Here is a 72,089-nt window from a genome sequence, read left to right as displayed (position 1 = left end):
ACTAAACCAACCTTAGCCACTGGGGACAGACACCAAAAACAATGGGGACTACGAACCTGCAGCCCGCAAAAGGGAGACCCCAAACACAGTAACATAAGCAAAATGAGAAGACAGAAAAACACACAGCAGGAGAAGGAGCAAGATAAAAACCCACCAGACCTATCAAATGAAGAGGTAACAGGCAGTCTACCTGAAAAAGAATTCAGAATAATGATAGTAAAGATGATCCAAGATTCTATTTCCAATATCCAAAATCTTGGAAATAGAATAGACAAAATGCAAGAAACAGTTAACAAGGACCTAGAAGAACTAAAGATGAATCAAGCATCGATTAAAAACACAATAAATAAAATGAAAAATACTCTAGATGGGATCAATAGCAGAATAACTGAGGCAGAAGAACGGATAAGTGAGGTGGAAGATAAAATAGTGGAAATAACTGCTGCAGAGCAAAATAAAGAAAAAAGAATGAAAAGAACAGAGGACAGTCTCAGAGACCTCTGGGACAACATTAAACACACCAACATTCGAATTATAGGGGTTCCAGAAGAAGAAGAGAAAAAGAAAGGGAATGAGAAAATATTTGAAGAGATTATAGTTGAAAACTTCCCTAATATGGGAAAGGAAATAGTTAATCAAGTCCAGGAGGCACAGAGAGTCCCATACAGAATAAATCCAAGGAGAAATACTCCAAAACACATACTAATCAAACTGTCAAAAATTAAACACAAAGAAATAATATTAAAAGCAGCAAGGCAAAAACAACAAATAACACACAAGGGAATCCCCATGAGGATAACAGCTGATCTCTCAGCAGAACCTCTACAAGCAAGAAGGGAGTGGCAGGACATAATTAAAGTGATGAAGGAGAGAAACCTGCAACCAAGATTACTCTACCCAGAAAGGATCTCATTCAGATTTGATGGAGAAATTAAAAGCTTTACAGACAAGCAAAAGCTGAGAGAGTTCAGCACCACCAAACCAGCTTTACAACAAATGCTAAAGGAACTTCTCTAGGCAAGAAACACAACGAAGGAAAAGACCTACAATAACAAACCCAAAACAATTAAGGAAATGGGAATAGGAACATACATATCGATAATTACCTTAAATGTAAATGGACTAAATGCTCCACCAAGACACAGATTGGCTGAATGGATACAAAAACAAGACCCATATATATGCTGTCTACAAGAGACCCACTTCAGACCTAGAGACACATACAGACTGAAAGTAAGGGGATGGAAAAAGATATTCCATGCAAATGGAAACCAAAAGAAAGCTGGAGTAGCAAGTCTCATATCAGACAAAAAAGACTTTAAAATAAAGACTATTAGAAGAGACAAAGAAGGACACTACATAATGATCAAGGGATCGATCCAAGAAGAAGATATAACAATTGTAAATATTTATGCACCCAACATAGGAGCACCTCAATACATAAGGCAAATACTAACAGCCATAAAAGGAGAAATCGACAGTAACACAATCATAGTAGGGGACTTTAACACCCCACTTTCACCAATGGACAGATCATCCAAAATGAAAATAAATAAGGAAACACAAGCTTTAAATGATACATTAAACAAGATGGACTTAATTGATATTTATAGGACATTCCATCCAAAAACAACAGAATACACATTTTTCTCAAGTGCTCATGGAACATTCTCCAGGATAGATCATATCTTGGGTCACAAATCAAGCCTTGGTAAATTTAAGAAAATTGAAATCATATCAAGTATCTTTTCCAACCACAATGCTATGAGACTAGATATCAATTACAGGAAAAGAGCTGTAAAAAATACAAACACATGGAGGCTAAACAAAACAGTACTTAATAACGAAGTGATCACTGAAGAAATCAAAAAGGAAATTAAAAAATACCTAGAAACAAATGACAATGGAGACACGATGACCCAAACCTATGGGATGCAGCAAAAGCAGTTCTAAGAGGGAAGTTTATAGCAATACAATCCTACCTTAAGAAACAGGAAACATCTCGAATAAACAACCTAACCTGGCACCTAAAGAAATTAGAGAAAGAACAAAAACATCCCAAAGTTAGCAGAAGGAAAGAAATCATAAAAATCAGATCAGAAATACATGAAAAAGAAATGAAGGAAACGATAGCAAAGATCAATAAAACTAAAAGCTGATTCTTGGAGAAGATAAACAAAATTGATAAACCATTAGCCAGACTCATCAAGAAAAAAAGGGAGAAGAATCAAATCAATAGAATTAGAAATGAAAAAGGAGAAGTAACAACTGACACTGCAGAAATACAAACGATCATGAGAAATTATTACAAGCAACTCTATGCCAATAAAATGGACAACGTGGAAGAAATGGACAAATTCTTAGAAATGCACAACCTGCCAAGACTGAATCAGGAAGAAATAGAAAATATGAACAGACCAATCACAAGCACTGAAATTGAAACTGTGATAAAAAATCTTCCAACAAACAAAAGCCCAGGACCAGATGGCTTCACAGGCGAATTCTATCAAACATTTAGAGAAGAGATAACACCTATCCTTCTCAAACTCTTCCAAAATATAGCAGAGGGAGGAGCACTCCCAAACTCATTCTATGAGGCCACCATCACCTTGATACCAAAACCAGGCAAGGATGTCACAAAGAAAGAAAACTACAGGCCAATATCACTGATGAACATAGATGCAAAAATCCTCAGCAAAATACTAGCAAACAGAATCCAACAGCACATTAAAAGGATCATACACCATGATCAAGTGGGGTTTATTCCAGGAATGCAAGGATTCTTCAATATACGCAAATCAATCAACGTGATACACCATATTAACAAATTGAAGGAGAAAAACCATATGATCATCTCAATAGATGCAGAGAAAGCTTTCGACAAAATTCAACACCCATTTATGATAAAAACCCTGCAGAAAGTAGGCATAGAGGGAACTTTCCGCAACATAATAAAGGCCATATATGACAAACCCACAGCCAACATTGTCCTCAATGGTGAAAAACTGAAACCATTTCCACTAATATCAGGAACAAGACAAGGTTGCCCCCTCTCACCACTCTTATTCAACATAGTTTTGGAAGTTTTAGCCACAGCAATCAGAGAAGAAAAGGAAATAAAAGGAATCCAAATCGGAAAAGAAGAAGTAAAGCTGTCACTGTTTGCAGATGACATGATACTATACCTAGAGAATCCCAAAGATGCTACCAGAAAACTACTAGAGCTAATCAATGAATTTGGTTAAGTAGCAGGATACAAAATTAATGCACAGAAATCTCTGGCATTCCTATATACTAATGATGAAAAATCTGAAAGTGAAATCAAGGAAACACTCCCATTTACCATTGCAACAAAAAGAATAAAATATCTAGAAATAAACCTACCTAAGGAGACAAAAGACCTGTATGGAGAAAATTATAAGACACTGATGAAAGAAATCAAAGATGATACAAATAGATGGAGAGATGTACCATGTTCTTGGATTGGAAGAATCAACATTGTGAAAATGACTCTACTACCCAAAGCAATCTACAGATTCAATGCAATCCCTATCAAACTACCACTGGCATTTTTCACTGAACTAGAACAAAAAATTTCACAATTTGTATGGAAACACAAAAGACCCCGAATAGCCAAAGCAATCTTAAGAACGAAAAATGGAGCTGGAGGAATCAGGCTCCCTGACTTCAGACTATACTACAAAGCTACAGTAATTAAGACAGTCTGGTACTGGCATAAAAACAGAAAGATAGATCAGTGGATCAGGATAGAAAGCCCAGAGATAAACCCACGCACATATGGCCAACTTATCTTTGATAAAGGAGGCAGGAATGTACAGTGGAGAAAGGACAGCCTCTTCAATAAGTGGTGCTGGGAAAACTGGACAGGGACATGTAAAAGTTTGAGATTAGGTCATTCCCTAGCACCATACACAAAAATAAGCTCAAAATGGATTAAAGACTTAAATGTAAGGCCAGAAACTATCAAACTCTTAGAGGAAAACATAGGTAGAACACTCTATGACATAAATCACAGCAAGATCCTTTTGGACCCACCTCCTAGAGAAATGGAAATAAAAACAAAGATAAACAAATGGGACCTAATGAAACTTCAAAGCTTTTGCACAGCAAAGGAAACCATAAACAAGACCAAAAGACAACCCTCAGAATGGGAGAAAATATTTGCAAATGAAGCAACTGACAAAGGATTAATCTCCAAAATTTATAAACAGCTCATGCAGCTCAATAGCAAAAAAACAAACAACCCAATCCAAAAATGGGCAGAAGACTTAAATAGGCATTTCTCCAAAGAAGATATACAGACTGCCAACAAACACATGAAAGAATGCTCAACATCATTAATCATTAGAGAAATGCAAATCAAAACTACAATGAGATATCATCTCACACCAGTCAGAATGGCCATCATCAAGAAATCTAGAAACAATAAATGCTGGAGAGGGTGTGGAGAAAAGGGAACACTCTTGCACTGCTGGTGGGAATGTGAATTGGTACAGCCACTATGGAGAACAGTATGGAGGTTCCTTAAAAAACTAAAAATAGAACTACCATATGATATGGCCCAGCAATCCCACTACTAGGCATATACCCTGAGAAAACCATAATTCAAAAAGAGACATGTACCAAAATGTTCATTGCAGCTCTATTCACAATAGCCCGGAGCTGGAAACAACCTAAGTGTCCATCATCGGATGAATGGGTAAAGAAGATGTGGCACATATATACAATGGAATATTATTCAGCCATAAAAAGAAACGAAACTGAGCTATTTGTAATGAGGTGGATAGACCTAGAGTCTGTCATACAGAGTGAAGTTAGTCAGAAAGAGAAAGACAAATACCGTATGCTAACACATATATACGGAATTAAAAAAAAAAATGTCATGAAGAACCTATGGGCAAAACGGGAATAAAGACACAGACCTACTTGAGAATGGACTTGAGGATATGGGGAGGGGGAAGGGTAATCTGTGACAAAGCGAAAGAGAGGCATGGACATATATACACTACCAAACTTAAGGTAGATAGATAGTGGGAAACAGCCGCAGAGCACAGGGAGATGAGCTTGGTGCTTTGTGTCTGCCTGGAGGGGTGGGATGGGGAGGGTGGGAGGGAGGGAGATGCATGAGGGAAGGGATGTGGGAACAGATGTATATGTATGACTGATTCACTTTGTTATAAAGCAGAAACTAATAAAAAAATAAAAAATTAAAAAAAAAAACAAAAAACCTACCTAAGGAGACAAAAGACCTGTATGGAGAAAATTATAAGACACTGATGAAAGAAATCAAAGATGATACAAATAGATGGAGAGATGTACCATGTTCTTGGATTGGAAGAATCAACATTGTGAAAATGACTCTACTACCCAAAGCAATCTACAGATTCAATGCAATCCCTATCAAACTACCACTGGCATTTTTCACTGAACTAGAACAAAAAATTTCACAATTTGTATGGAAACACAAAAGACCCCGAATAGCCAAAGCAATCTTGAGAACGAAAAATGGAGCTGGAGGAATCAGGCTCCCTGACTTCAGACTATACTACAAAGCTACAGTAATCAAGACAGTGTGGTACTGGCACAAAAACAGAAAGATAGATCAATGGAACAGGATAGAGAGCCCAGAGATAAACCCACACACATATGGTCACCTTATCTTTGATAAAGGAGGCAGGAATGTACAGTGGAGAATGGACAGTCTCTTCAATAAGTGGTGCTGGGAAAACTGGACAGGGACATGTAAAAGTATGAGATTAGATCATTCCCTAACACCATACACAAAAATAAGCTCAAAATGGATTAGAGACCTAAATGTAAGGCCAGACACTATCAAACTCTTAGAGGAAAACATAGGCAGAACACTCTATGACATAAATCACAGCAAGATCCTTTTTGACTCACCTCCTAGAGTAATTGAAATAAAGACAAAAATAAACACATGGGACCTAATGAAATTTAAAAGCTTTTGAACAGCAAAGGAAACCATAAACAAGACCAAAAGACAACCCTCAGAATGGGAGAAAATATTTGTAAATGAAGCAACTGACAAAGGATTAATCTCCAAAATTTATAAGCAGCTCATGCAGCTCAATAACAAAAAAACAAACAACCCAATCCAATAATGGGCAGAAGACCTAAATAGACATTTCTCCACAGAAGATATACAGACTGCCAACAAACACATGAAAGGATGCTCAACATCTTTACTCATTAGAGAAATGCAAATCAAAACTACAATGAGATATCATCTCACACCAGTCAGAATGGCCATCATCAAAAAATCTAGAAACAATAAATGCTGGAGAGGGTGTGGAAAAAGGGGAACACTCTAGCACTGCTGGTGGGAATGTGAATTGGTACAGCCACTATGGAGAACGGTATGGAGGTTCCTTAAAAACTACAAATAGAACTGCCATATGACCCAGCAATCCCACTACTGGGCATATACCCTGAGAAAACCATAATTCAAAAAGAGTCATGTACCAAAATGTTCATAGCAGCCCTATTTACAATAGCCCAGAGATGGAAACAACCTAAGTGTCCATCATTGGATGAATGGGTAAAGAAGATGTGGCACATATATACAATGGAATATTACTCAGCCATAAAAAGAAACAAAATTGAGCTATTTGTAATGAGGTGGATGGACCTAGAGTCTGTCATACAGAGTGAAGTAAGTCAGAAAGAGAAATACAAATACTGTATGCTGACACATATATATGGAATTTAAGAAAAAAATGTCATGAAAACATAGGGGTATGATAGGAATAAAGACACAGATCTACTAGTGAATGGACTTGAGGATATGGGGAGGGGGAAGGGTAAGCTGTGAAAAAAAATGGCAATAAGTACATACCTATTAATAATTACTTTAAATGTAACTAAATAAATGCTCCAATCAAAGACGTAGAGTGACTGAATGGATTAAATAAAACAAAAAACTTAGCTATTCTCAAGTTTTTAAAATCCTTTTTTTTACTTTTTGCTGTTTTTTTCTTTTAGTGTTTTTGTAAAAAAATCTTTATTGGAGTATAATTGCTTTACAATTGTATTAGTTTCTGCTGTATAACAAAGTGAATCAGCTATATGTATACATATATCCCCATATCTCCTTACTCTTGCCTCTCCCTCCCACCTTCCCTATCCCACTCCTAAAAAAAAAAAATAATAAATAAGAATCATCTCAAATAAACAACCTAAACTTACACCTAAAGCAATTAGAGAAAGAAGAACAAAAAACCCCACAAAGTTAGCAGAAGGAAAGACATCATAAATATCAGATCAGAAATATATGAAAAAGAAGTGAAGGAAATGATAGCAAAGATCAATAAAATTAAAAGCTGGCTCTTTGAGAAGGTAAAAAAACTTGATAAACCATTAGCGAGACTCATCAAGAAACGGAAGGAGAAGATTCAAATCAATAGAATTAGAAATGAAAAAGGAGAAGTAACAAATGACACTGCAGAAATACAAAGGATCATGAGAGTTACAAGCAACTCCATGCCAATAAAATGCACAACCTGGAAGAAATGGACAAATTCTTAGAAAAGCACGCCCTTCTGAGACTGAACCAGGAAGAGACAGAAAATATAAACAAACCAATCACAAGCACTGAATTTGAGACTGTGATTAAAAATCTTCCAACAAAAAAAAAAGCCCAGGACTAGATGACTTCACAGGCGAACTCTGTCAAATATTTAGAGAAGAACTAACACCTATCTTTCTCAAACTCTTCCAAAATATAGCAGAGGGAGGAACATTCCCAAACTCATTCTACGAGGCCACCATCACCTTGATACCAAAACCAGACAAGGATGTCACAAAGAAAGAGAACTTCAGGCCAATATCACTGATGCACATAGATGTAAAAATCCTCAACAAAATACTAGCAAAGAGAATCCAACAGCACATTAAAAGGATCATACACCATGATCAACTGTGGTTTATCCCAGGAATGCAAGGATTCTTCAGTATACCAAATCAATCAATGTGATACACCATATTAACAAATTGAAGGATAAAAATCATATGATCATCTCAATAGATGCAGAAAAACTTTCCACAAAATTCAACACCGATTTATGATAAAAACCCTCCAGAAAGTAGGCATGGAGGGAACTTACCTCAACATAATAAAGGCCATATATGACAAACCCAAGCCAACATTGTTCTCAATGGTGAAAAACTGAAACCATTTCCAGTAAGATCGGGAACAAGACAAGGTTGCCCACTCTCACCACTCTTATTCAACATAGTTTTGGAAGTTTTAGCTAGAGCAATCAAAGAAGAAAAAGAAACAAAAGGAATTTAAATCAGAAAAGAAGATGTAAAGCTGTCACTGTTTGCAGATGGCATGATACTATACATAGAGAATCCTAAAGACTCTACCAGAAAACTTCTAAAGCTAATCAATGAATTTGGTAAAGTAGCAGGATACAAAATTAATGCACAGAAATCTCTTGCAATCCTATACACTAATGATGAAAAATCTGAAAGAGAAATTAAGGAAACACTCCCATTTGCCACTGCAACAAAAGGAAAAGAATACCTAGGAATAAACCTACCTAAGGAGACAAAAGACCTGTACACAGTAAACTATAAGACACTGATGAAATAAATTAAAGACGATACAAATAGATGTAGAGATATACAATGTTCTTGGATTGGAAGAATCAACATTGTGAAAATGACTATACTACCCAAAGCAATCTACAGATTCAATGCAATCCCTATCAAACTATCACTGGCATTTTTCTCAGTACTAGGACAAAATATTTCACAAATTGTATGGAAACACAAAAGACCCTGAATAGCCAAAGCAATCTTGAGAATGAAAAACGGAGCTGGAGGAATCACGCTCTGGACTTCAGACTCTACTACAAAGCTACATTAACCAAGACAGTATGGTACTGACACAAAAATAGAAATATAGATCAATGGAACAGGATAGAAAGCCCAGAGATAAATCCATGCACATATGGTCACCTTATTTTTAATAAAGGAGGCAAGAATATACAATGGAGAAAAGACAGCCTCTTCAGTAAGTGGTGCTGTGAAATCTAGACAACTACATGTAAAAGGTTGAAATTAGAACACTCCCTAACACCACACACAAAAATAAACTCAAAATGGATTAAAGACCTAAATATAAGGCCAGACACTCTAAAACTCTTAGAGGAAAACATAGGCAGAACACTCTATGACATAAATCACAGCAAGATCCTTTTTGACCCACCTCCTAGAGAAATGGAAATAAAATAAAAAACAAATGGGTCCTAAGGAACCTTAAAAGCTTTTGCACAGCAAAGGGAACCACAAACAAGATGAAAAGACAACTTTCAGAATGGGAGAAAATATTTGCAAATGAAGCAATTGACAAAGAAGTAATCTCAAAAATTTACAAGCAGCCCATGCAGCTCAATATCAAAAAAACAAACAACCCAGTCCAAAAATGGGCAGAAGACCTAAACAGACATTTCTCCAAAGAAGATATACAGATTGCCAACAAGCACATGAAAGGATGCTCAACAGCACTAATCATTAGAGAAAGTCAAATCAAAACTACAGTGAGGTATCATCTCACAATAGTCTGAATGGCCATCATCAAAAAATCTAGAAACAATAAATGCTGGAGAGGGTGTGGAGAAAAGGGAACCCTCTTGCACTGTTGGTGGGAATGTAAATTGGTAGAGCCACTACAGAGAACAGTATGGAGGTTTCTTAAAAAACTAAAAATAGAACTACCATATGACCTAGTAATCCCACTACTGGGCATATACCCAGAGAAAACCATAATTCAAAAAGAATCATGTACCACAATGTTCATTACAGCTCTATTTAAAATAACCAGGACATGGAAGCAGCCTAAGTGTCCATCAAGAGATGAATGGATAAAGAAGATATGGCACATATATATGATGAATATTACTCAGCTATAAAAAGCAACGAAATTGAGTTATTTGTAGTGAGGTGGTTGGACCTAGAGTCTGTCATACAGAGTGAAGTAAGTCAGAAAGAGAAAAACAAATACTGTATGCTGACACATATATATGGAATCTAAAGACAAAAAAAAAATGGTTATGAGGACCTAGGGGCAGAACAGGAATAAAGATGCAGATGTAAAGAATGGACTTGAGGACACAAGGAGGGGGAAGGGTAATCTGGGATGAAGTGAGAGAGTGGCATGTACTTATATACACTACCAAATATCAAATAGATAGCTAGTGGTAAGCAGCCACATAGCACAGGGAGATCAGCTCAGTGCTTTGTGATCACCTAGACGGGTTGGGTAGGGAGGATGGGAGGGAGTCGCAAGAGGGAGGAGATATGGGGATACATGTATATGTAGCTGATTCACAATGTTGTAAAGAAGAAACTAATACACCATTGTAAAGCAATTATACTCCAATAACATGTTAAAAAAAATACCAAACCATTGGGAATAACATCAATAAGATGGTGAGATAGGAAGCCTTGGACTCTCCTTTTCCCCCATTTTTGTTGACACACAAATTCAACAACAAAACATGTATTAATTTTCCTTCTAAGAAAGCCAAAAACTAGTTAAGAGGTTCATGCATCCCAGACAAGTGTGAAACCAGCTGCATCAAAACTGGTAAGATCATGGGAGACACCCTCTTGTCATAATCCCCACGTCCACTACAGTACCATATGATCAGCATGAAAACCCCATATCCCAACTTTTCCAAAGATTTGGGCTGCACATCTAACTTCTCAACTTTTGCAGATGATGTCCAAGGGATTGGCTTCTAACTTGCCCATTTCAGAGAACTAATGGGACCCTCTATATGCTAAACCCTTGGGGGCTGCAGAGAACAAAGATGGCAGTTTGAACTAGTGAGCAGACACTTGTCACAGGAGGAGTCCTGTCTCAGTACAGAGCAAGCAGGTAGGGGAGAAAAACCCAGCTCCCAGCTTCTCCCTGGGAAAGGAATGAACTGTACGTCATATCAAACAACAAGGCTTCTGTCTTGGAGTGCTGATCGGATCTAACATATTCTAGATACCTGGGAGCCACTGAGAAAAAAGAAGTTGCTTTGAACCAGAACACAAGGACCCTCCAAAGCCCCTTGACCCCCTGACCCACTATGGGGTGTTTATCACATTCATGAGAGGATTAATCTGGGGGCCATTAAAAATAAAGATGGCAGTTTAGATGAGCATGAAGATTTGAGACATACACAGAAGCTGTGGCCAGGTTGGTTTGTGAAGGTCTTCTATACATAGCCAATGTGTAAAAACTGGGAGAGGTGGCAATTTTTCTAATGCATAAATAACAACACAGAATCAGGGAAACTGAAGTAAGTGGGAAACACAATGCCAGCAAAGGAACAAGATAAGTCTCCAGGAACTGACCCTAGTGAAACAGAAATATATGAATTACTTAAAAAGATTTTCAAAACAACCATCATAAACCTACTGAATGAACTCAGAAGAACAATGCATGAACAAAGTGAAATTTCAAGAGAAAGAAACATTAAAAAGTACCAAACAGAAATCATGGAGCTGAAGAATAAAATAAGTGAACTGAAAAATTCAATAGAGGAGTTCAACAGCAGACTAGAGCACAGAAAGAAAGATTCAATGAACTTAAAGACAAGTTATTTGAAGTTATCTTCCCAGACAGCCAAAATAATGAAAAAATCTTAAGGGGTTTATGGTTCACCATCAAGCAGACTAGTATACATATTAGCAAAGCCTCAGGAAAAGAAGAGAGAGCAAAAAGATAAGAAACCTTACTCAAAGAAATAATCGCTAAAATCTCACCAAATCTGGGGAAGGAAATGGACTTCCAGATCCAGGAAACCCAAAATATCCCAAATAAAATGAACTCAAAGAAATCACAGAGATACATTATAATCAAATTGCCAAGAGTTAAAGACAAAAGGTGAATTTTGAAAGGCAAGAGAAAAACAATTTGTCATGAAAAGGGAAGTCCCATAACACTATTAGTAGATATTTCAGCAGAAACCCTGCATGACAGAAAGGAATGAGATAATATATTCAAATTGATGAAAGAAAAAATCCCTGCCAACCTGGAATATTATACCTGGCAAAACTGTCCTTAAAAATGAAGGAGATATGAATACTTTCTCAAACAGAAGGAGTTTGAGAATGGAGGAGTTCATCACTATTAGAACTGCCTCACAAGAAATGCTAAAGGGAGTTCTTTAATTTGACAAGAAAGGACACTAAACGGAAACACAATAGCATTAGAAAGTACAGTTGACCCTTGAACAATGTGGGGGTTAGAGGCACTAACCCCCTGTGCAGTCAAAATCCACACATAACTTTATAGTCAATCCTCCATATCTATGGTTCAGCACCTGCAGATTCAACCAACTGTGGAGTGCAGTACTGTAGTATCTATTGAACAAAATCCACATATAAGTGGACCCACGCCCTTCAGACTGGTGTTGTACAAGGGTCTACTGTATAAAACTTGTTGGTAAAGGTAAATACATAGACAAATATGGAATATTGTATTAGTGTAATTGTGGTAGGCAAATCACTTTTAATTCTAGTGTAAAAGTTAAAAGAAAGTACAAATATAACTATAACAAAAATATGTTAATGGATACACAGAATAATACATACATATGAAATACAAAATAGATATAAATTGTAAAGTCAATAACAAAGTTTGGGAGACATTAGTAAAGTATATAATTTTTTTTGTTTTTTGCGGTACGCAGGCCTCTCACTGTTGTGGCCTCTCCCATTGCAGAGCACAGGCTCTGGACGTGCAGGCTCAGCAGCCATGGTTCATGGGCCTAGCCACTCTGCGGCATGTGGGATCTTCCCGGACTGGGGCACGAACCCGTGTCCCCTGCATAGGCAGGCACACTCTCAACCACTGCGGCACAAGGGAAGCCCAGTATATAATTTTTGTATGTGATTGACATTCAGTTGATATCAGCTTCAAATAGACTGTTATAACTATAAGATATCTTATGTAAGCTCTGTGGAAACCACAAAGAAAATACCTCTAAACACACACAAAAAAAGAAAGGAATCAAAGCATACAAATCCAAAAAAATCCAAAAAAATGTAAATAAAGACAGCAAGATAGGAAAAGAAGGACAAGAGGAATACAAGATGAATAGAAAACAATTAATAAAATGACAATTTTATACTCTTCCCTATCAATAATTACTTTAAATGGAAATAGATTAAACTCCTCACTCAAAAGACGTAAGGTGGCTGAATTGGTTTAATAAAACAAGATCCACCTACAGGATATTCATTTTAGTTATATCTGAAAGACATAGATAAGGACACACATAGGCTGAAAGTGAAAGGATGGGAAAAGATATTCCATGCAAATGGTAACCAAAAGAGAGTAGAGGTGGCTATATTTATATCAGACAAAATAGACAAAGTCAAAAATTGTCACTAGAGACCAAAAAGGACATTATATAATAATAATAGAAGGTTCAACTCCTTAAGATATAAAAATTGTAAGTATATATGTACCCAACATCAGGGCACCTAAGATATATAAAGCAAACATTGACAGGACTGAAGGGAGAAATAATCAACAATACAATAATGGTAGGAGACTTCAATACTCCACTTTCAATAATGGATAGAACACCTAGACAGAAAATCAACAAAGAAACAGCAGACTTAAACCACACTATAGACTAAATGAACCTAATAGACATATGCAGAACATTTCACCAAAAAGTAGCAGAAATCACATTTTTCTCAAGTGTACATAGAAGATTCTCCAGGATAGATGATAAGTACAAAATAAGTTTTAACAAATATAGGAAGATTGAAATTATACCAAGTATCTTCTGACAACATGGAATGAAACTAGAAATCAACAAGTGTTGATGAATATTTGGAGAAACGGAAACCCTTGTACACTGTTGGTGGGAATATATAATGGTGTGATCACTAATGAAAACAGTATGGATGTTTCTCAAAAAATTAAAAATAGAGCTACCATAAGATCTAGTAATCCCACTCTTGGTTTATATCCAAAGAATTTAAATAAGATTGCAAAATGATACCTGTACTTCCAGTTCACTGCAACACTATTCACAGTGGTCAAGATGTGGAGACAACCCAAATGTCTATTGATGGATGAAGGGATACATGAAAATGGATGAATGGATATGATGAAAGAAAACGTGATACATACATATGATGTAATATTATTCAGCCTTTAAAAAGAAGGAAATCCTGCAGTATGTGTCAAAATGGACAATGGTCAATCACAAAAGGACAAATACTGCAAGATTCCATACATACAGTGTATCTAAAAGTAATCAAACAGAAGCTGAGAGTAGAATGATGGTTTTCAGGGGCTGAGGAAAGGGAAAAATGGGAAGCTGCTAATTAATGAGTATGAAGTTTTAGATATTCAAAATGAATAAGTTCGAGAAATCTGTGCAACATCATGCCTATACAGTGAAGCATTGTACACCTAAAAATTTATTGAGAGTAAATCTCATGTTACATGTTGTTATCACAATAAAATAAAAATTAAAAATTTTAAAAATCCATTGACTTCTTCCTACTTCCTACTTTGACTTAAGTTCAAATGTTTTGACCTAGTGTTCAAGATTCTCTGAAGTCCACTGATATCCTTCTTCACCTTATCTGGCTCCCACTATTCCCCTGGATGACTGCTCTCCTGATGTCATTGCCTACTCATTGACTCTGTCTCACTTTGAGCTTTCCTGTGTCTTTGCCTTTATTCACACTATTCTATGGTCTACTGCAATGACCTTCCTATTCATCTCCATCTATACACATTCAGCATTCCTCAAGGCCAAATATAGCCCTTTTTATCCACAAAATCTATTCTGAGCATCACAAATGGAACAACATTTTCTTATCTGAATGCTGGAAGTGCAGTAACTATGCTCATTTCAAAACTTTTGTCACTTTCTACCTTGATCTATGTGTATTTCCCCTATTAGACACTAACCTCCTTGAAAATAAGATCCAAATCTGCTTCATATTTGTATCATCTTAAGTGATAAAAAATAGTGCTTGAACATAATGGGTACTGAAAAAGACATTTGTTTAGTGAATAAAGCCATCCTGGAGAACCAAACATAAGGAATACATTGAACAGAACAATTACTAACAGAAAATAATTTGTGCTTGCCTTTGGCAAACATAGATATGTAAGCCATGTTTGTGAGCAATAAATTTTTTCCCCAGAAAATTCTTAACTTCTTCAACCATCTTCAGTCCAAAAAAATCAGGTTATCTGTGCAGCCTATTTAGCAGTTGTGATAGCCCCACACAGTAAATAAACTATTTTAGATTCCATGTTTGCTTTCCTATAGACAAGAGTCTACATGTTATAAACAAAGCAGCTCAAATTCACACTGCTGCACCCTCCTTTCAGCACCCACAACCACCACTTCATTACTACTGAGGGCTGCCTCAAACATAGCTTTGGATCACAAAAATTATTAGCCAAGTAAACAGTCAATTTTGATGTAAGGAATTATTGACCATTGTGCATTTCAACAATGTATGCAACCATCACACAAAGCCTTGGTGTAAAATATTAATAGCTACTGGTTCCACTCTTTTTCCTTCTCTCCTCCTCCACCTTTTTCCTGCTCTGCCCTAGCACGTTTTCCTGCCAAGGGGGCTTGCAGAAGGATTTCCTCTCTTCTGTTGTATTTGTTATTTTCCATCTTCTCATTCAGAACAAAGGCTTGCTATGGTCTTGTTTTAAATTTCATGTTGGACCATGGTGGTCACTGGTTGAAGAGGAACAAAGTGAAATCCAGTCTGGAAAATGATAATGTTGCTTTCCAACTTATCATCACTACATATTCTGCCTGTCTTGGCTCCAGAAAATTCTCCAGTTATTTCCTTTTGGCAGCACCACTTTTGTGCACTTAATAAATCTAGACTTATGAGGGCGTAGAGTAGCCTTCCCAACATTTTTTTAATGTTATGGACATTGCTGTTTCCCTTAGAGAGAGCTAAGTAAAACACCTCCTGCTCTTTGTCATGCAAACTGGCTCTGCTGTCAGTTTCAGGTTTTGCTGCTCTTGGTGCTGCTTCAGGACAGGCAGAGTAAGGGTTCATCTACCCAAAACGATTCAACAGGGTTCAAGGGAGTCCTGAGGCCCAAAATTCTTTCCCCTCCTAGAAGCCAATCAGCTTCACCCTTTGGATGTATTGGGTGATTGAAATTCCCCCACTATTATTTATCACCATAGAACATTTAACTCAAATGTCACTTTCTCCATGAAGCCTCTCATAATTTCCTTCACTCATTTCAGCCTCCTGCTTCAGATGTAATAAATCAACCCCTCATCTTGATTCTATGATTAAAACTGACCATATTCTATTGTACAATTAGTTATGTTTCCGTCTCTCCTGTTGAACAGTGATAGTCTCAAAGGTTAGAGCCATATCTTATTTATCTTTGTTTCCCCAGCATCTGTCACATAGCAGAGTATCAATTAACGTTCCATGAATGAATATAGTGCCTGAGATTCTATCATACATCATTCCTTTGGATTCCTTTTCTACAAAGCTTCTTCTTAAATGCATATCCTCTTGGGTAGAATGTCATGGTGTAATACTAATTCACTAATTATTATTGGTAAACTATTAAAGCATTCCTCTTGACAGGGACCAGATCAAGTTGAAAATATTGGGGGCTGGGGAGTGTGCCAGAGGATGATTTAAAAGACAGAGAGAAAAGGCCCACAAAGGGAGGCATCAAAGATTATCTACTTGATGATTTCAGTTTTTAGACCAAACCTATCCCTCAGCTCAAGGCTAATTTACTACAGAGAATTATGCATTCAAAATGTTTGCCCATAGAGGATGTAGGAGTTGACTGTCACAATTAATCTAGAGATGCATTTGTATCTGCAATATAATAGGGTACATGAAACCTTGCCTAGAGCCAATACGCCTTTAGGCTGGAACTCAATAATGATGCGCCCATAAAAAATGTTCCAGCTATTACCAAACACTCTGACAAGCTGAGGGGCTCTTTTCATAGTCATCCCTCTGGGGTTCTCCAGTGACACAATGTGTCCCAGATACACCCCAGCTCATTAAGCTGCTGGGTTATACGGACAGACATTAATTACTCAGAATTAAGTGCCTGCGTGAAAATGCTTATTTTGGATAATTCAGAGGGTTATTCTAAAGAAGTACCATTAACTCCCTAGCAATTTTGACTTGTGTTCAAAAAGCTTTACTCAGGAAGGCCAGTCACTCCAGTTGGATGACAATTTAGTAAAAAGACATCACACTTGACTAAATTGGTTTGCTTTCCAGTCTTCTTCCTGGCTCTCCTCTCTGTAGTATCCTTGGCATCTAAGAAGATTGTGTCTCCAAAGATTCATTTACTTACATATATCAGCACCCCTGAAAAAATGTCTCAATAAATATCTGAATCACTCTCCCATTGGCTGCTGCGCTGCTGGCACAAATTTTCTGAGCAACCATGTTATGGTGCTTACAATAGAGGGATCGCTTAAAAAGCAAGATAAGGGTGAAACTCTGTCCATACACCCCCTCATCACCACAGCTACTGCTTTTGATACCAGCAGGCTTTTCAGGACCAAGGAGGTTCAGGTGTTTGAGCATAATGTTTCTAAATCACCAAATTCATTATTTTAATTTTTTGCCCAAAAGGTACAGTTTTTAAATTAATATCTGCATCAAATTTAAATTATCTGGTTAGGGGACTTCCCCCCTGGTGGTCCAGTGGGCAAGACACCAAGCTCCCAATGCAAGGGGTCCAGGTTAGAACCCTGGTCATACTCCACTTGTCACAACTAAAGATTCTGCATGCTGCAACCAAAGGAAAAAAAAAAAAAAAAAAAAGGTCCCACACACTGCAATGAAGATCCTGCATTCTGCAGCTAAGACACAAGGCAGGTAAATTAAATAAATAAATAGATAAATAAATAAATAATAATTAAATTAAAAAATAAGTTCTCCTGTTACATGGTTCCCCCCCCCAACCCCTTGCCAAGATACTGACATTAAGATTAGTATCTGAGAATTAAACTATGGAATCCACATATAATAAAGATCTAAAAAATCACCTTGATGTGATGATAGCTTCCAAGACTAGGAGACTCTACTGTAAACCTAATAGTGGCTATATGCACCACATCATTACAATATTAGAGTCCTTGTCTTGGGAGTTCCCTGGTGATCTAGTGGTTAGGATTCGGCACTTTCACTGCTGTGGCCCGGGTTCAATCGCTGATGGGGGAACTGACATCCTGCAAGCCGTACGGTGTGGCCAAAAAAAAAATAGTTCTTGTCTTCCTCCCTTACTTTACCTTTGACATTTTACTTTTTGTACCTCAGTTTCTGCCTTTTTATGATGATAATAATACTATCTATCTCATAGGATTGTTTGGAGCATCAGAGAAAAGATGCACTTAACATAATGTCTGGTTCATAATAAACACTCAATAAATGTTAGGAATTATTGCTATTAACATCCACAGATAAAATATGTATTCAGATTTAAACACCAACATGTGCCTTGTACTATGAATGAAAAAGGCATATAATCATGAACTTTCAGAATACCAGAGATAAAGAAAGGAGTCTAGTAGAGAGGGGAAATTCAGACAATGTACAAAGAATTGGAAACCAGAATGATGTCAGACTTTCTCAACAACAACCATCAAAGCTATAAAAGGATGGAATAATGCCTTAAAAATTCCGAAAGAAAAAAGTGATTTTCAACTTGGAATTCTGTGTAGAAACAATCTAATTATCTAAGGTGATGGGGGAATGATACATTACCATCAATATCCTCAGAGAGAAAAGATAATGCATTTGTAAAATAAAAACAGGATGCCATGAAAAGGGATGAACATGAAAAAGGAGAAAGAAAGAGAGAGAGAAAGAACTCTTGAAAAAAATTTAAGAATGTTAATATAATAATTCAAAAATAAGGTTTAGAAGATACAGTCAAGAAACTGTCTCAAAAAAATAGGGGAAATAACAAGTTAAAATAGAAGACAAGAAGATAAAAGAAAAATAACCAATTCAGAAAAAACTTTCAACTAATAGTAACTCCAAAGAAACAGAAGATAAAAAAGGAGGGGGATAAAATTATCAAGCAAAAATTATGCCTCCCAGAACTGAAAGACATGAGCTTCCAGATTAGAACATTCTATGCTGTGCTTTATTATGGGTGAAAAAAATTACTATGAATGAAGAAAGCATATAATCAGAAAAATTCAGAAGCATTGCAAGAGAAGAAACCCAAATGACATACAATTGGAAATCAGAATGACTTCAGATAACCTGATAGCAAATGCTGGAGACAGAGGAAAACAGAATAATGGAATAATACCTTAAACATTCAGATGCACAACAGATCTATCTAGTATAAGAATAGAATAAACACATTTTCAGAACTATGGGTCAAAATCTTTACTTCTTTCACACCTTTTTAGATACACCTACTAAGGATTCGATCCAGCAAATGAATGTATGCTCCAGTAAAACCAAAATGGAATGAGATTTGGGATCCAGGAGATAAGAATTCTATTATAATTTAACAACAAAGAAAAGTCCTATTTTGATAGTGGAGGAAATTCCAGGAAGATAGCAGTGAAGCAGGCCCGGTATTAAAGGTAAGTGGGATCAAAATGACAGATGACTTTGGGAGACTGGTATCTAAGGGGAAATGAAATTGACAGCTTATATGATTGTTTGAGCTTTTGTAACTAAAATTAAAAGGAAGCTGGCAGATCTATTGAAATATTTAGGAAAAATTAGTGATAGACACATAGAAAACCAAACAAATGAAAACTAAAACAACCTACATTTAGATCATGATTTCTAAATACCATTCCCCAATACAAGGAACAAAAACCTTTAGAGAAATGACTGATTCTAGGGCCAAGAAGATAAATACAAGATAAGACAAGAACATCTTGTAGTGCCAGAAAGTGGGGAAGTACTCAAAAAACATGAGGATGGAAACATGTCAAAGGGATGCAGGAGTCAACCTGGAAGAGCTCCCAACAGCCAAATCTAGAAAAATTTGAGCAACAAAATAAATAACCTAATATAGGATGATAATCCAAGGTATAAAATAGAAATTCATGAACTCATACTGATATAAATAAATGATTGAATAAATAAATGAGAGAGAAGAGACAAATCTCCTTTACAGAAGAAACCCAAATAACTTAAATAGATATATCCCTCCCTTCCAGGAGATGAAGCTTAGGAGATGAACCTCTCCATGAGTGGGAGCCAGACTTTGTGATTCACTTCCAAAAAGTAGAATATGGGGGTGGGGAGTGGTGGTGGTGGTGGTGGCGACAATAAGTTCACACTGGAAAATACTGGTGAACACTATCTTGGCCAGGTGGTTGAGGTTAGCATCACCAGTGATAATTCATGTAGATAGCACGTATCCACTGATATGATGATGAAAAGGGCACTTCATCACTGTGTCTGTTCTTCCCAAAACCTTGTAACCCCCATCTAATTATTAAAAACATCAAATAAACCCATGTTGAGGGGCATTTTACAAAACACTTGACCAGTATTCCTCAAAACTTTAACATGAAAAGCAAGGAAAAACTAAGAAACTGTAACAGACCAGATGAAACTAAGGAGATGTGGCACTAAATGCAATATGGCATCCTGGATGCAATTCTGGAACTGAAAAAAAGACACAAGTGAAAAAAATCAGTGAAATCCTAATAAAGTTTAAAGTTTACTTAATAGCAGTGTACCAACGTTGGTTTCTTTGTTCTGACAGTGTACCATGATAATGTAAGACAATATTACATTATGAAAGGTATATAGAAATGCTCTTTACCATATTTGCAATTTTTCCGGAAATCAAAAATTATTCCAAAATTAAAAGTTTATTTTTTAAAAAGTACCCATTAACTCTAGGAAAGCAAACAGTTATACAAAAAGAAAATATTTTCCAGTATACTACCTGGCTCTGCAATAAATAATACTTGTGTTGTCATGATAAAACCATTCCAAACACTGAATTAACCAAAAATTGTAAGACATCACTATTATGGAAGAATTGAAGGAAAGAAAGTAGAGGAGGTGTGTGAAAGAGACGTCAATCCCATTTACCATTTACCATAGGGAGTGGTAATGTATAATAATAAACTATGAAATAGTAGTGTAAGTATATTATTTTCAATTATGGAGGTAAATACCAGTAAAAACAGTTGAAAGAACTGAAAGTATTTAAAGACTGAAGAGTGGGAAAAGGATGGCCTTTTTTTTTCTTTTTTCTTTTTTTTAATTGAAGTATAGTTAATTTACAATGTTGTGTTAGTTTCAAGTGTACAGCAAAGGGATTCTCGTATATATTCTTTTCCATTATAGGTTATTACAAGATACTGAATATAGTTCCCTCTGTCTTATTTTGGACTTTGAAAAAATAGTAAAACTCTGCTCAAAAAGTTATATACATATAACTGAATCACTGTGCTGTATACCTGAATCTAAGACAATACTGTAAATCAACTGTACTTCAATTAAAAAGTTAGTAAAATAAAAAGTGATGTTTACACTATAAATAAAAAAACTACCTAGTTTTTCCCCCTCATGGAATCAGAGAGAAAGTAGATTCAAGAAAGAAAATTATTTTCAAGTTTATCCAAGCAGTACCTAGGGAGAAGGAGTCCCACCCTGTGAAAGATAGAGTGCTCCTGTGTCCAATAATATCCCTATTTTATGCCTAGTGTTATCCTCCCACAGAGGTCCACAGATTGTTTTTTAACCGATGTAGTGTGTGTATGAGTTATGAGGGGAGCTCCCACTGTGTGCTGGTCACTAAACATACGTCACATCATTTAAATTTACAAGAAAACTGCAAGGCAAATATTATTTCCACTTTACCAATTATGAAACTTATGTTTAGTGGTTAAATGTTTTGCTTACTGTCACACACATAGTAAATGGCAAACATGACCTGGACTCAGCTCTGTCTGGCACTAAAGCCAAGTTACTTTATTACCTGCCACACCCTAATTCCTGTAAGCTCCAAGGAAAGAGCAAGTAAAGGATCAGAATGGTGAGGAGCTAGTCTCAAGAGGCTTCTTGGAGAACTCAAACATGAAATAACCAGAAGGAAACAGCAGGGTACTCATAATCCATCAAAACAAAATGCTTGAAAGCCCAAAGGTGGAAAAGAGCAAGACACACAAGAAATCATATGGTGACTGGCTAAGCTGCAGAATAAGAGTTAAAAGGCCATGGTTAATGATTCAAAAGCTTCCTAGTAACAAGCTATGATAGCTTCATTCATGTTTAAACCATCACTCTTTTAGCATTGTGGTAAAGAATAAGACTGAAGTTCAACTACCTAGTTCAAATCCCAGCTCTGTGACCTTAGGAAAAATACTGAACCTATATGTGCCTTGGTTTCTTCATTTGTTAAAAGAGGAAAGTAACTGTACATTCCTCATAGCACTGTAATGAGAATAAAATGAGATAATTCATTAAAATGCATAAAACCATGCCTGCCACATAAAGGGCTCAATACATGCCAGCTCTAATTGGTTCTTAGTTGAATAGTCGTAAAATAAATTTGGTGCACTCCTCCAGCTTGGGCCAGTGTTCCAACCTTTGTAGCGTTGCTAACCGGTTGGAAACAAGAGATGTTGACACTGTATTTTCATGGAGTCAGGGTGTTATTACTTAGCTGTCCCACAGCAAACCCTAGTTGGTCCCACAGAGCCAATCTTCCTCTTTAGCAAACTGAATGAGAAAAATAGGCCATCATTGTACTACTCCACATCAAAACACCAACTCTGCTACATTGCTTTGATTAATTTTTCATTCTTTTGTTTGGTCAAAACATTTTATTGCCATTTACCATGAGTGAGGAACTCCGCTAAGTCCTGTGACAGATATAAAGATGTAAAGTTTTGTCTCCATTACCTCTTGCTAGGGCCCTTGCAACAGCGCCATGACTTATCTCCGTGCCTCCTGTGTCTTACCTGTCTAATTAAATTCATACAGAGCTCCAGATAACTCTTTTTAAAGTGTAAATTTTGGATCACATCGTTTTCAGCTCAAATATTTTTTGTAAAAGTCTTCTTTCCCAAATGAAATTCAAGCTTACAAACTTGTCATTTACAGTCTTCCAGCACCTAACCTGAATCCAAAGTTCTTATCTCTCCTTATAGTTTTACTACATAATTCATATCATCCCTGAATTGCACTGCCTCCAAGGTCCCCACACTCCATCTGAAATCCCTCCAGCCATTCCCACCTCATGAAATACTATGTATCCTTAAAAATCAGCTCAAAAAACACTTTTCCCTCTAACCTGCATTCATCTCATCTATCTATACTACCAACAGATATATATTGAGCATTTGCTGTGTTCCATGTACCACACAAAGCTGCAACCTCATGACCTCATGACCACATGTACCATGTACAAAGGTTCCTTTGTACCTTTCCTAAATGCAAAGGATACACAAATGTATGAGGTAAAGCTCCTGCCCTTAAGACGCTCACGGTCTAGTGAGGAGAGACAAAAGATAATCAAGTAAGAGTGATTTGAATAGAAATATTTACATAGTGAAATGAACCATAGAGAAATTGTCAATGTGACCTGGTGGGTTCAGGAGTAATTTCAGAGAAGAGTTGGCACTTGGACTAAGTGTTGAATAAGCAAGTATTTACTAGGCAAGCAAGGTGGTAAATGGTATGCAAGGTGGTGAGGACAGCAAGAGTCAGAGAAGAGGGCATGTACCCGTATGGCAGCCTCAGAGACTGAGTGGATAGGTTTGGCATGGAGAGTGAGGAATAAGCAGGAGAGAAGGCAGGCTGGTCTTATGTGCAAGGCTAAGGACACAAGACATTTTTCTGGGGGCCATGAGAGCCATTAAAAAGCTTTAAACAGGGAGGTGTTATAATGAGATTCTGATTTTAAAACATATGCCATTCTCTGGCAGCAGGATAAAGGATAGATTAGAGATGGGATGATGATGGAGGAAGGGAGACCTCATAGAATTCCATTCCAATTTTCCAGTGAGAGATAAGAAAGGTTGGACTAAGGCAGTGGCAGTAGGTACACAGTGCAGTGACTAAATTGAGAACTGGTGAAAGAAGGAGAATTGAGAGGGTTTGGTCAGAGCCTGGATATAAAAGAATAATGCAAGTGAGAAGTGGAGGATGACTCCCAAAACCACCCTCTCTCAGAGCTCTGTCTTCTAAGTGGAGAGGGTGGCATTTGCTACACAAGAAAAAATATAGAAAAAAAAAAGAGTAACAGGTGCGTATTAGTGATGAAGAAATTTTCACATATTGAGGTATGGGGAAGTCCTTCTAGCTTATACATAATTTAACTTGAACTTTATGCTAACTAAAACAGCCTGTTTTGTGGCCTATTAAACATGCTTTGTACATCCGCTTTAACCATTAAATAAAAGAATGCATTTAAAAATCAAAATGGAGTAACTGTGGTTCAGGCATCCAAAATGGAGCTGATTGGCCACTGAGGATGTGGTTTCAGACACATTCCTATATTACTGAGAACTTGAACTTTCTGAACTGTATCAGACTCAAGGACACTACCAGCCATTCTCAATACAATATCTGCTGGCAGCTGCCAGCTGCAACCTCATGACTTCAAGATCTCCCCTTGCAACTGTGGAACCATTTTAAAACCCCAACTAATTCCTGCTTAAGAACAACCCGTAATTCTTGACAAACAACTTATGTAATTTTGAGAGTTTTGCTTTTATAAGCCTACATCGTTTTGTAGTCTGGTGGAACAAAATTCAAGGGCTTTTTTTTTTTTTTTAACATCTTTACTGGAGTATAATTGCTTTACAATGTTGTGTTAGTTTCTGCTGTGTAACAAAGTGAATCAGCTATATGTATACATGTATCGCCATATACCCTCCTACTTGCATCTCCCTCCCAAACTCCCTATCCCACCCTCTAGGTGGTCACAAAGCACCAAGCTGATCTCCCTGTGCTATACACCTGCTTCCCACTAGGTATCTATTTTACATTTGGTAGTGTATATATGTCCATGCCACTCTCTCACTTCATCCCAGTTTACACTTCTCCCTCCCCATGTCCTCAAGTCCATTCACTACGTCTGCGTCTTTATTCCTGTCCTGTCGCTAGGTTCATCAGAACCTTTTTTTTTTTTTTAGATTCCATATATATATGTTAGCATACAGTATTTCTTTTCTGACTTACTTCACTCTGTATGACAGTCTCTAGGTTCATCCACCTCACTACAAATAACTCAATTTCGTTTCTTTTTATGGCTGAGTAATATTCCATTGCATATATGTGCCACATCTTCTTTATCCATTCATCTGTCGATGGACACTTAGGTTGCTTCCATGTCCTGGCTATTGTAAATAGTGCTGCAATGAACATTGTGGTACATGACTCTTTTTGAATTATGGTTTTCTCTGGGTATATGCCCAGTAGTGGGAGTGCTGGATCGTATGGTAGTTCTATTTTTAGGTTTTTAAGGAACCTCCATACTGTTCTCCATAGTGGCTCTATCAATTTACATTCCCACCAACAGTACAAGAGGGTTCCCTTTTCTTCACACCCTCTCCAGCATTTATTGTTTGTAGATTTTTTGATGATGGCCATTCTGATTGGTGTGAGGTGATACCTCATTGTAGTTTTGATTTGCATTTCTCTAATGATTAGTGATGCTGAGCATCCTTTCATGTGTTTGTTGGCAATCTGTATCTCTTCTTTAGGGAAACGTCTATTTAGATCTTCTGCTCATTTTTGGATTGAGTTGTTTGTTTTTTTGATATTGAGCTGCATAAGCTCTTTGTATATTTTGGAGATTAATCCTTTGTTAGTTGCTTCGTTTGCAAATATTTTCTCCTACTCTGATGTTGTCTCTTCATCTTGTTTATGGTTTCCATGCTGTGCAAAAGCTTTTAAGTTTCATTAGGTCCCATTGGTTTATTTTTGTTTTTATTTCCATGTCTCTAGGAGGTGGATCAAAAAGGATCTTGCTGTAATTTATGTCATGGACTGTTCTGCCTAGGTTTTCTCTGAGAGTTTTAGAGTGTCTGGCTTTATATTTAGGTCTGTAATCCATTTTGAGTTTATTTTTCTGTATAGCGTTAGGCAGTGTTCTAATTTCATTGTTTTACCTGTAGCTGTCCAGTTTTCCCAGCACCTCTTATTGAAGAGGCTGTCTTTTCTCCATTGTACATTCTTGCCTCCTTTATCAAAGATAAGGTGACCATATGTGTGTGAGTTTATCTCTGGGCTTTCTATCCTGTTCCATGGACCTGTATTTTTGTTTTTGTGCCAGTACCATACTGTCTTGATTACTACAGTTTTATAGTATAGTCTGAAGTCAGGGAGCCTGATACCTCCAGCTCTGTTTTTCTTTCTCAAGATTGCTTTGGCTATTTGGGGTCTTTTGTGTTTCTACACAAATTGTGAAATTTTTTGTGATAGTTTTTTGAAAAATGCCATTGGTAGTTTGATAGGGATTGCACTGAATCTGTAGAATGATTTGGGTAGTATAGTCATTTTCATAATGTTGATTCTTCCAATCCAAGAATATGGTATATCTTTCCATCTGTTTGTATCATCTTTAATTTCCTTTATCATTGTCTTATAGTTTTCTGCACACAGGTCTTTTGTCTCCTTAGGCAAGTTGATTCCTAGGTATTTTACTCTTTTTGTTGCAGTGGCAAATGGGAGTGTTTCCTTAATTTCTCTTTCAGATTTTTCATCATTAGTGTATAGGATTGCAAGAGATTTCTGTGTATCCTGCTACTTTACCAAATTCATTGATTAGCTCTAGTAGTTTTCTGGTAGCATCTTTAGGATTCTCTATGTATAGTATCATTTTATCTACAAACAGTGACAATTTTACTTCTTCTTTTCCGAATTGGATTCCATTTATTTCTTTTTCTGCTCTGATTGCTGTGGCTAAAACTTCTAAAACTATGTTGAATAATAGTGGTGAGAGTGGACAACCTTGCCTGGTTCCTCATCTTAGTGGAAATGGTTTCAGTTTTTCACCATTGAGAACAATGTTGGCTGTGGGTTTGATATATGGCCTTTATTTTGTTGAGGTAGGTTCCCTCTATGCCTACTTTCTGGAGGGTTTTTATCATAAATGGGTGTTGAATTTTGTCAAAAGCTTTTTCTGCATCTATTGAGATGATCATATGGTTTTTTTACCCTTCAGTTTGTTAATATGGTGTATCACATTGAATGATTTGCATATATTGAAGAACCCTTGCATTCCAGGGATAAGCCCCACTTGATCATGGTGTATGATCCTTTTCATGTGCTGCTGGATTCTGTTTGCTAGTATTTTGTTGAGGATTTTCGTATCTATGTTCATCAGTGATATTGGCCCGTAGTTTTCTTTTTTTCTGACATCTTTGTCTGGTTTTGGTATCAGGGTGATGGTGGTCTTGTAGAATGAGTTTGTGAGTGTTCCTCCTTCTGCTATACTTTGGAAGAGTTTGAGAAGGATAGGTGTTAGCTCTTCTCTAAATGTCTGATAGAATTTGCCTGTGAAGCCATCTGGTCCTGGGCTTTTGTTTGTTGGAAGATTTTTAACCACAGTCTCAAATTCAGTGCTTGTGATTGGTCTGTTTATATTTTCTCTTTCTTCCTGATTCAGTCTTAGAAGGTTGTGCTTTTCTAAGAATTTGCCCATTTCTTCCAGGTTGTCCATTTTATTGGCATAGAGCTGCTTGTAGTAATCTCTCATGATCCTCTGTATTCCTGCAGTGTCAGTTGTTACTTCTCGTTTTTCATTTCTAATTCTGTTGATTTGAGTCTTCTCCCTTTTTTTCTTGATGAGTCTGGCTAATGATTTGTCAATTTTGTTTACCTTCTCAAAGAACAAGCTTTTACTTTTATTGTTCTTTGCTATTGTTTCCTTCATTTCTTTTTCATTTTTTTCTGATCTGATCTTTATGATTGCTTTCTTTCTGCTAACTTGGGGTTATTTTTGTTCTTCTTCCTCTAATTGCTTTAGGTGTGAGGTTAGGTTGTTTATTTGAGATATTTCTTGTCTCTTGAGGCAGGATTGTATTGCTATAAACTTCCCTCTTAGAACTGCTTTTGCTTCATCTCATAGGTTTTGGGTCATCATGTTTTCATTGTCATTTGTTTCTAGGTATTTTTTAATTTCCTCTTTGATTTCCTCAGTGATCTCTTGGTTATTAACTAGTGTATTGTTTAGTCTCCATGTGTTTGTATTTTTTACAGATCTTTTCCTGTAATTGATATCTAGTCTCATAGCATTGTGGTCAGAAAAGATACTTGATACAATTTCAATTTTCTTAAATTTACCAAGGCTTGATTTGTGGCCCAAGATATGATCTATCCTGGAGAATGTTCTGTGAGCGCTTGAGAAGAAAGTGTATTCTGTTGTTTTTGGATGGAATGTCCTATAAATATCAATTAAGTCCATCTTGTTTAATGCATCATTTAAAGCTTGTGTTTCCTTATTTATTTTCATTTTGGATGATCTGTCCATGAGTGAAATTGGGGTGTTAAAGTCCCCTTCTATGATTGTGTTACTGTCGATTTCCCCTTTATGGCTATTAGCATTTGCCTTATGTATTGAGGTGCTCCTATATTGGGTGCATAAATATTTACAGTTGTTATATCTTCTTCTTGGATTGACCTTTGATCATTATAAGTGTCTTTGTCTCTTGTAATAGTCTTTATTTTAAGGTCTATTTTGTCTGATATGAGATTTGCTACTCCAGCTTTCTTTTGATTTCCATTTGCATGGGATATCTTTTTCCATCCTCTCATTTTCAGTCTGTATGTATCCCTAGGTCTGAACTGGGTCTCTGGTAGACAGCATGTATATATAGGTCTTGTTTTCATATCCATTCAGCCAGTCTATGTCTTTTGGTTGGAGCATTTAAGCCATTTACATTTAAGGTAATTATCAATATGCATATTCCTGTTACCATTTTCTTAATTGTTTTCAGTTTGTTTTTATAGGTCTTTTCCTTCTCTTGTTTTTCCTGCCTAGAGAAGTTCCTTTAGCACTTGCTGTTAAGCTGGTTTGGTGGTGCTGAATGCTCTTTAGCTTTTGCTTCTCTGTAAAGGTTTAGATTTCTCTGTTGAATCTGAATGAGATCCTTGCTGTATAGAGTAATCTTGGTTATAGGTTTTTCCCTTTCATCACTTTAAATATGTCCTGCCACTCCCTTCTGGCTTGCAGAGTTTCTGCTGAAAGATTAGAAGTTAACCTTATGGGGATTCCCTTGTATGTTATTTGTTGTTTTCCCTTGCTGCTTTTAATATTTTTTCTTTGTATTTAATTTTTGATAGTTTGATTAATATGTGTCTTGGCGTGTTTCTCCTTGATTTTATCGTGTATGGGACTGTCTGTGCTTCCTGGACTTGATTATTTCCTTTCCCATGTTAGGGAAGTTTTCAACTATAATTTCTTCAAATATTTTCTCAGATCCTTTCTTTTCCTCTTCTTATCCTGGGACCCCTATAATTCGAATGTTGGTGTGTTTAATGTTGTCCCAGAGGTCTCTGAGACTGTCCCCAATTCTTTTCATTCTTTTTTCTTTATTCTGCTCCACAGTAGTTATTTCCACTATTTTATCTTCCAGGTCACTTATCCATTATTCTGCCTTAGTTATTCTGCTATTGATTCCTTCTAGAGAATTTTTAATTTCATTTATTGTTTTTTTTCTCACTGTTTTTCTGCTCTTTAGTTCTTCTAGGTCCTTGTTTAACATTTCTTGTATTTTCTCCATTCTATTTCCAAGATTTTGGATCATGTTTACTATCATTACTCTGAATTCTTTTTCAGGAAGACTGCCTATTTCCTCTTCATTTGTTTGTTCTGGTGGGTTTTTACCTTGATCCTTCATCTGATGGATATTTCTCTGTCTTATTTTGTTTAACTTACTGTGTTTGGGGTCTCCTTTTCACAGGCTGCAGGTTCGTAGTTCCCATTGTTTTTAGTGTCTGCTCCCAGTTGGTGAGTTTGGTTCAGTGTCTTGTGTAGGCTTCCTGGTAGATGGGAATGGTGCTTGTGTTCTAGTGGGTGGTGGGTGCGGCTGGATGTTTTCTTTCTGCTGGGCAGGGCCATGTCTGGTGTTGCGTTTCGGGGTGTCTGTGAACTTAGTAGGATTTTAGGCAGCCTGTCTTTTAATGGGTGGGGTTGTATTCCTGTCTTGCTAGTTGTTTGGTATGGGGCATTCAGCATTGGATCTTGCTGACCATTGTGCGGAGCTCTGTCTTAGCATTGAGATGGAGATCTCTGGGAGACCTCTCACCAATTGATATTACATGGGGCCAGGAGGTCTCTTGTGGTCCAATGTCCTGAACTTGGCTCTCCCACCTTGGAGGCACAGACATGACACCAGACTGGAGCACCAAGACGCTGTCAGCCACATGGCTCAGAAGAAAAGGGAGAAAAAAAGAAAGAAAAAAAAGTAATAATAATAAAAAAGTGAAAAATAAATTATTAAAATAAAAAAATCAATAAAGTAAAGAAGAGAACAACCAAACCAATAAACAAATCCACCAATGCTAACAAGCGCCAAAAACTAAACTAAGATAAACATAGAAACCAGAAACAAATTAGTCACAGACAGCAAACCCCAAGTGTTCAGTTGCTCCCAAAGCCACTGCCTCAAATTTGGGAACATTCATTTTCTATTCAGATAGTCCACAGCTGCAAGGTACATTAGGTTGATTGTGGGGATTTAATCTGCTTCTCCTGAGGCTGCATCATGAAATTTCCCTTTCTCTTCTTTGTTCACACAGCTCCTGGGGTTCAGCTTTGGTATTGGCCACACCTCTGCATGTAGGTCACACTCAGGCAACAGTTCCCCATCCAGACAGGAGGGAGTTAAAGCAGAGGCTGATTAAGGTGCTCTTGCTCACTCATGCCAGGGAGAGGGAGGAGTACGGTAGTTATAATTGAAATGTGGGGCCAGCCTGTGGTTGCCAGAGGCAACAACCTGGGGCACACTCTGTGTTCTCCTGGGAAAGTTGTCCCTGGGTCACAGGACCCTGGCAGTGGTGGGCATCACAGGCTCCCAGGGAGGGTGTGTGGGTAGGGACCTGTGCTTGCACACAGGATTCTTGGTGGCTACAGCTGCAGTGTTAGCATTTCATGCCTGTCTCTGGGGTCTGAGATGATAGCCATGGCTCACGCCCTTCTCTGAAGCTTGCTTAGGCAGTGCTCTGCCTTCTGTGGGCACATGAAGCAGGCATCCCCTCTCCTCACATAGCCCGAAACAATGCTCTCTTGCCTCTTTGGGAACTCCAGACATTTTCCTGGACTCCCTCCTGGCTAGCTGTGGCACACTAGCTTCCTCAGGCTGTCTTCACGCAGCCAACCCCAGTCCTTTCCCTGGGGTCTGACCTCTGAAGCTCAAGACTCAGCTCCCAACCCCCACCCACCCTGGTGGGTGAGCAGACAAGCCTCTCGGGCTGGTGAGTGCTGGTCAGCACCGATCCTCTGTGCGGGAATCTCCCTGATTTGCCCTCTGCACCCCTGTTGCTGTGCCCTACTACGTGGCTCTGAAGCTTCCACACCACCCACCCCCTGTCTCCACCAGTGAAGTGTCTTCCTAGTGTGTGGAAACCTTTCCTCCTTCACAGCTCCCTCTCAAAAGTGCAGGTCCTGTCCCTATTCTTTTGTCTCTGTTTTTTCTGTTTTCTTTTGCCCTACCCAGGTACATGGGGATTTTCTTGCCTTTTGGGAAGTCTGGGGTCTTCTGCCAGTGTTCAGTAGGTGTTCTGTAGGAGTCGTTCCACATGTAGATGTATTTTTGATGTATTTGTAGGGAGGAAGGTGACCTCCACCTCTTACTCTTCTGTCATATTGAAGGTGCCCCCCAAGTGCCTCTTGAATCTGTGTTTCCTGGGCTAAGTCCTCAGTTTTTGGCTCAAATAAAACTCTTTTTTATTCCTATTATAGATTGTTTATTATTTCCATTGACATTAGTGATAAATTTTTGTAATTAAGAGGAACAATTTCAGTGACTTCTTTAATCCAGAGCATCTGTTTCAAGACAATTTCTGCACTCAGTTACACAGGAGAGGGTAAGGGGTTTAAACCTCTAAAAAGTTACTCTCCAAATATCCTGTTATTTTGATAACACATCCAAGAGAGAAATTTGGAACACATTCAAGAGAGAAATTCTTGTATATGTGTATACTAAGATACATGTGCAAAGCAACATTATTCATAATAACAAAAAGGGAAAAAATAGCTGTAAATAACAAAATGGATAAATAAATTGTGGCACCTTCATAAAAATGGAGCACTATATACTAGTGGAAATAAATTACCCACAACATTAACATGGATGAATGTCAAAAGCAAAATATGCCTACCTTAATGGAGGAGACTGTGCCTTATTCATTTTGGATTTCTTATGTTATCTCACTAATGATTTCAACTCCAAACAAAATGGGCCTGAAAATTCTGAATTAGAAAAACATCATAAAGTTTGCTATTTTCATTGTTCATTGTTCAAATGCACTGAGTAGTTAAGGACTCTTTTATTTGGTTGTAGATACCACAACTGCCTATGCAAATGAATTTGAGACAAAGCTAAACACCAACTATTGTTTGAGCATGTATTATGTGTCAAAAAATTTCACTAACTTCAAACATAGCATCGGAGCACAACATCCCTCTAAGATAGATGTAATGGCACATAATGTTTAAAATAAGAACTTGCCCAAGATCCAACAACAAGTAATTAATGATAGAATCTGAATCCAAACCTATTCAGGCACAAAGGCCTATGCTCTTTTGGTAGCCCACCCCATTTCTGAAGCATCAAAAGCAGTGCAACAAAGAAGAGAATTCAAAGGTCCCTGCTGAACAGCATGGCAATGTAAATCAGGTGTAGGTCAAAAAACACGAGTGTTTTGATCACAGTACATTTAGGCAGAAGCAGGGTAATCATTGGTTTAGGTGTTAGATAAATACAGCTGAAAAGTAGTATCTTTTGCTGGAAAACATTATTTGCAGCACATTAAGTAGAGGAAATATATTACCCACAGCATTAACATGGATGAATCTCAAAGGCAAAAGTTTTGGAGTAAGAGGAGTCACAAAGAATACATACAGTATGACACAGTTCATATACAGTTTGAAAACAGGTAAAACTATAGAATCTGTCTCTTAGAGATCCATATATAGGTGATAATATTATGTAAAAAGCAAGAAAATATTAACACAAAGTTCATAATAGTGGCTCTTTCTGGAGTGTGATCAGGGATGGCTAAAGGGGATTTTTGAATCACTGATAATGTTCTAGTGTTTAAATTGAGTGGTGAGTGAAAGATGTTTGCTTTGTCATTATTCTTTAAATGGTACATATATATCATAGACTTTTATATTATAACTTATTCACAGTGAAAACTTTTAGGTAATAATAAGTTTAAACAAAAGATGTGACAACTGCACATTTTCGCAAAGAAAATGTACTCTTTACTAGCATGTGGTCCAGCATAAGCAGGCTTTAGGAAGCAGGCTCTCCCACAGGTGCCAGCAGGAAAGGGAGAAAGCTTTCATGGCAATTGTCCATAGTGATTAGGATACAGTGAAGAGAGGGCTGCTTCCCAGGGCTGAAATCTCTCCACACCTGTCTGCTGGAGCCCCAAATCTAGACAGCAAGCAAGGAGCCAAAGTTTAGTACTTCAGTGACCAGTGATCAGAATCCGTGATGTGATCATGGGAGAAAATAAGCCAAAGTACTGTCCTAGAGCATCTAAGTGGAATGGCCAAAATCTGTGTACTCCTGTTTTTGCCCATAGTCTTTTCCCAACTTGTTTTTAAACCACTTAAGGGCCAAGTCTGTCATCTCCTTTCTTCTATTCTTTTTGACTTTCCTTTCACACCCCAGGTAGTTTTCGAGTAAAGATATACTGTGTCTGTCTATCAGTGGGCGAGATTACTTGAGAAATACATAAGGTCACTCCTCAAAAAGTATGGTCAACCTTGGTATATATTCACTCCCCAGCCAGCAGCCTTGATCAACCCCCAAATGCTGTTTTACAAGGCATTTTGTAAAGTTCTTTTTACAAGTCTTATACACATGCAAATGTACAAAACCAGCCTCTTGACTTAAGAGTCACACCTCCAATTTTACTGAAACAGGATTGTTCATTTTGATCAGCACTGGGTTCACTGGCATTACACAGTAACAGTGCTTCCCAGAGAAGAATGTTTTGTTCCATTAATGTTAATTGAAGATTGTGCTTCAGTCTTCAAAATCAATTCCAAGATAGGTGCATTTTCTAAAGCCCATGAACAACTGTAGGATAGTAAAAAGAGGCCCAGCATTGGAGTCAGAAGTTCTCAGGTTGAATTCAGGTCTGCCTCTTCCCAGCTGTGCTACTATCTTGAACAGGTCTCAGTTTCTCTAGATCTTACTTTCCCAAATGATTGATCTTAAAAAGTTGGCTAACTCTCTGAAATGGCTGCTGGGAGGACCAAGTAGGAATTATATGGAATTACTCTGTAAACTGTTAAATACTGTATAAATGTAAGAGTCTTAATTCTAAGCCTAGAAAGCATAAAGAAAGCATTAAAAAGTTTTTTAATAAGAGATCAGGCTTCGAGGTTAGAGATCTTTATATCCTCTTTCCAGACCTACTAGCTGACTTCAGACAAGTAACATAAACTCTCTAAACTTTGGTTTCCTTAGCTGTAAGGTTGGGTTAGTAATAGTACGCACCTCTTGGTGCCACAGTAAAGAATTAAACAAGATAATGTAGGTAAATACTTAGACCTTAGACCTATTCCTGGAAACAGTGAGTGCAAAATAAATGTTTGTTGCTGTTATGTGCAATGAAGGTCCTTTTTTTGGTTTCATCCACACAAATTAGGCATTCTCTTTTCCTAAGATCATGAGTTTACTCATGAAATCACTAAAAAATGCATTCTTCTTAAAATTGAAAAACCAATGGCCATGAACACATATACATAGCCATATCCAAACATCAGTTGTTCAACAAACAGCTACCATTTCTGAGCCTCTATATCAGCTGCCGGGCTCTGTGCTAGACATTTGACAAACATTAGCTAATTTAGTCTTCACAACAAACCTACCAGGGGGTTATTGTTGCCAAGTTTTAGAAAAGAAAGCTAGCCTCAGGGAGGTTACAGAATTTGCCTGCAATCACATAGCAAGTCAGAGATAAAGCTGAAATTTCAACTGAAGTATCTTGTTTGACTGCTAGTCCCATAATAGTCTTTTCTTTTTCTTTCTTGTCTTTTATCTTCCATCCTTTCTTTCTTTTCTTTCATTATTCAAAGTTTTAGTATAACAATTATCTAACTCAAATGCAAATCATTTATAGTTTCTACTGATTAATGCAAGCAAAATCAGCTTGTCCTGAATCTTTTGTGCTGTTAACTATATGTGAACCACTGAACAAAATACAGATTAAGGGTGGGGCAGTGGGAGGTACAAAATACTGGGTGTAAGATAGGCTACAAGGATGTATTGTACAACACAAGGAACATAGCCAATATTTTGTGATAACTGTAAATGGAGTGTAACCTTTAAAAAATATATAAAACTTTATGATTGTCAGAAGATTTTTAAAAAAAAAAGATTGAGTAGGTACAAACAAATGTTATGCTGCTCTGACTGCTCATCCCTTGGGGACTTTTTTCCTGTTGTGATAGATATTTATTAACGAGGTGTCTGTGTGGGGACAAAGAGTTGCCTTTACCGTGCTGTAAATTTTCATCAGATTAGTGTTAGCTAAGTCACTCCCGACTCCATGCATTGGGAAACAGAACTCTGAGAATGTACAATCATTCACCATTCAAGTATTAATCAAATATTGACTGAACACCACTCTTGAGCAAGGGGTTGTACTAAGTACTAAAGATAAAAGTATATCATACTAAGTGAAGTAAGCCAGACAGAGAATATGATATTGATAAATATCATATGATATATATCAATATATGATATTGATATGATATATGATATGATATATGATATATCATATGATATTGTTTATATGTGGAACCTAAAAATAATGATAAAAATGAACTTATATATAAAACAGAAATAGGCTCACAGACATAGAAAACAAACTTACAGTTACCAAAGGGGAAAAGGGAGGAGCAGGGATAAATTAGGAGTTTGGAATTAACATATACACACTACCATATTTAAAGTAGATAACAAACAATGACTTACTGTATAATACAGGGAACTATACTCCATATTTTGTAATAACCTATAAGGGAAAAGAATCTGAAAAAAAAATATATATATGTATGTATAACTGAATCACTTTGCTGTACACCTGAAATTAACACGACATTGTAAATCAACTGTAGTTCAACAAAATTAAATAAATAAACTGATGATTAAAAGTTGAAATAAAGGGCTTCCCTGGTGGCACAGTGGTTGGGAGTCCGCCTGCCGATGCAGGGGACACGGGTTCGTGCCCCGGTCTGGGGGGGATCACACGTGCCGCGGAGCGGCTGGGCCTGTGAGCCATGGCCACTGGGCCTGCATGTCCGGAGCCTGTGCTCTGCAGCAGGAGAGGCCACGGCAGTGGGGGACCCACGTACCACAAAAAAAAAAAAATTGAGGAAAAGATAAAAGTAAAGCAGTCCCTTTTTCTGGCAAGATGGCAGAGTAGGACCTGACTTCTCACATTGCACATTATCTTGATTAGGATTTATACTTTCCGCTGAGTTGCTTTTAATGAGGAAGATATACAATAAAACATAAGTATTATGAGGGAAGTTGGATCCTTTTAGTGAAGCTTGCATGGTAAGCTCTTCTATGGACATTTACAAAAACTTTTATTCTGATGAAATCTTCACAATAGAAAAAAATACCACAGTTATTGCACAACTGAAATAGTGTCAAGAAGAAATGGAACCAATTATGAGATGTTTGATGGTCAAAAAAATACAAGATAAATGCAGTCAACTAGAGATGGCTGGATGCTGTTTGACCACATTGGTGATGAACAGCGTTTTAAGAAGAAACATTTAGACAGGATCTCAAGTATGTAAAATTACAACATGAATATGGCAATCAGTAGCAGCAGGATATCTTACTTTTTTAAGAGTTTGTTTCAGTAATGAATAGAAATACTTTGCATTCACTCTGAGGAAAATGGCCTCTGAAATCCTAATGCAGCCATGGAAGGACTTACATGATGAAAAGAGACCACTGGTAAAAATCTTCTCATCCATCCACTCTTCTCTCATTAGCAGTGAACATGTCTCATTCACTGGTCTCTTTGTTCTCTTCAGTCAGCCCAAAGGCAGTTAGCAACATTACTAATCTCTTCTTTTACCAGCAACAGTATCTTAAAACAATTCAGACCATGTGTGCACATATTCTTCACAGTCAAGATGTTGGAAAATGCAGGCAGGTGATAAAAGACCTAGTCAAAGTTATTGAATGAGATTGTCTCACATGTAAAGACTCTATTTCAGTTTGTTGAATGAGTTTAATGGGGCCAGAGAGATGTGAGTAGTTGCTTATGAAGGACTTCTTCTTGATGGCTGCTCTTGAGGATTTCTTTGAAAATGCTTCTCCCTTCACATTTGAGATCTTTAGTTGCATCCACCAGCATATCAGCATTAAATATGCTGGCAGAGAAACTGAACATGACCCCAGAAGAAGCTGAAAGGTGTATTCTGAATTTATTAGAAATGCAAGACTGATTCTAAAATAGACCCTGTAGTAATAGGCAGTCTCACTTCAGCCGCAAGTAATAGGCAGTCTCACTTCAGCTGCAACAAAGTCTCTCATTTACAAACCGCATACTGGACATAAATACAGAGAAAAGGCTTAATCAGAATGATAGGTAAGATGTTCTCATTTGGGCACCTCAGGACTCTGGCTCTGCAATGTACTGAATGTGTCCTGCAAAATTTACTTAGTGAAACACTAATTGCACTGTGATGGTATTTGGGGGTGGGGCCTTTGGGAGTATTTGGGTGGAGCCCTCATGAGCCGGATTAGTGTCCTTATAAAAAGAAGCCAGAGAGTTCACTCTTTCCATCATGTAAGGATACAAAATAAGTTGAATATCTGTAACCTCATCAGAACCCGACCATACAGGCACCATGATCTTGGACTTCCAGCCTCCAGAATGGTGACAAATAAATTTCTGTTGTTTATAAGCCCCTCAGTGTATGATGCTTTGTTATAACAGCCCAAGCTAACCAAAACAGGACCCTACTGAAGAATTATGAAAGAAATATTTAGAAATTCAACATCATAAGCCCATTATAAAAAGTGTGATATACATTTTAGAAGTAATTAAAATAGTGTGTAGAAATTTAGGGACAGGGGAAAATCAGATATGGATCCTATCCTCAAATAATCTATGACCTAATAGGTAAGATAAAACACATAAATAAATAACTATAATGCAAAACAGAAATTTTAAAATGACACAAAAGATGAGATAGTTAGGTTCTATAGGATTTCAGAAAATGAGAAACTTCTTAAAACTAGAGAAATCAATGTGAGATTTATGAAAGAACATTTGGATGGTAGGATTTGATATATGGAGAAGGAAAGAAAGAGAAAAAAGAAAGCAAAGGTACAGAGAAGATGGCTTTTCTAGAGAAAACTAGCTCTTTGACTAGATTGGAAGGCACATAAAGAACATTAGCAGAGCATCAGTGCAAGAAGTTAAGCAGAACTAAATCACACAGGACCTGGATGCTGGCCACGACGTGGCCTGAAGCATACCTCCTCCAGCTCCCGTTTTAGCCTTCCTCTGTTTCCCTACAGGACTCTTTCCAGGAAGTTCCCATTTATGGCTCCCCACTCAATGCCATGGCCTTATTTAAATCAGACCTGACACCCAACACCTCTCTCCCTTCTTCCCCAAGACATTTCCCTTCCAGCCTTGACAGGATGCACGGCCACAGAGCAGACTGAGCATCAAGCTCCCACTTTTGCAGACCTTCCTGAGAGACCTGTGGTATGGCAGCTTGCCAGGCCCTGATCACTTAGCCCAGGGAGCCCGCCGTAGGGGAGTTAATCTGACGTGCAGAATGAGCCTCGAGGCCCCCTCTCCAAAGGCACTGCTAGGGCATCAGTTCTAAATTGTACCTGACATTTAATTCCAGCTTTGGGCACTTTCGTGTGAAACTTGACTTTAGCAAGACATTGATCAGCCCGCAGTTCTTCATGAGCCTTGACACAATCAATTTTCTCCAGTGGATTGGACGATCATTAGCTGCCTCACAGAAAGGCCTGGGTCACGCACAGCTTTCTGCAGGCCTCGGAACTGCACGCCAGGAGGAAATGATGAAAAATTGCTGTTGGCAAGTGACTGCCCCCTTCCCTGCAGAGCATAAGCAACAAGAGTCTATGAAGAGAGACCTACCTTCAGTCTCCACACGTCAGAAATCTGGGTCTTTGAGAGGCTTAAGGAAATCAGTTGATTTAGGAACTGGAGACAAAGTTGGATGAGAGTCTGCTTGCTTGAGGTGTCCTTTACAGCCATGCCTTATTGTCCCAAACGTCTTTGACTCACTGTCCCCGTCTTTACTTAACTAGAATTGTCTGGACAAGAAACAGAAAATAAGGCTCGTAATTAGTGTGGGTCCGTATAACTTATTGTGAGGTTTCAGTCAGTGGATCAACAAGCACTTATTGGGTTCTTGGAAACACTGTGAAAGCAAAAGAGATTTTCAAGCCACCAACTCCCATCCTTATATGTAGAATTGCCCTGTAGCAAGACAGTATGGGATGACTCCCTGTATTAGATGATTCATAGGATACAGAAAGCTTTAATTCTCAAAAATCATGAACCACGTTATCAGAAACCATGTCAACATTTGCTCCCACCTCTGTGCCCAGTGGTCAGCTAGTACCTTCCCTCATGGTCAGTGTTCCTTTAAAAAAAAGTTGAATAAATGAATGCATAATTCAGGTGCCATATTCCTGATATTGGAGTATTTCCTTCTGTGAAAGTGTTACTAGAAGGGTTTCTAGAAAGTGCCCATAAAAAAGCACAAATACTAGCTTATTTGCACACTTGTATAAATTAGCACAGCATAGCATGTATTCAGTAAGTATTTCCTGAGTGACTGAAACTTGTTTATTCAGTCATTTTGGAAAGTGACGTAAGACAGGCAAATTTTAAGGTGAAGGAGCAGTCTTAGAGCACTACTGCATCTGTGTCTCTGGAGACACAGGTACAAGCTGCAGGAAGCTGAGATTCCTGGCCGAAGCATCTCAGGGAGTATATGTACCATCCTCTTTGGCTGGTCAACTGGGAGCTTTATAATCACACAGGTAGCCCCTGCCCACTGCCCACAACTTGAAAGACTGTTAATTAGAATATTCCCTGAGCACATCTCCTGTTCTTTCAGTCCTTTGAAGAAAGAAGATCTGTGGGGCCTGAAGCAAATGGGCTTTGAATTACCTCCTCAAGGAAAGCCGGCACCATCTAAGGCAGAATGAAGACAGGCCAGGCTCAGCTCTGCCAGGCACTCCGGATTCAAGAAGGTCTGGAACATACCGGGCATTTAGTAGATATTCAATAAAGTTTGCTGAGGGAATTAACTTCATTTCATTAGGTATTTTAAAATATATTTTATTACTTGTAGAACAGATGTTCTCATATTATAGATCATAAAGCAGCATGTCAGAGGGGGAAAGAGCCTTAATTTTAGATTTAAAAGACACAGATTTCAATCCTGTCTCTGCCCACCTTATCCTTAATGTCTCTGGCCTCAGTTTCCTCAGCTATAAAGTGGGTATGCCTTTCTTGCAGAGTTTTTTTTTTTTTTTTTTTTTTTTTTTGTGGCACGTGGGCCTCTCACTGCTGTGGCCTCTCCCGCCGCGGAGCACAGGCTCCAGACGCGCAGGCTCAGCAGCCATGGCTCACCGGCCCAGCCGCTCCGCGGCACGTGGGATCCTCCCGGACCAGGGCATGAACCCGTGTCCCCCGCATTGGCAGGCAGACTCTCAACCACTGCGCCACCAGGGAAGCCCCTTGCAGAGTTTTTATAGGGATTAAATAAGGAAACAAATATGAAATCTCTGTGGAAAACTAATTTAGTGGATAAATGAAATGTAAGCTTTCATTACTATGTAAATAATATAGTTTAACAGTACAAATAATTTGTATTTGAAGTTTAAATGGTATTGTTGTCACAGTATTTTACATGTACTGATGAAAAACTCTAATTAGCCTAATAAGCATGTCGCTTAAAGACAAGAGACACAGTAATAATTTGGACAGGATTGTGATCCCAGCTGATCTATTCTCAGTATGAGTGTTCCAACCAGCCATGCATTCAGAGAAAGTGAAAAAACCATCTTCTTAAGGTGATTACTTCTGTACACACTGTTCTTGGAACTGAAGTCCCATCACAGATGCTTGATTAATGATTAACCTTTTTACTTTTATTAATTTTCATCTCACTGATGTTTGCTATAATCCTTTAATAGGAGATTCTCTGTGCTAAGGTCATGGATTAGAGGTTTAGTTGCCACCAAGAACTAGCAATGTCATTAGTAAGCCCTGCCCTTCTGAGTTCCTGCATTGTAGGTGTCTTTTGAATGTCCCTATCAACTACTTTGAGCGCCCCTATTAATTTTGCAATAACATCAAATGGAAGTATTTTTCTTAAGACATATGCTCTGAAGCTTGCAAAGGAAGTCAGGGTGTGTTGTTTAAGTAGGCATTTTTCCCTCCTTCAAGATTTGTTCAGTAGAAACACAAATGTTGTTCACTTAGCAACCACCCCTTCCCTTGACCCAAGAAATGAGGAACAGAGGTGATTCTGGAAAAAGAAAGAGAATGAGTTCCAACTCAGCTTTTACTACTACTCAGAAAGATTCTAGATTCTAAGGACAAACCTAAATCCTGACCCCCAAAACAGAACAGATCCTTCCCAAACCGTCACCAAAGTCAGGTCACAAAAACAATAGCTGTCACTTGGGTCCCTCACCCACACCTCCCAGCTTCTACATGCCATCTTGGGTGATCATCAGCCACATTTTAGCCCAGACTCCAAGGTCTCCAGCACATTCTCCTGGACATCCTGTCACATCACTCCCAAGTGCATCTGTTCAGGATCACTAACGTCTCACTTTAATTCAAATCACTTTATCCCTCCTTTACTCTGAATAAAAATAAGGAAGGAGGTGGGAGGGAGTGGAGGGAGAGAGGGTGGGATTATAGCGATAAACAGATGTTATGTTAGGGTGTGACCGGCTCAGAAAAGGAGTAGGAAGGAAGAGGGAAGAATTAGTAATGAACCCCAGCAAGCCGATTTGCTGAGTCAGTAGCCAAGGTCAGGAGTAAGTCTTGCTTTTACAGAAAGTATAAAGCAAAAATGTAAATCCACCATTTAGGACACTATTCTACTCTCTCATCCCCTGTATTAGTATTTTATTACCGTGTAAATATTAGTCTAAAACTAAGAGGCTCAAAAATAACATTTGTTTTTTCACAGTTTCTTTGGATGAGAAATGTAGGCACAGCTTAGATGCGTACATCTGGCTCAAATTCTTTTACGAGGTTGCAGTTATAGGCCAGGGCTGTGGTCTCATCTGAAGGTCTGGCTCTGAGGGATTCACTTCCAAACTCACTCACATGGTTGCTGGCTGGACATGATCTCTCACACCAGGAATACTTCTAGGTCCTGTGGCTGTGCAGACTAGGATACCAGCAAATAATACTGAACCTGTCCAACTACCCTCAAGAAGACCTGGCCTATGGTTTGGGGAGTTTGTTGTAATTGAAACAGAAAAATAATGACTAGTCCAATTATTCAGTCTTCTCTCCAATCCCAATCTGCTTTTTATATGATCTTTATATTGAGGTCTCTCCACAGGAATGCCCCATAATATACCAGCTGGCTTTTCCCGGGGTGAGTAATCTGAAAGATGGCAAAAGAGTATTCCCAAAATAGAGGCCACAGCCTTTTTGTAACTTAATATTAGAAGGTTACAAAAGGCTATAAAAGAAGGATGTAACTTACAAGTTATATCCCAACACTTTTGCCATATTCTATTCAGTAGAAGTACATCAGTTAGTCCAGGTCACATTCAAGAAGACAGAATTATAGAAGAGCCTGAATACTAGGGATGATTAAGATCATCTTGGAGGCTGCCCCACATCCCCTATCTAAATTCTTTTTAATTTAAAAGTTTTGATTTTTGCATGAATTTACAGAATGTGTTTCTTAAAGTTTTATAGATCCATTAGAGGTAAGATATAAGAAAGACTACCTCATGATGATTTAGCCAAAACCATCTGGACTGAAAGCAATATTGATGAATTAGAGTGGTTCAACAACAATCTGGTCAAAATACATCCTAGTTACTGGAGAAAAAAATATATAAAAGCAAATAAAAGTAGAACCTTCCCAAATCCTGAAAGGCAGATGAAAATTCCTGACGTTTCATAAGGAATTGCAAAAAAATTTTCATTATATACCAAAATAAACCATATCTTGGAACTAAAGACAGGCTATTCATATTCCAACAGATTATCATATTGGTCAGCCTACTTTATAAGAAATTCCATTTGACAAAATTTCTATCAGCTAAATCACCCTATCCCATTAGAAAAAAAAAAAAGTGTAGCTCACTTTGGAGCAAGCTTGTTGTCAGCATTTTATATCAAGATTTCCAGTGTAGGCAACTACCACTGGGAGGCTGAGAGATGGTGCTAAGTAACAAATTATGCCAAAACCCAGGGTTTAAAACAATGAAAATAATTTATCATAGCTTATGGTTCCTGTGGGTTAAGAATCCATAAAGGGCTCAGCTAGCAGTTCTTACTTAGGGTCTCTCATGCAGTTGCAGTCAGATGTCAGCTGGGATTTCAGTCATCTGAGGGCTTGACTGAGGCTGGAGCCACTTCCTAAATGTCTTAATCACATGGTTGCCAGGTGGGTTCTGGTTGTTAGTGGGGACCTCAGTTTCTCTCCACATGATCATATCCATGAGCTGCTTGAATGCATCACAGTATAATAGCTAGGTTCCCCCAAGGTGAGAGATATAAGACACCAAGGTGGAATCTGTAATTCCTTTTATGACCTAGCTTCAGGAGTCATGTATTTTCACTTTTACCATATTCTATTTGTTGTCCAGAGCCAGCTCTGATTCAAGGTGGGAGGGTAGTACACAAGAGTGAATCCTAGGAGATGTGGATCATTAAGGAACTCCTTGGAGGTTAGCTATCATATAAACAAAGAAGATGGGTCACATCCAGCCATTTTTCTCCAGATCCTTCTCTCTAGGACCCTTTGTATCTTTACAGAGATAAATAGTGGCTCCTTCTTGGCTTCCATGGAGCCTAAGTCAGGGTGAGTTCAAGCCTTTCAACTGCATCCAAATGGAAACCAAAGTACAGTTATGGGAAGAGTCAGCCTTAAATATAAGAGCTGCCTGGAATATCAGGAATATCAGGAACATCAGGGAGGGCTCTTATCTAGTAAAATACTAATCCCACTGCTTGGTGAATAGAGTTAAATGCCTCTAGAAACAGGCAAAATGCTGTTACACATTTACAGGAAAATCTAAAAGTACATACACCCCAGAAAGAGGTAACATGCTGGTCTAAATTTGCATCAAGGTGTGAGTGACTGGTGACAGATCTTTTCCTGAGAAGAAACTTTCACAGAGGTTGGGCAACAAATAGAAAATGGAAAGGCTCTACAAAAATATATGGGAGAGGCTTCCAGGGAAGTGAAAGTCAAATCACTGACATCACCATTTTTCCAGGACCTACACTTATCCTGCAGCAATTCAAAGAGCGAATTACAGAAAGTAAGATGTAGTAGCCAAAGAATAATAATGGGTACTAAAATAGAGCACAGTTAGGAACAGTAATTGAAAGAAATGTAAGTCTTTAGGAACTATAACTTATTTTTGCCTTTTGATAAATGGTCTTTCCATGCATGCTGCTCTGCTGTGTTAGACATTTAATGGCTCTTATATAAGGTGTTATCATTAGGGGTAGGACAGAGATAGAGGAGATGGCATGGAGTTCTTGGAGAGGCAATCATAAAACCACACTTGGACCAGAAATAAATTAGTGCTGCCACACTTCTGCTAGTCCTTCACACCACCTGGAATTGTCTCAAACAGGCAGAGAAAAGTATACCAACGTTGGCCTATATTCCCACAAATGACTAAGAGCTGGCTGCTATAAAGAGTATTTTTAGGTCAAATCCCACGACAATGAGCTTCAAAGAATGTGGAGGGCTGTTCAAATGCTTCCAAGGTTCTACAATTTGGTTGTACCAAATGTTGCTCAAGATCACTCCCAAATACCTGAAAACCATTCCAAGGAAATAAACTCTATTTGAATTAATTATGACTCAAGATATATAGCTCACAGACTATAATTTTCAAAAATGTGGATATTGTAATCCCTAACTCCTTTGCCATGTCTTCCTTTTTCCTGCCAGAACCAACTATGCTACCACATTCTCTCTTTCTGCTAGAAAAAAAATATTTCCATCTCTTTTTTCCTTGTTAGCCATGGCCACAAGATATTATTTTTCTCATTACCAGTGAGTGCTCTCATGAACCAACTTGCCCACATATTACACCATGCAAGTAAAGGTCTCATATTTTGGCTTTAGAGGAAAATGCACTGGAATGGTTAGAAATTTTACAGAAAGAAAGAAAAGAAAGAAAAGAAAGAAAGAAAGAATGAATGAATGAAAGAAAAAGAAAGAAAGGAAGGGAGAAAGGGGGAAAGAGAGAGAGAGAGAGGGAGGGGGGGAGAAGGAAAGAAAAGAAAAGAAAAGTTCCTAATTGGAGTACTAGCCTAGATAAGAGTGCTTTCCTCTCAGTGGAGTCCTTCACAAAAGAGACACTATTTGTGAAATATTTGTCTCTCGCAAGAAATCATAGAATGCAGAACTCAATGAGTGAACAAAAGAATTTAAAATAATGTCCCTTTGCCTTCTTCCTTCAACTAGACTTTAAAGGACTGTCATGTGTCTTGTTCACTATTGTGTCTTGGTAAGTAATGAAGTGCCTAAGATATGGTAAATACTCAATAAATATTTCTGAAATGAATGAATGTGGATAAATAATAAATCAGTCAATGGGTCAATGAAATGTGTTATGACTCTTCTTAACTGTGACCTGCTATCCCACAAATTCTATGGAAAACCTATTTTTCCAAACCCTAGAATCTAGCTCTATGCTCAAGATTTATCTGGATTCCCAGCACTCTTTCCCCCATCCTCACAAGCTGGTCCTGGTTTCCAGACACCAGGACATCTCCTTTCTCCCTTCTCAACCTCCTTCTAATCCTTACTGTCTCCACAGATAAGATAGACACTCTTCTATCTCCAAGTTCAGAGCAAAATTAGAACATTTTCAAGAGAAACTAGCACCCAGCAAAAATACCTACTTGCCTTGCTCTGCCCCCACTCAAACCCTAATTTCAATCATTCATGCATTCATGTAGTAGTTCATTCATTCTTATCACAAATATTATATGTCAATTATACCTCAACTTTAAAAATATAAATAAATAAACAAACATATAAAATTGAAACATTGTGTGACTTTTCAGCACTATTAGCTATACTGATACAAAGATACATCCAGGAGTTACAGTTCAGTAATCAAAATCTGGCAAAAAAGAATTTATTCCTAGTGGTGAAGTGCCAAGTTACACCTAGTGCTGAATCCCATTTCACTGATGATGATTATAGGGAAACCACCATTACTGAGCCTCTACTATGTGCCAGGCACTGTACTGGACACTTGGAGCATGGACAATGTCCTTGGATACTGTTTTATTATATTGGGTCTGTGTGTCCAAGAGAGACCTCCAGCTCCCCACACTTCCAGGGTCCCCTGGCTGCTGTGAAGCCAATAAATGAGTCACAGCTAATAGAAGCAACTGTAACTATCCAGTCACAGAACTTGCTTGTATATGCAGAATTCTGATCCCACCAGAGTAAACATTGGTTTGGGATATTATTCTAGGTTATGAGATTAGACCTGCATTACTCCTAGGCTTGACAAGAAATCTGACTTCAAGTTAGTCACAGGGGATGACTGAGTATCTGAGAATGAACATTATGGGATAAGTCTTTGACTTTAGTAAACTTTGACCAAAGAATTATATCCATATCTTTTTTTCTTTTCTCACTTGAGCCTCTGTCTTCCTCTTCTCCCTTATCCTCAGGCCCATCTCTCCATCTCTGAATGTGAATGGTTGTTTTCATGCCTCTTGTGTTTGGGAACATTCAACAGAGCTCACCATCCAAAATGCTTCTAGGTCTGAAGACCTCCTTCTGAGCATCAGGAAAGTCAAGGTGGTTTGCCAGGTGTGTAAATTCTCAGTGTGTGCCAAACTAATGTGCCAGATCACTTGGGGAAAGAATGTAAGATTTTCTAGTGTCCAGATGAGCCAATGAAATATGTTTTAAATTCTGAAATATAAATTGACTACATTTTGTGAAAAGATTCTCTGTTATAACTGAAACCTGGCAGAAGGGGGAGCAACCTTAGGGGACTTTCTCCTCTCTGACTTGAAACCCCTGGGGAAATAAGGTTTCACCTTTAAGCAAGTCTGGTTGCCAATGAATTCAGTATGACTGCACTTCACATTTTAGATTCCATGAAATTTCCTTTAAAAATAAAACTCTTGAAACTTGACCTTTTATAGTCATAAAATTCCACACTATTTAACACATTTACCAGCACCTGAAACGATGAGTGAACATCTTGATTCAGTTTAGGATAATAAGCATCTGATAAAACAGGACCCTTAGGGGCATCTCTGAGGTTTTATAATTAGCTTGAGCTGTCACCAGTACATTATCTTTGTTATCTTCCTGATTAATTATGATTCTTACAGCCAAACCCACTGTGGGTAAAATGGGGAAAATGAAAGTATTCCTTTTGAATAGATGAACAGAACCAAAAATGAGACATAAAGTCTGAACACTAAATGTAAGAGCCAGAGATGGTTTATCTTTCAATTGGAGCCCCTCTAAATTGGTACTGTTTCACAAAATCTTCTATTCCCTACCAGCCTCCCTTCCAAAAGCATAAATAAATAAATAAATAAAAAGATGTGTCAGAAGATTGTGTCATTATACAGATGTCTAGTTATACTAAATAAAATCATAAGTTCCCCATTATTTCAGAGTTTCAAAATATTTTTGTCTTGTTTTTATCCCAACCAAGCTCTGATATACAAATACTTACAAAATCATAAGGCATGCCTATTGTAGGGGATTAAAGAACTGAGAAATTTTTCCAGATAATTCATTGTAGAATATTATCATCAATAGTAGGTTCCATCTCCTAAACCCCTCTTTTACTAAGGATAATATTATATTTAGATGACAATGATGACCCACACACCCCAATCACATTCTGCTTCTTTGTGCCTGGGCAGATCACAAATGCTAAGGACTTCCTTCCTTCTTTTCTTCATATGTGTATAAAACCCTACAAGAAAATTCATCCAAATATTAATAACAATTAACTAGGGATAGTGGTATAGTTACTTGTTTTTAATATCTTCAAGTTTTTTGACTAGAATAATGGATCACTTTTCAAATAAGGGGGACAGGTAGAAAAAATACAAACAGGAGATAGACCAAAAAGAGCATGAAATGTAAAGGAAAATTCTAAGCCCCAGGGCTCCCACTTAATTGGGTTTTCTCTATCTAGATGAGACTCAGTTCCCTAGAGTTTGTCTACAATGCTTCATCTTCACACATGATGAAGGATTCCCAAGTCTTCATATTCAGAACCCTGAACTCTTCCCCGACACCTTTCATTAGTCAGCCCCTTCTAAGTACTGACTGCATGGAATCTACCTCTGAATTGCTTCTGGACCCACATACTTTCTCAATGACAGTAAATGTAAGTAGCTAAAATCCCCTCTTCTCCATCCTCTACCAATGTATACAATAAGGCCCTGAATACAAAATCTTGATCATTTGCATTTATTCAACTCCTACTGATCAGGTAATATTAATTTAGAAGGCTTGGCAGATTCCAGTCTGGCAACAACATATTTCAACTCTGCCTCCTGAAACCATAGCGGAAATAGGATACAGAATTCTTCATTCTGTGTCTTCAAGTGCTAGGAAGCAGGGTTAAACAGCTGCCACATTCTGCCTCTAATGTAGACACATGTAGTGGAAGGTAAAATGATTCTAACAATGAGAGTTTATACTTGAGCATGGTGAGAATTTTAAAGTACTTTAAGATCTTCCAGGATGGAAATTCTCAGCTATTAATAACCTCTAATTAAAAGAGATAGGCTTTGTTGGATTTGAAGCTTGAACATTCTTCTTAATGGCCATACCTACTAGCTAAATGAGGTGGAGAGAAGGAAAGTGATAGAAACAGATTCGGCAAAGCGTTGGATTGCAAAAAGGCCTGTTCGGTTGACTAAAGTTTTTGTTTTTTAATCAACTTGTTTTGATAGTGACTAGACATATCTATTCTGGAAGAAAATGGAAATTAACTTTTTCTGAGGTTGACTGAAGATCCCTTAGGACTTGATGAGGTGATGTGGGGGCCACAGCTGTAAATAATAGGGGACCAATCAGTAAATAATATTTATTAAGAGAACCCTTGGGAATAAAATTATCTTCCCTTTGTTTGTATTCATGTTGGGCACCATGGAATGAATAAAACTAGGTGTGATAGCCTCTCCATAATGCCTTCCATCTTTTGACTGACACACCCAATATGATTTTTAAAATACCTCAGAACACTAACAGATCTTAGAAGTTACTATGGGACAATAATCAATAAGCCTATGAAACTAAAACTAACTTCTAAATTTAAATGACCTAATAGGTGCATCTTGGTCAGGCTCAAGAATTCTGATCATTAGCCTGTGGACTACAGTAGGATTGTTGACCTGCTGGCTATCCTGTATTATGAGGAAAATCCCAATAAAATATATAGTGCTGTCTTTGATGGAGCTGAAAAATAATGCTTAGGTTTTATTAAACATCAGAAGTAAATCTCTAATTCATAATAGTAGCATCAAATACTATATTATAAAAAAAGTAAACATTACCTAAGATCAACCCTCAGTCTACCTGAAGGCCTTTCAAACAATACTACAAGAATCATGGATCTAAGGGAAGGCATACAGAATGAAAAACCTAGAAAAAGATACCTATGCGGGACCTCACCTTGTTTGTGACTTCACATGAGTCATCTCACCTCAATCAGATTGTTACTACATGAACACTAAGGTCTAAATATTATACACTAAGCATAAGTATTCTACCTGTAATGGGTGATTCAGAAAAAATAAATGGCCCTTTGGCCTGAAGTTACACATTTTGATTATGTAGACATCCATTGCCACATTTGAAGGGAATAACACAATTCAACCCCTGACAGGGCATAAAAGTAGCTCTTTTATGATTGTTCAGGGTTGGAATAAATATCGACTTCTTATTGAAAAGTAAATTTATCACAAAATTAAACCCTGCAGTTTCTGTCTTTAAAAAAATCTCTTCCTGATGGTTCCAATTTTAAGTAAATATTTATTAGATCATAAAGCGTGTCAACAGAAATAACTACTCTTTCCCAATAAGGAAGCTGAGGAAAGAAGAAGACCTCTCTCTGGAAACTAAAATTTACAGAGGCATCCACTTCTGAAAATATTATCTGAGCTCTAGAATTTTATACATAGAATTTATCCCAGATCCTTTTTCACTTAAAAGCCATGTCTCCACGGTAAAAAGAGAGAAGCCAGCAGTAAAAGCAATTAGGATTAATTACAATTTCAGGAGGATTTGTGGTCTACACTTAGAGGTTGGCCATCAGCCTTGCTCAGTTTCCTGCACAAATCACATCGACTCCACTAGATGGATGCAAACCCCATTTAGGTGGAAAATCATTAACAGCAAGCTCCCAGCAAAACACTAACTGGATACCATTTTATTTCTGATGTCACAGCCAGGGGGACATTTGAAGGGATTATACAAAAAGAAAAGAGTTCCTAATTATTAACACAGAATATTCTAGACAACACTTGGCCAGGCAGATATGTATACAACCTTCCCACTCCTATAGAAAATAACATTTGAATTAACAAAACATATTTTGACCATACTAATATTACTGAAATAAATATCTTTTATTTTGAAGAGATAGATTCCCAGAGTTGGAATTGCTAGGTAAAGGAGTTTATGTATCTTGATTTTAATTTCCAATAAAGTTATAATGCTTCCAACCAAAAAAAAAAAAAAAAAAACCTATCATTTTCAAGCATCTCTTTCACCAAATCTTACTAGAGCTCTTTTAAAGTTTTGCCTATCTGATGGTCTAAATTTAATATCTCATTATTATTTGAATTTGTATTTCTCTACTGGTGAACTTTAGCATCATTTCATCGGCTTGTTGCCATTTGGATTTACTCTTAATTATTAGAATTTTAATTGTGAAAAATGGAAGCATACAAAAAGTAAAAAAAAAAAAAAAAATTGTTACATTATAATGTAACTAATGTACCCGCTCTCCAGATTTAATACATTAACATTTTGCCTGATTTGATTCAGATTTTTTAATGAATAAAATTTGCAAATATGGTTGATGAATTTCCTCCCACTACTACATCTCATTCCTTTCTCTTCTTTCTAGGAAGTAACCAATAACCTAGAGCTGGTATGCATTCTTCTCAGTATTTTTATACTTTTACCTATATTGATTTGAATTTGTATTTTTAATTGTTCTACTGGTCTGGATGTTAGACCTTCTATTACTATTATTTTATTAAGTACCTTCAAATTTTAACATGTATATTTGACAAAACAAAGTCCAAAGCTAATCAATATCTCTGTCCTCCAGAAAAATGCAGGACCCTGAGTTCCTTAACCACGATACCTACCTCCCATATTCTGTGATTTTTAAAAAATCTACATGTTTACTAATTCCTTGGCATTCTGTTCCTTCTTACACTTTTCCCACCTTCTGAGTCCCTTCTTCCTGCAAGTCTTTCAGTGAAATATGTGAATGGTCAATACTCACCCTTTTTTTTTTTTTTTTTTTTTTTTTCGGTATGTGGGCCTCTCACTGTTGTGGCCTCTCCCATTGTGGAGCGCAGGCTCCGGACACACAGGCTCAGCGGCCATGGCTCATGGGCCTAGCCGCTCCGCGGCATGTGGGATCTTCCCAGACCGGGACATGAACCCGTGTCCGCTGCATCAGCAGGCAGACTCTCAACCACTGCGCCACCAGGGACACCCTCAATACTCACTCTTGAATAAGAATTTAGAATTCTAGGCTGATGGGATTTCTGATTTTTTTCCTTAGCTCTTTAAGGGTTTTAGTCTATTGAACTTCTTCATCTAACTTTTCATTTATTTATTTATCTATCTATTTATTTATTTATCTATGGCTGCGTTGGGTCTTTGCTGCTGCACGTGGGCTTTCTCTAATTGCGGTGAGCTGGGGCTACTCCTCATTGCGGTGCATGGGCTTCTCATTGTGGTGGTTTCTCTTTGTTGCAGAGCATGGGGTCTAGCAGCTCAGGCTTCAGTAGTTGTGGCACGTGGGCTCAGTAGTTGTGGTGCACGGGCTTTGTTGCTATGTGGCACGTGGGATCTTTCCGGACCAGGGCTCGAACCTGTGTCCCCTGCATTGGCAGGCAGATTCTTAACCACTGTGCCACCAGGGAAGTCCTATCTAATTTTTCTTTTAGGCAGCTTCTTTGGTCTGTGGTTATATTTAACTGGTTTTTTTTTTTAACTCTTCGTAATACAGTTTGTTTCACTATCAATACAAAGTATGAATATATTTTTCTTAGTGTTGCTCAAGTACATCTTTAAACAGATGTTCAGAATTTTTATTCTAAAAAATTATTAGCTATTATTTACCTTTTAATATTAACTGTCCTTTAGTCTCTCCATTTTCCTTCTTTGGAACTTCTACTAGATATTACATTATCCTTTTAATCCTAACCTCCATATTTCTTACTCTCTTCTTCATAGTTTCTATCCTTTTATATATCTATGCTACATTCTGGGCAATCTCCTCATCTCTACTCTTCCAGGGGTTTGCATTTCAGCCATTCCCTTTCATAGGTCTACAGTTATGTCTCCTAATGTCTTAAGCATATTAAAACTTCAGCTTCTAGTTTCTTGGGCCTATATCTGAGTCCAATATCCCTCTGTACTTTCAGTAAAGCCATTCATGTCAATATATACAAGGCGGATATACTTGGATGGTGACAAGCCTCAAAACCATGTCCAGTGGAGGGTTTATTTGTCTGGAAGATATCTTTATTTTATCCTCACTCTTGAACCAATAACGCTTTTACTAGTTAAAAAATTCTAGGCTTACATTTTTCCTCCTCAGAATCTTGAGGAGTTTGGCATGGAGAAAAGACTAAATGTGGATAATATAGATTCTTTTTAAATATCTGAAGATTTCTCCTGTGGAAGGATTATTAAACTTTCCATGTCACCTTGCGATATAGAACTAGGGCTATGATATGTCTGCTAAAAGGAAAAGACTTCTGGTTGACATAGGGAAGAATCTTCCAACATTCTGACTGCCAAAGATGGTGTGGACACTCTCCAGAGATACTAAGATCCCCATCACTGGAGAGGCTTTCATGTATAAAGAGGACAACTAAAGCAGACAAACATTTGGCAAGAATGTTGTAGAAGGGATTCAAGTATCATATGATTGTTGAAATGATTGGGCTTTTAGGTTTCTTCCGGAACTGAGAACCTCTAATTCCTTTTCATGAACTAGATACAGTTCCATAGTATTTGTTCTATAACAAGAGTGGTTCAATATGTATTAATTAGGTGAAGATTTCTGTATTATTCAGATCCCCAAATCTCAGTGCCTTATAACAACAAACATTTCTTTCTTTGTTCACATTACACAAGGGTTGCAGTTTGGCTGTGGTTCTGCCAGACTATGCTGAAAACAGCTTAATTTAGGCAGCTCCATGTGTCTTCACATTCTGAGACCCAGGCTGAAGGATCAGCCACTAACTGGAGCTATTCTCAGAATGGAGGGCAGAAACTCAAAAGGGGTGGCAAGAGCAGAGCCAAACCATACAATTACATTTAAACCTTTGCTTGGATGTGTCTTGTGTCATCTGCTTATATTCCATTGGCCAAAGCAAGTCATATGGCCAAACCCGAAGTCAATGGGAGGGGGAAATATACACCTCCTACAAGAAATCTTTTTTTTTTTTTTTTTTTTTTTGCTGTACGCGGGCCTCTCACTGCTGTGGCCTCTCCCGTTGCGGAGCACAGGCTCCGGACACACAGGCTCCGCGGCCATGGCTCGCGGGCCCAGCCGCTCCGCGGCATGTGGGATCTTCCGGGATAGGGGCACGAACCCGTGTCCCCTGCATCGGCAGGCGGACTCTCAACCACTGCGCCACCAGGGAAGCCCAAGAAATCTTAACAAGGACAGGAAAGAGCCAGTGGTGTGTTGGAGCCAGCTTATACTAGCTTGCAACAGACAATATTTTAATTTCAGGAATTTGGCCAACTGGTTGTTAAATCATCAGTATTTTGAAATCGACCATGATGGAAATATTTACACCATGGAAATTGGAAAATACTACAAATCAGATTTCTCTCTGCCCTAAGAGCCAGTTGTTAAACACTTACCAGCATCCCAATAGAAGGAACCAAGAGTTATAAACAAATAAAACTATCATTGTTTCCTTGGCAACCAGGGCCTCTAGGAGCCAGACAGTAGCAATGGATGAATTACATCTAAAAATCCTTCAAGGTGTGTCTCTTCTCTGTACCAGGAGGTCATAGTACTGGCTTTCTTAGCTCACAGAAAAGAATCAGTGACCTTTAGAACCTCTTGAATCACCTTCTGGCACAGCAAGCTGAAGCAAAACCAAGAAGGTAAAAATCCATACACCTGACCCTGTCTTTAACGAGCTCAGTTTAGGGTCTTCTGTTTCCATGGCAACATACCTGACACTAAAACTACTTCCAGTTCCCACTTCTCTCAGCTACTTTGAGTGTTTCCAGTAAAATACTTCCATGCCTTTCTGCTCTCTTGGCACGCTCTATTTTTGTCACCCCACATGAGCTCTTGGGATGGTTTCCATGCTGGGTCCCCCACTTTAGCACATAGTCTCTTCCTTGAACTGGGCTCTAATTGAGTCCAACATTTTCTTCCCTGCAGTGTGGGCTGGACAGTGCTAAGTGCTGTCACTTAAGGAACCCCAGGTGCAAAGCCTGGGCCTCCCCCACCCCACCCTGTCATCTGTCGGCCTCCCCCACCCCACCCTGTCATCTGTCCACCTCCCACACTCACCAATTGACCTACACTGTCAAGATTTCCTAAGCCAGTGTGTGAAGTCAGGGTATTTGTGGATTCCCCCTGGAGACTGTCCCATCCTAAGGATGATGAAAGGATTAAGGAGAAACCAACGTGAAAGGATACCAATAGGTTTTGGCAGAACTGCCTCCGGAAAACACCAAGGCTGTGTTTCTGCCCCAAATCCATGGTCATTCACCCCCATTGTCCTTCCTCTATTGCTCCCAATTTCCTTCTCTCGGCCTCCACCCCGCCCCCTCCCTCATCCCAGAGGGCTGGTTCCAATTGCAAGGCCATTCCTGCAACAATCTCTGGCAACTGGAGTGAAAGGTGCCGACAAAGAGGCCCTCTCCACAGCTCCCTTTTCACAAGAAGCATGTATCCAATTAAAGGATTTTAATTAAAATGCTTTCTGTAGCATCCTGTTTCTACTCACTGTTGCAAATTAAACTTGACATTCTCTGATTTAACAGGTGGGTGAGATTATTCTGAAAGCTGCCAGATGAGAGGAAATAGAAGCTAGGCTGAAGGAAGCTGTGTGCCTCAGAGCATGAGCATGTGCGTGAGAGTGTGTTTGTGTGTGTGTGTGTGCTTGTGTGCAAGTGCACAATTATGTGTGCATGTGTCTGTCTTTAAACTGTAATTAAATTGTTCAATTTTAAATGGAACAGTCGTGATACAACAAGGGGACACCAAAAGAAAACAGAACCTCGATCGAAAAATTGGAATCTCATGCAACATCCTGAAAATCTCAGTCAGCACTACCCATTTGCACATTTCTCATGGATGACATTCTTTTCTAAGCATCAGCTTAGAAAGATCTGTAGCCTCCATTTGTTGTTTTCTATAACGATGCTTTAATCCACACTACTTCTTTATGCAAGGGGATAAGAAGGGAGGGAGTTTCAGCCCTAACATGACAGGTTTCAGCCATTACAAGTTTCGTCTCCATGGTGCTTTATAGTCAGTCCTCAAATTAAAGCTCTATGGAGTTCTTATGGATTGTGCACCATACATTTGGATGTCAATTGGCCACTTCAAGGGTCCCCTTTGTTCCGGCCAAAGTAGTTTGCTCATTAACCTATACATGAATGCTATTGGACATGTCATTCTCCCTGCCTGGACCACTTCTCTCCAAAGCTACCTCTTCCTTCCAGATTCTGCTCCTATCTCCACTTCCCCATGACACTCTTCTTGACCACTCTAGCCATGCTTTCTGCTTTAAATACCTATCATATTCATTCATTTACTCAACAGAACCAAGCAATGTTGTAGGTACTGAAGGTACAGCAGTGAACAATAAGAAAATAAACAAATACAAAATTTGTTCAGTGGTGGATACATGCTAGGAAGAGATACGAAACATATTAAAGTAGACAGAGTGTTTTTGGTGTTTTTATCTAACTCTGTTGTCATTATTTCAAGTTTTATATGTTTGTATCCCATTTCTCCAATTGGGTTGTAATTTCCTTGAGGATGGGAATTATGTTTAATACTTAAGTGTAATATTCAAAATATTTACCAGCTAGCACAGCAGAGACACTCATCAGTGAGAGCGGACCTCAGCCATCCTAGTGTGGCGCTGCTGGACAGCAGCCCTGCTAAACTTCATGTATTCTCCAGGTTACATTATTGCTCAATATATTTTGATCCACATATTGATTTCATAATAATATTTGGTTTCTCATATTATCTAAATTGTACTCCAGTGGCCTGAAAGAGTAAATGCATTTCAGTCAAAGAGTCTAACTTATTTTTAAAGAATACAAAGGTTAGGCATTCCTCAAGCAGGGCCAGACAGCTACCGTTAAGAAGGCTGGGTGAATTTCCTTGTCAATCTTGACAACTCATCAGATCTGCTGCTCACTTAGGAAAGATTTTCCAGGAAAAAATAAGTCTTCCAAAGTCTTATATCTGGAGAAGTCCTAAAATTGCAGCTCTACCAATTGAGCTCCTGAGGGAAAGCATTTGTTGTATATTAGAAAGATCATGGACTTTGGATTTAAACAGATCTGGGTTCAAATCCTGGCTTCACCTGATGTTTGTCTCAGATACTCAGCCTGGTTAACTACTTTTTCTGAGGCTTGGTAACCTTAGTTGTAAAATGGAAAGCATAACACCAACCTTGTAGTGTTGTGGAAAATTAAATGAAAGGAAGTGATAAAAGTGCATAGTACCAATCTGATACAAAATTGGTGCTTTGTGAATAATAGCTATTGTCATTATCTGTTGTTATATAAAATGGTCCAGTCACACATGTGGTCAGATAGTAAATTATACATATAGATTCACCTTCACATGTCAGTGGATACCTACGTATGGCTCGTTCTCCAAAATGCTCAGCATTCCACTGTTACTTTGCTTCCACCACCCCACATCCAGAAAAGACAAGAGGTACCTAAACCTCAAAAAAACAACATCCCCCAATACTGCAAACTCTTTGAGAACACGCAACTCAACTTGCCTCTCTTCTGTATCTTTACTTCTTCCCATCTCATTTCTATGTTATTCCTGGTATAAGGCTCCACCTGAAAGATGAAACACAATATGGAGCTGAAGAATGGGAGAAGAGTAATTGACATGATGAAGGGACTGTGGGGCGGATGACTGGATGAGTTGTTAAGACTTTGAGCGAGACTGAAAGGGAACAAGCTAGGGTCTACTGAATCATGTCTGTCCTGATGAACACACTCTTTCATAGAAGATAACTGCCTCAAGCTGGAAAGAGGCAAACCTAGAGGGAATAAATAAATATGTCATTTTCCATGATAGATTCTATGATTATGGAACTTATTACCCCCAAGAAGGGATGCAAGCTGAAACTATAAGTGGCTGCGAAAATGAGTGAGAAAAACCCATGGAAGACCCACCTATCTTAGAGTATATTTAAGGAAATGGGAACATTTAAGGTGTAGGGGCAACAATCAACAAGCCCTTACTAAAACCAGAACTTGTGCTAAGTGCAGATGGAGAAGCAAAGAAGTAAAGACAAGGTCCCAGACCCGAAGGATATTGCAGAACAGGAGAAGTGAGGTATGCCCACAGATGGTGACAGGGCAAGTTAGAATCTGATCAGCAGCAATGAAATGTTATAGAAAATAAAAGGAGAGGGTGGGACTTCCCTGGTGGCGCAGTGGTTGAGAGTCCGCCTGCCGATGCAGGGGACACGGGTTCGTGCCCCAGTCCAGGAAGATCCCACATGCTGCGGAGCGGCTAGGCCTGTGAGCCATGGCCACTCAGCCTGTGCGTCCGGAGCCTGTGCTCCACAACGGGGGAGGCCACAATAGTGAGAGGCCTGCATACCACAAAAAAAAAAAAAAAGAAAGAAAAAAAAAAGGGAGAGGGTGCCATGGCTTCTAATTTGAAGACTTCAAGGAAAAGATAGCATTTGAGAGGCACAGTGAAGAAAGAGTGGAATCTGGGCAGTAGAAATTAGTTAGAGACAAGGCCATGGAAGGGGATATAGGCCCTGGTGGAGGGGAAAGATTGAAGTGAGATTGATACTCAGTGTAATGGGGCCCAGCCTCTTTTCTACTGCTAGGTCCATTCCTCCTCACCCACTCCACTTGGTAGGGACAGAGGAGGGGAAATTGGGGAAAAGTGACCACAAGGTTATATATCTATCAAGTAATAGGGGAGGTGTGGTTAAAGAAGATGACATCTAGAACTTCCACCAGCTCCAGAAGTGCCTTAATTTATTTTATATCTAACTCTTGCTTAAAAGGAGTTAACCCCTTGCCCAACCCACCAGCCCCCAACACACTCACACAACGAACTCCCATTTTTGAGGAGTTTAGTACATGGTCCCACAAACAGGAAGAAACTAAGTAACTAGTAGACTGGAGAAGGATAGACAACATTGTAAAGCACATGGGACAGGACCAGGGGCTACATGAGGACTGAACATTAAACAGATAAATACACAAATAAACATACACTTAACAATCCACGATCCACACTCTACAGAAACAGATCGCAGTGCAGTGAGAGAGGGTGACTGATGGGTGATGTAAGAAAGGCTGGTAAGGGTTTCCAACCCTCTTCACGGGAGAGCTCTGAATTTACCCCAAGTGCCACATTTAGCTTCGCAACCGATTTCCCAACAGCATCTTTCAACTTGTTTTCATCCCCTTATGATTTAAGCACCACCTTCACATGTATCACTTCTTGAAAGCATATACAGAAGATTATATGGAATATACAGAAGAATATTTTAGAAAACTATTGATGTAAACCCTGAAACCAAGTCTTAAAGCATAGATGTTCATGCACTAAACATTCACTCTTTAAGTCCCTATGGTGAAATTTATTTATGGTTCAAAACATTTCCCCCCAAAGCACCCAAGGAGATGAACTTTCCCAAGAACTCTCTCAAGATGCTCCATGTTTTTCATTCCAGGAAGAAGCCTGCTTATGAAAGAGTCCATGTCTGACCCATTAGCAAAAGATAAATTTGTTTAGGGCTTATGTATGACACGCTGTCAGTTCTTTTGACATGAAGAAGGGTATAAAATCTGCTTGTGATTCTTCATGAGGGGACTGAGTTATTACCCATAAATTTCCTGCAACTACTGGCAGCAAAGAATAGAAATCTAGGCTCAGAATACCAGGATTAAGCAGTCGAGCTCAGGCCTAGTAAGAAACATTTACCCATCTGCTGTGAAAGAATCAGCAGTCAAAACACACAAAGGACTATGGGAATGCCCTGAAGTTAAAACAGAAAAGGTTGGACCACACTTTTCATATAGATACACACCAAGAAACTATTTTATTCCTTGGTAGAAGGAGAAAAGAGGGTCCCTTCAGGATAATTTATTCAGTTTTCAACTTTCCTTTACCCAAGCAGGTCCACCAACAGTGTGGTTTGTCTAAGTATAGTTTTAACAACTGGTGTTTTTCAGATTTAGCATGTCAACCTACTCTTACTCTGGGATACCTGCTGATAGCATCTCAGGAACACAGAAGAGAATAGTAATCCTTCCTTCTGCTGGCCCTCTTGCTACTATACAGGTAGGGTGACTAACTGTCCCAGCCCTGGGACTGCCCCAGTTTTAGCATGGAAAATCCCACATTTGAGGAAAGCCCTCTGTCCCAAATAAGCCAGAGCTGGCCATCCTATCAGAGCATACCAAATCCAGTCCTGACCCACCACTGAGCAGGTGCACCAGGATGGGGGAGTGGTATGGAAATGGTAAATGAAACAACATACTAAGCTGACTTTGCTCCATCACCATTTTTTAGGGGCCCAGGTCTTAACTGAAGAAAAGCTTTAGTCCATTTTTTTGTTTGGGACTAAAAGGTATACAAATTACAAAATGGGAACAATATTCAAAACTTTTCCTTTACTCTGCAAAGGAATGCTTTAGGATGCTCCTGACAAGAAAATATAAAATGAAGGCCACATTCTTCACTTTAGTTGTTGTCAGTGGAAAACAACTAGCCCTTGTGGTGAAATACTGGGGCTATTGAAAATGTCTTTGGGATAGCCTGAATTTCTGTTTCATGAGTAGCAGCAAGTAAAAACACAATTCCTCGACTGTACATTGAATTTGAATATATGGAAAGACGAAGAATATTCTGAAATGAATACAGAAATCAAAGTTACCAGTTCTTATTGAGCTTCTATCTTATAATCAGGGAGAATGGTTTGAAAACTAGGAAGAACAGAGCACGTGCCATTAAGAAGGAAATTTATTCTCAGAAGGAGACAAGGTGATGAAAGAGAATTCATGTCTCTCACTCACAAATATTGCTCCATGGATTGGCTACATCCAAATCACTTGAAAACTTGTGACACAGATTTCAGGCCCCAATTCTAACAGACACTGCTCTAGGTCTGGATGGACCAGTGAGTCTTATTTTAATAAGCTCTCTAGGTGATTCTGATAAGCGGTTAGTTCTGGAACATTGACTTGGATAATGAAAATAGTTTTTAATGGTTTAAAATGGCTTAAGTTGGCAAATTCACATGGATTATTCACTAAGTGTATCATCAAGAGGCAATGGAACTTGATGGTTATGAGACTGGGTTCTCTTAGGATATAACAGATCCTAACAGTCTAGGATGTAATCCTGACTCTGAACTTGTTAGTTACACGAACTTGGAAAAGTAAATAAATTCTTCTGTTCCTCAATTTCCGCATCTAAAAATGGAGGTAACATTAATAACTTCCCAGAGTTGTTGTCAGGTTTAAATAAGTAAATAAGTAAATGCATGAGCTTAGAAAATCTCATGCCACATAGTAAGTCCCCAATACTTGGGCGTAGTTCTTATTAATGCTGAAAGAGCCCGCAGGAGAGAGCTCAGAATCAGCATCAAGGATTCTCTATTCATTCACAGTAGAAGAAAAGTGGCAGAAACTAAAGATAACTATACCAACTAATCATCAAAAAGAGCAAAACAATGCTTTCCAGAAACTCAAATGATTTCTAAAATTCTAGAGCCGATGTGTTCATTAGATTATGAGTACTCAGGAAAAAAAAAATCACTAGAAGCCAGTGTAGGTTCATTCACAATACATCATGCATAGACTTCAAACATTTCAGTTGTCATCAACAGCTGTTCTCTTATTTTTATTTCAGTAAGCCTTTCCTAATGTCTTTATGGGCATGATGAGTTGGAGCTCAGGTATGAAGTGTCTAGAGTTGAACATATTCAGAACAGAACTTTTAATCCCCCCCTTTACCATCTAACCTAATTCCACCCCAGTCTTCCCCATCTCAGAGACGATAATCACCATCTATGCAGAAACCTGGCAATCATCTTGATCTCTCATCCCCACACAGACATGCATGAAATTCATCAAATAAGTCCCATATATCCTACCTCCAAAAAGTACCTTGAATCTATCCACCTGTCTTTATCATCACTGCTACCATCATGGTGCTTCTCACCATCCTCTCTCATCTAGAAGATCACAACAACCCCCTAACTGGCCTCCTTATTTTCACTCCTGATCCCTAAAGGGCATTCTCCATGCAGCAGCCAGAGTGGGCTATAAAATGTACATTTCATGTCACTCCCCTGATTAAAACTCTTCAATCCTTTCCCATTGCACTTAGAACACTAAGTCTAAATTCCTTGCCATGGTCTATGAGGCTCTGCATAACCTGCCCCCATCCCATCCTCATCCCCAAGTACTTCTCCAACAGAGTTTCCTGCCACTCACCCTTCATCATACACACTGGCTTTCTTTCAGCTCCTCAGCCTGTAAAGCTCACCCCAGAGTTTCTGGGCTTGCTGGTCCCTCAATCTGATGCTCTTCCCCAACTTTTCACATGGCTGGTATCACCTCATTTATTGGGTCTCCATTTAAACGTCTCTTCACAGAGAAGCCTTCTCTGACCATATTTACTATATCCAAAATGTGACCCTCCATTATTGTATATAGCTGCACTCTAAGTACTAGCCTTGTACTGCCTATTGTAACTTGTAATTACATTTATTTAGCTTATTTGCTTGATTATCTTCCCCAAAAGACAGCAAGCAGCGTGGGAGCAAAGACCACGTCTGTTTCACTCAGCATACCTCCCAGCACTGTATTTGACTTAGATGCTCATATATATTTGATAAATAAATCCCTTAATGAAAGAGGTAAATTCATAGCCAAGTAAGCAACCATATCCAAAGACTTGAGTAATGTTTTTATTTTTATTTATTTATTGGCCACACCACACAGCTTGTGGGATCTTAGTTCCAGACCAGGGATCAAACCCAGGCCCACAGCTGTGAAAGCGCCGAGTCTTAACCACTGGACCATCAGGGAATTCCCTTTATTTTTTAATAATGTAATGTATGTGGAGGGTTTACTATATATCCTCATAGTACAGTTTCAAGAAGCATTAAGGGGAAGCAGCTATTGAGATATCCCTGAAATCTTGCCATAGTTGCCTTTTACTCATCCTAAGGTCAAAGCTGTGAACATTATTTAATTTGATTCTTCTCTGCACTCTGACCTTGCACAATGCTCTGCCAGATCCACAAATGGAGTTAACTAAATTGGCCACCAGTGAAATGTATTGAAGTGAATAAAACAGCCATGGAGCAGGACAGGTTAATGCAGCCAATACTTAATGATCGGTGTTAGGAGTGGGTGAGGCTGAAGTGTGTAGTTCAGCTGAATAAAATTCACATCTGCTAGGGATCCATTACTTTGTCTCTAAATTACTTCTCCCAACAAAATCTACATCAGAGTTGCTGGCAAGAAGCCAGATGGACTGATGAGAGTTCCACACCCACTCCTTCCTTCCCAGGCCCAGGTCTCTGGCCAAGGTGCTAATGAGCAGTAAAAAGGCCAGAAAGTGAGGAGGAGGAGGAGGAAAGAGAGCCTGAATTATCCACGACCTGTATAATCAGTCCCAGAAGATTTGACTTAACTAGATTTTCAGAATCCCCGTTCCACCCAAGAGCATGTGAGAAATTCAGAGGAGGTGGTAAAGTACCAGGCGCTGAGCTACTGCCTTGTTAAGAGTGTGCAAACATTGACACAACTTCCATAAAATGTGCTTTGTGGGGGACCCAGGATGGATACTGAGTACTTGTCAATGGGAGCTCTCTAGCTGTGGAATGTTTTATAGCTCATTCAGTCACAAAAACTAGTATGACATATTGGGGTTTCTGGCTAAGGTTTCTGGAAACTATTTCCCTTCACCACTCCCATGGCTTAATTCTACGGTCTTCTTCTTCAGAGGAGTAGTCTGGCAATGTACAACACACAGTGTGGTAAAATAAGGTCGCTCTGAAAGGGACAAAAGCATTAGTTTGTAGAATTTGCAGATAACCACAGTGTAAATATAGGATTTCAAACTACCAATGTGATGTCACTGAAGGCAGAGTTGGAAAGAGGTGGGCAGAATCCACAGTCGTAAACTGGCATGAGCCCGCTTCATCATACCACTGATACACACATGGATTTTAGGAGTCAAACAGAGTAAGCTCCAATGTCAGTTCTGCCTTTTACTGACTATATGACCTTGGGCAAGTTACTTAACCTCTGTGAGCCTCATATCCTTCATCTTTCAAACAGGGATAATGCAAATAAAACAGTTAAAAAATATAGATCTAAAGAAAACAGGGTCAAGCCTAAGATAGGACTCATTAAATGGTAGAAGATGGAGGTATTACTGATGAAGATTTACTTCAGTTAAAAGAGTCATAATTATTGTAGTGAAACAGTGAGTAACCACAGGTTCTTGTATTAGAAATATTCACATAAACTCCAACAAACTTAACTGTTTGGGCAAAAGGGCCATTAGACTCCAAGGATCTTTCTTGAGAAGGAATTGAAGAAAGAAAGAAAATTATAACTCTCTACTAGAGATATAGCATGAATTTTTACAGCAAGAATTTTTCATGTTTTAAATGTATAGCTATTTTTAATTTTTAAGAAAATCTATAGAGAGAAAATTCCAGAAGCAATACTTTCAGAGTAGGAGAAATAAGCACTGAACTTTAAGATTCTCTGAAAGTTGAAAATGATATACAACTGATTTACTGTGATTCTCTAGTACAGACCCAGATAAAATTCCTAGGAAAATCTTATTGAAAATTGTGACCTTGGACAGTGGGATACAACAAACAGGTAGTTTCAGTGGAATCCCTAGAGTGACTTTTTACAGATGAACTAGGGAGAATACACTCCAATGGAAATGGTAAAAAATAAAAATTAAAGAGTAATGATCACAAAACAAATTGAAAACAAAATTCAGTTTGAAAATTACTTAACGTAGAAAAAGTATCAAGATAGTGCTGAGTGAAATATATTAACCTTCATAAAATCACAGTTGACAGATATCCAGGCTTATATAACAATAACTCGTGAAGTTTAGAAAATGATTGTAGAGTTTGTGAGGATGTCCTACAAAAGGAAGGAATCAGGTTGGTGAATTTCAGTGACAGAGCAATATGATGAGTTAACGGTTTACATTTCACAGTTTCATCAGGCCAGGGATATATGAACAGACATTTCACAGCCACTATGGAAGACAGTATGGAGGCTCCTCAAAAAAACTAAAAATAGAGTTGCCATAAACCCACTCCTGGGCATTTTTCATAGAAAACTATAATTCGAAAAGATACATGCACCCTAATGTTCATGACAGCACTATTTACAATAGCCAAGACATGGAAGCCACCTAAATGTCCATCAACAGATGAATGGATAAAAAGATGTGGTACATATATACAATGGAATATTACTCAGCCATAAAGAAGAATGAAATTATGCCATTTGCAGCAACATGGATGGAACTAGAGATTATCATATTAAATGAAGTAAGTCAGAAAGACAAATACCATATCACTTATAAATGTAATCTAAAGTAAGACACAAATGAACTTATCTACAAAACAGAAACAGACTCACATACATAGAGAACAGACTTGTAGTTGCCAAGGGCGAGGGGGGTTTGGGAGGAATGGATTGGGAGTTTGGGATTAGCGGATGCAAACTGTTATACATAGGATGGATAAACAACAAGGTCCTATTGTAGAGCACAGGGAGCTATATTCAATATCCTGTGGTAAATGAGAACGGAAAAGAATGTGTATATATGTATAACTGAATCACTTTGCTGTACAGTAGAAATTAACACATTGTAAATCAACTATACTTCAATAAAATAAATTCAAACAAACAAACAAACAAACCAGACATTTCACAGTGGGGAAATAAGTTCATCTACTTATTTGTTTATGAATCACTGAAGGCTGACCTGAGGCCACAAGTCAACTTTGTGTATGATGTGGTGCTACGTGCACTCTAGAGGGTATCCTGGCATGAGTCTGAATGCCATCATTACCTAACTCCTTCATAAATTCCTGAGTTGCAGCAGCTCCCTCTGGATCAGGGCTGGAGGCAATACAACCACTATGGTGATTAGGCATTCTTTGGTTCACATCTTGGAAACAATGACATCATTTCCCAAGATGCAGTTAGCTGTGTAGTCCCCAGCACCTTGACCAGAAACCTGGACAGGAGGACATAGCAGTGGAATCTCTTTGGACCCGGCTTAGTAAAGTACGTCGAGCTGGAGTTCAAGGACAAGGGAGGCTGCAAGGAGCAGTGGAAACCCAGACTCAGCCTGATCCAGGGTGTTGAAATATATCTACAGGTATATGATGGGGCTACTTTTAGAAAAGCCAAGACATGCGTATCTAAATTGATTTAAAAGATAAACCAGTATCCAATTATCCCTGACACAAATGGAATCTTTCTATTCAGAATGGGATTATTTTATTTAGCCCATCCTTTGCTACTGTTAAAAACATGCTTGAGGGCTTCCCTGGTGGAGCAGTGGTTGAGAGTCCGCCTGCCGATGCAGGGGACACGGGTTCGTGCCCCGGTCTGGGAGGATCCCACATGCCGTGGAGTGGCTGGGCCCGTGAGCCATGGCTGCTGAGCCTGCGCCTCCAGAGCCTGTGCTCCGCAATGGGAAAGGCCACAACAGTGAGAGGCCCGCATACTGCAAAAAAAAAAAAAAAAAAAAAAGCTTGATTCACAAAAACTAGATGTATCCACCTTTCACTGAACATACCTTTCGCATAAAATATAGTGTAGCTGTATTTAAATGAATGTAAATAAATGAAATTTGAATTTGTTTAATATTCTGTTTGGATAATATTTTGATCTAGGGGCTAAACACTTTTTACAAAAATGAGGGTCAATTCTAGTTCAAACTGTACAATGAAAAGTGTTTATATTTCTTCAGTGTGCATATGTGTGTGTTGCGGGATTTTTTTATGAAAGTGTATGTTTTAATAGACTTTGAAAAAATAGTCTTATTGAGATATAATTCACATACCATACAATCTACCCAATTAAAGTATACAATTCAATGGTTTTTAGTGTATTCACAGATCTATATAGCCATCCAGTCAACTTAAAAAAAATTTTCATCACCTCAAAAAAAAACCTTCTATACCCTTAGCTATCATCTCCTTATCCCCCGCCAACTACCCATCACTCAGCCCTAAGCAACCACAAATCTATTTTCTCTATAGATTTCCATTCCCTGGAAATGTAATCATATAACATGTGGTCTTTTTCTTTTTTAACATCTTTATTGGAGTATAATTGCTTTACAATATTGTGTTAGTTTCTGCTGTATAACAAACTGAATCAGCTATATGTATACATATATCCCCATATCCCCACCCTATTGTGCCTCCCTCCCACCCTCCCTAACCCACCTCTCTAGGTGGTCACAAAGCACTGAGCTGAACTTCCTGTGCTGTGCAGCTGCTTCCCACTAGCTATCTATTTTACATTTGGTAGTGTATATATGTTAATGCTACTCTCTCACTTTTTCCCAGCTTATCCTTCCTCCTCCCTGTATTCTCTAGTCCATTCTCTACATCTGCGTCTTTATTCCTGGCCTGCCCCTACGTTCTTCAGAACCATTTTTTTTAACATTCCATATGTATGTGTTAGCATATGGTATTTGTTTTTCTCTTTTTGACTTACTTCACTCTGATGACAGAATCTAGGTCTATCCACCTCACTACAAATAACTCAATTTTGTTTCTTTTTATCACTGAGCAATATTCCATTGTATGTATGTGCCACATCTTTATCCATTCATCTGGCAATGAACACTTAGGTTGCTTCCATGTCCCAGCTACTGTAAATAGTGTTGCAATGAACACTGTGGTACATGTCTCTTTTTGAATTAAGGTTTTCTCAGGGTATATGCCCAGTAGTGGGATTGCTGGGTCCTATAGTAGTTCTGTTTTTAGTTTTTAAGACACATCCATACTGTTCTCCATAGTGGCTGCATCAATTTACATTCCGACCCACAGTGTAAGAGGGTTCCGATTTCTCCACACCGTCTCCAGCACTTGTTTGTAGATTTTCTGATGATGGCCATTCTGACTGGTGTGACGTGATACCTCATTGTAGTTTTGATTTGCATTTCTCTAATAATTAGTGATGTTGAGCATCCTTGCATGTGTTTGTTGGCAATCTGTATATCTTCTTTGGAGAAATGTCTATTTAGGTCTTCTGCCCATTTTTGGATTGGGCTGTTTGTTTTTTTGATATTGAGCTGCATGACTTGCTTGTACATTTTGGAGATTAATCCTTTGTCAGTTGCTTCATTTGCAAATATTTTCTCCCATCTTGAGGGATTTTTTTTGTCTTGTTCATAGTTTCCTTTGCTGTGCAAAAGCTTTTAAGTTTCATTAGGCCCATTTGTTTATTTTTGTTTTTAGTTCCATTCCTCTAGGAGGTAGGTCAAAAAGGATCTTGTCATAGAGTGTTCTGCTAGGTTTTCCTCTAAGAGTTTTAGAGTGTCTGGCCTTACATTTAGGTCTTTAATCCATTTTGAGTTTATTTTGTGTATGGTGTTAGGGAGTGTTCTAACTTCATTCTTTTACAAGTAGTTGTCCAGTTTTCCCAGCACCACTTATTGAAGAGTCTGCCTTTTCTCCATTGTATATTCTTGCCTCCTTTATCAATGATTAGGTGACCTATGGGCGTGGGTTTATCTCTGGGCTTTCTATCCTGTTCCATTGATCTATATTTCTGTTTTTGTGCCAGTACCATACTGTCTTGATTACTGTAGCTTTGTAGTATAGTCTGAAGTCAGGGACCCCGATTCCTCCAGCTCTGTTTTTCTTTCTCAAGATTGCTTTGGGTCTTTGGGACCTTTTGTGTTTCCATACAAATTATGAAGTTTTTTGTTCTAGTTCTGTGAAAAATGCCATTGGTAGTTTAATAGGGATTGCATTGAATCTGTAGATTGCTTTGGGTAGTATAGTCATTATGACAATGTTGATTCTTCCAATCTAAGAACATGGTGTATCTCTCCATCTGTTTGTATCTTCTTTAATTTCTTTCATCAGTGTTTTACAGTTTTCTGCATACAGGGCTTTTATCTCCTTAGGTAAGTTTATTCCTAAGTATTTTATTCTTTTTGTTGCAATGGTAAATGGGAGTGTTTCCTTAATTGCTCTTTCAGATTTTTCATCGTTAGTGTATAGGAATGCAAGAGATTTCTGCGCATTAAGTTTGTATTCTGCTACTTTACCAAATTCATTGATTAGCTCTAGTAGTTTTCTGGTAGCATCTTTAGGATTGTCTAGGCATAGTATCATGTCATCTGCAAACAGTGACAATTTTACTTCTTCTTTTCCCACTTGGATTCCTTTTATATTTTTTTCTTCTCTGATTGCTGGGGCTAAAACTTCCAAAACTATGTTGACTAATAGTGGTGAGAGTGACATCCTTGTCTTGTTCTTGATATTAGAGGAAATGATTTCAGTTTTTCATCTTTGAGGATGATGTTGGCTGTGGATTTGTCATATATGGCCTTTATTATGTTGAGGTAGGTTCCCTCTATGCCTACTTTCTGGAGAGTTTTTATCATAAATCAGTGTTGAATTTTATTGAAAGCTTTTTCTGCATCTATTGAGATTATCATATGGCTTTTATCCTTCATTTTGTTAATATTGTGTATCACCTTGATTGATTTGTGTATACTGAAAATCCTTGCATTCCTGGGATAAACACCACTTGATCACTGTGTATGATCCTTTTAATGTGCTGTTGGATTCTGTTTGCTAGTATTTTGTTGAGGATTTTTGCATCTATGTTCATCAGTGATATTCGCCTGAACTTTTCTTTCTTTGTGACATCTTTGTTTGGTTTTGGTATCAGGGTGATGGTGGCCTCATAGAATGAGTTTGTGAGTGTTCCTCCATCTGCTATACTTTGGAAGAGTTTGAGAAGGATAGGTGTTAACTCTTCTCTAAATGTTTGATAGAATTCTCCCGTGGAACCATCTGGTCCTGGGCTTTTGTTTGTTGGAAGATTTTTAATCACAGTTTCAATTTCAGTGCTAGTGATTGGTCTGTTTATATTTTCTATTTCTTCCTGGTTCAGCCTCGGTTGGTTGTGCTTTTGTAAGAATTTGTCCATTTCTTCCAGGTGGTCCATTTTATTGGTATATCGTTGCCTGTAGTAATCTCTCATGATCCTTTGTATTTCTGCAGTGTCGGTTGTTTCTTCTCCTTTTTCACTTCTAATTCTATTTATTTGAGTCTTCTCCCTTTTTTTCTTGATGAGTCTGGCTAATGGTTTATCAATTTTGTTTATCTTCTCAAAGAACCAGCTTTTAGTTTTATTGATCTTACTATTGTTTCCTTCATTTCTTTTTCATTTATTTCTGATCTGACCTTATGATTTCTTTTCTTCTGCTAACTTTGTTTTTTTTCTGTTTGTTTGTTCTTCTTTCACTAATCCTTTAGGTGTATGTTTAGGCTGTTTATTTGAGATTTTTCTTGTTTCTTGAGGTAGGATTGTATTGGTATACACTTCCTTCTTAGAACTGCTTTTGCTGCATCCCATAGGTTTTGAACCATCGTGTTTTCATTGTCATTTGTTTCTAGGTATTTTTGATTTCCTCTTTGATTTCTCCAGAGATCTCTTGGTTATGTAGTAGTGTATTGTTTGGCTTCCAAGTATTTGTGTATTTTACATTTTTTCACAGTTTTTACAGGTTTTTTTAAACAGTTTTTAAAAAATTTTTATGTTTTCTTTCTCCTGTAATTGATATCTAGTCTCATAGCATTGTGGTCAGAGAAGATACTTGATATGACTTCAATTTTCTTAAATTTACCGAGGCTTGATTTGTGACCCAGGATATTATCTATCCTGGAGAATGTTCCATGAGCACTTGAGAAGAAAGCGTATTCTGTTGTTTTTCAATGGAATGTCCTACAAATATCAATTAAGTCCATCTGTTCTAATGTGTCATTTAAAGCTTGTGTTTCCTTATTTATTTTCATTTTGGATGATCTGTCCATTGGTGAAGGTGGGGTGTTAAAGTCCCCTACTATGATTGTGTTACTGCCAATTTCCCCTTTTATGGCTGTTAGCATTTGCCTTATGTATTGAGGTGCTCCTATATTGGATGCATAAATATTTACAATTGTTACATCTTCTTCTTAGATTGATCCCTTGATCATTATGTAGTATCCTTCTTTGTCTCTTGTAATAGTCTTTATTTTAAAGTTTTTTTATCTGATATGAGAATTGCTACTCCCGCTTTATTTTGATTTCCATTTGCATGGAATATCTTTTTCCATCTCCTCACTTTCAGGTTGTATGTGTCCCTAGGTATGAAGTGGTCTCTTGTAGACAGCATATATATGGGTCTTGTTTTGTATCCATTCAACCAGTCTGTGTCTCTTGGTTGGTGTATTTACTTTTAAGGTAATTATCGATATGTATGTTTCTATTACCATTTTCTTAATTGTTTTGTGTTTGTTATCGTAGGTCTTTTCTTTCTCTTGTGTTTTCTACCTAGAGAAGTTCCTTTAGCATTTGCTGTAAAGCTGGTTTGGTGGTGCTGAATTCTCTTAACTTTTGCATGTTGTAAAGTTTTTAGTTTCTCTGTTGAATCTGAATGAGATCCTTGCTGGGTAGAGTAACCTTGGTTGTAGGTTTTTCCCTTTCATCACTTTAAATATGTCCTGCCACTCCCTTGTGGCTTGCAGAGTTTCTGCTGAAAGATCACCTGTTAACATTATGGGGATTCCCTTGTTTTTTATTTGTTGCTTTTCCCTTGCTGCTTTTAATATTTTTTCTTTGTATTTAATTTTTGATATTTTGATTAACATGTGTCTTGGTGTGTTTCTCCTTGCATTTATCCTGTATGGGACTCTCTCAGCTTCCTGGACTTGATTGACTATTTCCTTTCCCATGTTAGGGAAGTTTTCAAGTATAACCTCTTCAAAGATTTTCTCAGACAGTGTCTTTTACTCTTCCTATTCAGGGACCC

Source organism: Mesoplodon bidens (assembly GCF_964165515.1).
Source record: "Mesoplodon bidens genome assembly, chromosome: 2".
Classification (NCBI taxonomy): domain Eukaryota; kingdom Metazoa; phylum Chordata; class Mammalia; order Artiodactyla; family Ziphiidae; genus Mesoplodon; species Mesoplodon bidens.
The sequence above is the reverse complement of the archived record's forward strand: the minus strand, read 5'-3'. Positions refer to the sequence as shown.